Here is a 55263-nt window from a genome sequence, read left to right as displayed (position 1 = left end):
GGAGGGGGCAGGGAGGGGGCAAAGTGGGGAAGGGAGGGGGGAAAATATGTGGAAGTGATTGTAAAAAACTGAAAACAAATAAATTACTTAATTTTTAAAAAAGAATATTTGCCCTAGCTGCCTCACAAAGTGAAGGGGAGGAAACAGGTTTGTAAACCTGAAGTGCTCTAGTAATGTGGGTTATGTCCTCCCAAACTATTCTGGAACATTTTCCTGATTTCCCCCAATAGCTAGTATCTTCTCTCCCTACTTTCCTCTTCTATTAAACTGCTTCTGTATTTTGTACGTTTTTTCCCTTCTTTGTTTTCCAAAATTCATTTTAGTTCATGAGTTTCCAAATAATTTTATCTGTTTCCCCCAGTTGAACAATAAAAAATAAAAATAAAATCTTCCTAACAATTTACAAAAACAAATCCCCACATTAACAGTGTCACAATATGAATGTTTCCTGGTGCCTTTGGGGACCATAGCGATCTGGGAGGTGGGGGAGGAGTGAGTTTCATCTTGGCCTTCTGCGCTTCTGATTCCCATTGCAGTGATCCGAGTTTAAAGTCTTTCCAAGCTGTTTGTCCTTAGACTGTTGTCATTGGATAAATTGTTCTACTCTGTCTCACTCAGTTTGTCACAGATGTCTCCTCAGCTCCAGCTCAAACCACCCATTTTGTAATTCCTCGTAGCCCAATTGTAATCCTTTACAACGTATATCACAAAATGTCTAGCATTCCCAAATAAGTGGATATCTGTTTAGTTTTCAGTTTGAGGCTACTATGAAAAGAATACTTTTGCAGATATGGATGCCCTTAGGCAGTTCAGTGGTTAGAGCAGGGCTTGGAGTCAGGAAGACTCCTCTTAGGGAGGAGTCTTATGGAGGAGCCAAAAATGGCCTCAGACACTTAAGCTCAAGTCACTTAACTCTGTTTGCCTCTGTTTCCTCATCTGTCAAATGCGCTGAAGAAGGAAATGGCAAACCACTCCAGAATCTCTGCCAAAACAACCTCAAATGGAGTCACAAAGAGTTGGACACAACTGAACAGCAACACTCTTTCTTTGATCTCTTACTGGATATAGCTAAGGTCAAATGGCATGGAAAGTTTAGTGACTTTGAGGGCATCACTTCAAATTAGCTTCATAAGGTCCAACCATTTCTCAGCTCCACCAACAATGGACAGGTGTGCCTATTTTCCATGGCCCCTCCAATATTTGTCATTTTCCTCTTGTCATCTTTGCCAATATAATGGTAGAACCTAAGATGCTTTATTTGGCATTTCTCTAATTATAGACACTCTTTTTCCTTTCTTTGTGTTCCAAGAACTTAGCACAGTGCCTTCATAGTAAGTGCTTGATATGATTTAGAGAAAATTGGAGGATTTTAACTTGACATGATTTGAAGGAATTTAGAATGTTTTTTCACAGGTTGTTAATAGCCTACATTTCTTCTTTTGAAAACTGATTGTCCATATACTTTGACTATTTATCTACTGAGGATTAATTCTTAGTTAAATAAAATGTAACCTGTTCTTTGTATATCTTGATTATTAGACCTTTAGAAAATTGCAGCAAAGATTTTCCCACCCCCAGCTACCTGTTTCTCTTATGATTTTAACTACAACTGTTTTGTTTGTACAAAAACTCTTACATTTTATATTTTTTTCCATTTTCTCTTCTGTGAGCCTCTCCCTTATTTATTTTATCTGTTCTTATATATATTGTCTGTATCCCCTCTGGAGTCCTTATCCTGACTCTCACTTGAACTGGTAAGTCAGCTCCCAAAGCAAGGCTATATCTGCAAAAGAACTAGGGTACCCATGAGGGGTTGAGGCTCTTTTCTAATGCTGACTTAAACTCCCATTCCGGGTCATTCTCCCCAATATCAACTGCTTGTTAGACAATCATCTCTTCATATCATCCATCCAGTTCCAATAACATCTCCTCTGTTTCATCCATACCATCATGTGATTAGTGCCTGCATATCATTTAATCAATGAGCATCAATTAACTTTTACAAAAGGAGTATTTACTGAGAAGATATAACAAGAAAGTAATTTTCAAACCCATCCCTCTGAACTAAAGGCACACTTCCCTCTACTTCATCTTTGGGAAGAATGAGCTCAAATTTCTAAGTTCCCTTCCAAATGCATGTAACCAATGGATAGAGTCTGTGCCAGTATATCAATCCCCATCTAGGCTGGATGAAGTCATTTACTCCTCATCATCACCCTGGTGCACTGGGCCAAGCTCAGGCACAGACTCCACTTCCTAGACCCTTGCTACTCTCCTGACAAAGCAAAGCCCACAAGGTCCCAGCCTAGTCTATTTCATTTCCAATAGCCCCTTACAAATAGATGCCTCTCATCAGCATCAGCAAGGCCATTTGTTCATGGTGCTGTCTTCACCTGGAGGTTTACAGCAGTTCTTACCTCCTCACTGGAACACAGCAGGATGTGAAAGAGACTGAATTATCCCTGTGGGAGTCCTTTGCATCCCACTCAGCAGTGAGGCCGGTAAGTCCCACAGTAAGCTAAATGGAAACAGTAATAGAATAGGAGTACACAGTCCAAAGCCCACACAGGAGACTCAATCAGGCAGAGAACTCTCTGCATGATCCTAAGAGCTGGGTGCTCCGTGACTAAGCTCCCAACACACGTGTATGTGTTGTCTGCTATGAAAGAACTGAAGTCCGGTGAGGACGTATGTATGTACATGCGGGCATATAAAGGGTCCTCAGGGGCTAGAATATAATTGTTATTTAATAAAAGCTTGTTGGGTGAGAGAGTGCATGTCTCTTAATTCCAGTGTCTTCCCTCTGTTAATTATTGTTAATAATATTAATTGTTAATAACAGCAATAGTCAGTCAATGATAGTGATAACAGTTAATAATAAAGGAGGAAATTATTATTCCCTCTGTTAGTAGTATGTTACACATAATGGCATATTATGTCATACTGGTATATTACACATAATGGTATATTTCACATAATAGTGTACATTTACGTTCATGTTGTCTCCCCCATTAGGATGTAGGCTTCTTGAGGGCAGAGACAATCTTTTGCCTCTTTTTACGTCTCCAACCCATAGTACATGATAGGTGCTTAATATGGGTTTATAGATTGATTCATTTGTAATCCAGGACCTGAGTTCACATCCCAACTCTGCCAACCTGCTCCCCATGTGAGCTGGACAAGGTGTTTTACCTCTCTTAGCCTCAGTTTCCTCTTCTGCAAAACAAGGGAGCTGAATATGTAGCCTCAGGCCTCTACCAGCTCTAGTTCAATGTTCCCAGCCTGGCGTTTAAGATGGTGCCCGTAGGCATGGCTGGGTTAGGATTTGCACCACTAGAGGGAGCCCCAACACCAGTGAGACCATGTCCTCTCTTCCACACAAAGCTTTCTGGTCTCCTCAATCCTAGGGACTCTCACTCTTCCTCAAATTAACATTTCCATACAAATCTGTGTGTTTGTTGTATTTCCCAAGGGCAGGGCCTGTTTTCACTTTTCCCTTTGCATTCCTAGTGCCTAGAGTTGTACCTGGTACATACTAGGGGGCTCATAAATGTTTGTATCCTTGTATCCCCAGAGTACCTAGCACAATGCGTGGCACATACTAGGTGCTCAATAAACATTTCGTGAGCTGAACTGGGTCCTGGGTGCTTCACCCACACGGAAGTTTAATAAATATGTAACAGGAGAGACCCCTTGGGTCTCAATCCCGAAGTCTCAGGGACTGAGATCAAGCCAGGACTCCCTCACTGAGTCACATATGTCCACCTCCCAGGCCAGAACACATGACCAGCTCCCTGCGATCGTCTAGGTTTCAAATAATTGTTGAGCCAAGTGTGAGATCCAAGGAGGACCTTCATCACTTCAAGAAGGGGGAGAGGGACATGGCTAGACAAGAGTTCAGATGAAAAAGATCTGAGGACCTCACATGCCATAGGCACCATCTGATATGGCAACCAAGAAAATGAATGCCATCTTAGGCTGCTGTAACAGGAGGTTAAGTATGGACATCTTCCATTCTGTGACCACCCATTAAGAGAAGGCATAGTGAGCACCCTCCTCAGAACCCAGTCAGAGTATTAAGGGGTCCAGGAACAGCACCCTCCGCCCTCACTTGTTAATATTCTCCATCCATTGACCTTACTTTGTATAGAATTTGTACTGATGTAATTAGTCTGTGTGATTCTCCCCAGTAGAAATCAAAGATTTCTTGAGAGAAAAGACCGTCCCATCTTTGTCTTTGGATTTCTAGTGCTTATCACAGTGGCTGACACATAGTAGGTGCTTAATAAATGCTTAGGTAGATGGATGAATAAGTGAATGAATGGTTGGATGAATAAATAGGTGGATGGATGGATAGATGGATGGATGGATAGATGGATGGAAGGATAGATGAATGAATGGATGGATGGATGGATGGATGGATGGATGGATGGATGGATGGATGGAGGGAGGGATGGATGGATAGATGAATGGATGGATGGATAAATGGAGGAATAGTAGATGGATAGATGAATAAATAGATTTATGTGTAGTTGGATAAATGGATGGATAGATGGACTAATGAATGAATAGACAGATAGATGGATGGATATATATATGAATGGAAGGATAGATGGGTCAACAGATGGATGGATGGATGGATGGATAAATAGATAAATAGATGAATAGACAGATAGGTGGATGGATGGATGGAGGGATGGATGGATGGATGGATGGATGGATGGATGGATGGATGGATGGACGGATGGATGGATGGATAGCCCCAGGAAGTAGCAAGAGAGGTATCCCAAAGAAGCAGCAGCAAGAATCCAGAGGAAGTGACTTTCTTTTTGAAAACCTCCCTATAACAGATTCACAGATTTAGAATGAATGGATTTAAAAGCATTTATTAAGCACTTACTACATGCAGTCACTGTGCTAAAAGATAGGGCTGCACACACCAAAAGCAAAGATGGTCCCTGCTCTCAAAAAGCTTCCATTCCATAGAGTACATAAAGCACAGGGGTGGTTAGTGAGTGAAATCCTAGGCCCAGGGATTGACTCCTAGTTTCCAGGAATGGGAGTGTTCCCAAAGCTAGAGGAGGAAAGTGAGGTGGCATGACCCCAGGGCCAGCTTCATTAGACAGAGCACTGACCAGTCAAAAGCAAGCAGGGCTCTAGGGCATGGTGCCAGGGAGGAGACAGAAAAAGGAACCTTCCGGATTATCCACTCCATTTTACAGAGAAGGAAAGTGAGACCCAAGAAGGTTCACATTGGTCCCTGGTAGGGCAATAGTAAACACCAAACTCAGAAGTTGAGCTTGTATCATCCCATTGGATCCTTGGGGCCACTCTTTGGGGAAATGATATTTGTGGTGTCTGAGCTACATCCGCCTCTCTCAGACTCTTCCAAGGCCCCTTAAAAGCTTTCATTTGGACACACTAAGAGGCCATAATAAAAAGACAGAAGCGAAGCATTCTCAGGGGAGCAGTGCATCTGTGTAAAGACAATGAGCTAATTAGTTCCTTGCTGCTGGACTGTCCCCTGTATAGTCGTGTGAAAATAGGATATCAGGGCTGGGAGGGCCTGTGAACAGGGGATGTCAGGGCTGGGAGGGGCCTTAGAATGCGGAAATGGTGGGGATGCCAGAGTTTTTAGGGCACTAAGCCCAGACGGGGCCTCTATGGTTCTCCCTCTTTGACCTCTCCAAAAAGTCTTCTCTTGTTCAACACTCACAATGACTTCATGAGGGAGGTAGGACAATATTTTTTTATTTATTTACTTTATTTTTAGTTTATGGAGCAAAACAAGCATTTCTATAACATAGTATAATAAAAAGATGATTTCACATGAAATTGCAAATCTACTATGTACAACATGTTATTCTTTTTAAATATATAATAAAGTTATTATGTAAATTTCTTTTTCCCTTTTCCCTCCCCCCATCCTAAAGATCTAAAGGTGGCTATATTTACATGCAAACACATATACATATATATATAAATATATGTATGTATATGAAATTCTACACATACTTCTATTTATCAGTTCTTTCTCTGGATTTGGATAGCATCTTCCTTTATATGTCCTTTGTAGGTAATTTGGGTATTTGTGACAGTCAAAATGACTTATTTGCTCAAAGCTATTCTTTTTTCCCCCAAATTTACTAATTTATTTGTTTCCAGTTTTAAATAATCACTTCTATAAGCTCCAGATTTTCTCTCCCTTCCTCCCCACAAGGGCATGGAATCTTATATGGTTTCTACACATGCATTCTTATTATATTAAACCCATTTTCACATTAGTCATCTTGCATAGAATTAAAACAAATGGGAGAAACCATGAGAAAAACCAAAACAAAACAAAACATAACACAAGAGAAAATAGTCAGTTTCGTTCTGCATTCCAATTCCAGAGTTCTTTCTCTGGATGTGGATGGTATTTTGCATCATGAGTACTTTGGGAATGTTTTAGGTCCTTGCCTTACTGTGAAGGGTTAAGTCTATCAGAAACAGTCCTCAAACACTGTGGCTGTTACTGTGTATAATGTTCTCCTGGTTCTGTTCATTTCACTCAGCATCAGTTCATATAAGTCCTTCCAGGCCTCTCTGAAGTCTTCCTGTTCATCATTTCTTTTAGCACAAAGTATTCCAGAGTTGTTTTGATTTGCATCTCTCTAATCAATAGTGATTTAGAGCATTTTTTCATATGACTACGGATAGCTTTAATTTCTTCCTCTGAAAATTGCCTGTTCATATCTTTTGACCATTTATCAATTGGGGAATGATTTGTATTCTTGTAAATTTGACTCATTTCTCTATATATTTTTGAAATGAGGCCTTTATCACAGAAACTGATTGCAAAAATTCTTTCCCAGTTTTCTGCTTCTCTCCTAATCTTGGTTGCATTGGGTTTGTTTGTGCAAAAACTTTTCAATTTAATCAAAGTTATCCATTTTGCACTTCATACTGTTCTCTGTCTCTTGTTTGATCATAAATTCCTCCATTCTCCATAAATCTGATAAATAAACTATTCCTTGCTCCCCTGATTTGTTTATAGTATCCGCCTTTACACCTACATCGTATACCTATTTGGACTTTATTCTGATATACAATGTCAAGCATTGGTCTATGCCCAGTTTCAGCCACACTATTTTCCAGTTTTCCCAGCAGTTTCTGTTAAACAGTGAGTTCTTATAAACAGAAGCTGTGATTCTTGGTTTTATTAAACAGTAGACTGCTATATTCACTGACTACTGTGTCTTATCTACCTAACCTATTCCACTGATCTACCACTCTATTTCTTAGCCAGTACCAAGTGGTTTTGATGATTGCTGCCTTACAATACAATTTGAGATCTGGTATGGCTAGGCCACCTTCCCTGACATTTCTTTTCATTAGTGGTAGGGTAATATTTTTGAGGACAAATCAGTTTGGCCCAATGCAAAGGAGTATCACATTTGGAATCAGGGGATCTAGCTTTGATTCTGCCTGAGTCTGCCATGCCTGGCTGATTCTGGGCATGTCATTTGCCCAACAGAGATGTCATTTTCCTCACCTGTGAAACAATAAAATTAGGTGTCACAGTGGATAGGAGGCTGGACCTGGGTCAGGAAGACCTGAGTTCCAACGCAGCCCCAGATACTTGAGCAGCTCATAACCCTGAATAAGTGTCTATTGGCCTCAGTTTCCTCATCTGCAAAATAAGGATAATAGTAGCACCTGTCCTCCTCAAAGGTGTGTTGTGAGGCCAAATGGGAAGGAAGCAGTGTGGTGTAATACATAAAGCACCAACCATTCAGGAGAGTGGTTTAGAACTATACCCAAAATGCTATCAAACTGTGCATACCATTTGGCCCAGCAATACCACTGCTAGGTCTGTATGTCAGAGATCGTAGAAAAGATTAAAGGACCTGTTTGTATAAAAATATTTCTAGCAGTTCCTTTTGTGGTGGCCAAGAATTGGAAATTGAGGGGATTCCATCCATTGAGGCATGACTGAACAAGCTGTGGTGTATGGTTGTGATGAAATATTATTGTGCTATAAGAAATGATGAGCAGGCAGATTTCAGAAAAACCTGGGAAGACTTATGTGAACCAAGACTTATATGAATAGGATAGGACATTGTATACAGTAACAGCAACATTGTATAAAGATCAACTGTGATATTGACTTAGCCCTTCTCAGCAATGCAAGGTTCTCAGACAACTCCAAAAGACTCATACTGGAAAATATTATCTGCATCCAGAGAAAGAACTGCGGGGTCTCAGTGCAGATCAAAGCAGACTACTTTAATTTGTTTCGTGTCTTGGGTTTTTTTTATAGCTTTTCCCTTTTGTTCTGTGTTTTCTTTGAAAACATGGTTCACATGGAAATATGTTTACATGACTGCACATGTATAACCTATATAAGATTGCTTGCCATCTTGGAGAGGGGGAATGGGAAGGAGAAAACAATTTAAAACTCAAAAATCTTATTTTAAAAAAATGTTAAAAACTATCTTTACATGTAAATGGAAAAAAACATTATTTACAAAAATAATTTTTTTTAAAAAAATTGAACTTGCCAGAGACTAAATCCATAGTAGAACAGAAAAAGAAGTTTGTGCAGGAAACTTATGTCTCTTATGGACCTCTTGCTTTTCTATCTAAATATAAGAAGTTTAACTTGTAACATTCAAAAAGTAGAACTCCAGAATTGGAATTAGAAAGAACCAGGGTCAAATCCTACTTTCAGCACTTAGGAGTTATGTGACCTTGAGCAAGTCATAGAACCCACTGGGCCTCAGTTTCCTGATCTGTAAAATGAAGGAGTTGACTTTAGTGGTCTCTAAGGTCTCTCCCATTCTAAATATCTTGTCTCTGAGGCCTTGTCCAGAGACTCAGAAAGGCAGTGGGGCACTGTGAGCCAGAGACTAAGTGGAGCAGCGGCTGCTGCTCCGTGCCACCCAGAGCATCTTCCACAGTCCCTCAGGAGATGCTGTGCCCAACCATACTCTCAAGAGGCCCCTTTGTATGAGAGGGATGGAGTCTCCAAGGGCCATTAAGCCACCTCTTTCTCTTCCCAGTCAGACAGTAGCCTGTGGCCTCCAGGGAGAGACTGAGATGCTCTTCTAAGATCTTGAGGCTGAAAGAGATCTTAAAGACCGATATATCATCTTGGAGCTGAGGGCCAGAACAGGCAAGTGATTTGGCCAAGATCACCCAACCAGTAGGCACTTGCCCACCTCCTGTGGGTGCAACCAGAACCAAAGGAGAATGGGGCAGTGAGATGTAAGAGCCAGAGCACCTGACTGTAGCTCTGTGCCCCCTCCCTTTCCCCCTCAGCCTCCCCACCCCCATGGCTGCTCGAGTCCTGGAGTGGACGGAGGAGAGGTTCAGAAAGCAATCCAGGCTGGGAGGGGAGGGCTCAGTCTCACTGCAGCCGCTGTTCCCTCCCCCTTCCCCCCATCTCCTTCTGGCAGCTGGCCCCTCCCAACCCCCCTGGGGTGCTGCCATCCTGAGCCCGGAGCCTGTTATCACAGCCCCTTAGTCACAGCTCCAGCTGCCCAAATATAGATCCTGCGAGCAGCTCCCCTTCCCCCCAGCCTGGGGCCCCAGGTCTGTCTCCAACCCCAGTCTCGCCTGCCCCAGATCTCCCTCTGGCCTGGGACCTTCCAGGTAAGGCCTCCAGGCTCCCGCTCAGGTTTTCAGCTCAGGCCATTTGGCTGAGAGGTCTCCTCTATACCCAGCAGCTTCCAGACACAGAGAATCTACCAATTCTCTTTACTCCCGTTTCCAGAGCCCAGTCCACCAGGACCCACTCTTCTCATGACAGCTACAGGAAGATGATCATTAGCATGCATATAGTTGCCCCACTTTACAACTGGGGAAACTGAGGCCCAGAGAGGAAGTGACTTTGTGGCATCCTCACAGATTTGGAGCTGGAACCTTGGACATCAGCTAGTTCAATCTCCTCATTTTACAGATGAGACAAACTCAGAGAGTTAAAGGACTTAGCCTAAGGTCAAACAGCCCGTAGGCAAGAAGAATAAGATCTGAACTCACATCCTCATATTCAAGATCCAGCTTTCTTTTTACTGAACTACTCCATCTCTTGAAGTCATTCTTTCATTAGGTCAGCTAATAACCTACTGAATGCCTACTAAGCTAGGGGCTTTGTGGGGAAATGGGAACATTATAGAGGACCAGGTCCCCCTCCTTGTGGGGCCCCTTGAGTCAGAAGATCTTAGAATCATAGATTTAGAGATGAAAGGATTCAGAGGCCATCTTGTCTACCTGAAGAGGTTCAATGACCTCCCCAAAGTCCCAGAGGGAGTAAGTGGGAGTCAGGATGTGAACCCAGGGCTTCTGACTCCTAGTGCATATACTTTCTCCTTTTATCATTCTGAGGCATAGGGAGGCTCTCATAACTTACAAGGCAGGTCTCCTGGACTAGAGGAATTTTCTAAGGCTGAAAGTATTCTGTGGAGTCATAGCTCACAAGCCCCCATCAGCATGCTTACTCACCTTTAGTGGCCACAGGACCCAGTTAGTTCATAGCAAAGGTATTTCATGAAATGGCAAATAAAAAAGCATTGCAAGAGAGTATCTGACCCATGAACCTGGGACACTTGTCCCATAAATACGCTCTCCAGTTAATAAACAGTTATTAAGCACCTGCTGTGTTCCTGGCAACATCACAAAGAGGCATAGACACAGGAAACATGTGACCAGGATACATATGTGGAGGGTCAGCTCATGCCTACAGCAAGACTGTTGAAGTCTTTTGATGATGTCACCACACTGTTTCCACTGGGCTCACTCACCCATAGACTCCCTTAGGCTTGTGGTCTCTGCTGGACACTGTTTGCCTAAAGGCTGGAATGTTCTTTTGGCCCTTTTTGGAAAACACCTGCTCCTGTCTTAGCCACATGACCAGAAACGGAAAAAGAGAAAACCAATCTTCGTTTGTTGTTGGAGAAGCCTGTCTATTCCTTTCTAGTCTCCTCTAGAAAAAAACCTACCATCCAGACAGACATCTTTTGTCCCTAAGTTCAAGACACAGAATAAGGTCTCCTCCTGGTTAGCTAACATCATAGATACTAATCTTTTCTTTGGACTCAAGTATCCAGGGTTCTGGTCCAGGGTTCTGGATGTCCCTGTTGGAAACACCATTCTGACTCCTGGTGAGTATACTCCATGCTTCCAGGTCTAGGTTACACTTGGTCATTATACACATTTAGAGTATTTGACTCCCAAACTACCAAACACCTCTGTAAATCCCCCCCACTCTCCAGTGTAGACAAGGGGAGAGAGGGGGGCAAAACTCTGCTCAGGGATAAAGGTAAGGTCTCCTACCTACCTACCTAGTCACATTCCAGTGGGTTAGCCAAGGCCAAAAGGGACCTTGAGATCACAGTTATAATTCATTCATTCAGCCAACTTGAATAAGGGCCACCTATGTGCCAGGTAGGGGTAGCTAATTAGCACAGTGGATGCCTGGAGTCAGGAAGACTCAGTCTTTCTGAGTTCAAATCCAGCCTCAGACACTTACTAGCTGGGTGACTCCAAGCAAGTCACTTCACCCTGTTGGCCTCAGTTTCCTCGTCTGTACAATAAGTTGGAGAAGGAAATGACAAATCTCTCCAGTATCTTTTCCAAGAAAACCCCAAATGAGGTCATGAAGAGCCAGACAAGACTGAAATGACAACAACAACAGCCATGTGCCAGGTACTATGTGAAATGCTGAGGAGAAAAAAAATGGTCTCTGCTCTCAAAGAACTTACATTCTATAGAGGTAGGTTGGGGGCTAAAACGAGCACCTAATAATAAATACACACTCTCTACAAAATATAATTTCCAGGACGGATGCCGCTGGTGACTGGGGAGATCAGAAGTTCTCATGCTACTGTTCTTAGGAGAATATTTTTAGTGGACTATTTAAAAATAATGACAACAAAATAACTTACAATGCGAACTCACAATGAAACAAACAAAAAGGCATAAAAATAGCTCATATAATGGGGCTTGGAATTGAATGTTCACAAAGTGCAGGTGGTGCGGAGGGTTTTTCTTTTTTTAAATATTTTTTTCATTTGTATTGATAGCTTTTGTTTTTACATCATTTTCATTTCCCAAGATGTCCTTCCCCCTCTCCCATCCAAACGGCCATCCCTTTGAATAAAGAAAAAGAAGGGAAAAAAACAGTTGAGGAAAACGAAGCATTATCAAGTCTGATCGTATATGTTGCATTCCAGACCCATAGTCTCCCACCTCCTCAAAGAAGGTAGGGAGGTACATTCACATGTCTCTCCTTCATGTCAAACTTGGTCATCAAAATTACTCAACTTTCAGTTTTGATTCTCTCTCTCTCTCTCTCTCTCTCTCTCTCTCTCTCTCTCTCTCTCTCTCTCTCTCTCTCTCTCTCCTCTCTTCTCTCCTCTCCTTTTTTTCTGCTTGTAGTCATTGCATATACTGTTCTCCAGCTTCTGCTTACTTTCCTTGGCACTAGTTCATAGAATTCTCCCCAAGCTTCTCTGAATTCTCCAGACTGATCACTCATAGTAATATTCCATTACATTCATGTATCACAATTTCTTTAAGCATTCCCTAATCAGTAGGTACCTATCTTGTTTCTGGTTCTTTGCTACCACAAGCACATGCCGCTAGAAGCATTTTGGTGTATTTTGATCAGGGTACATGCCTCGTCGTGGTATGTATGAGTGAAAACACCTGGACATTTTAGTCACTTTCTTGGTGAAACTTCAATTTCTTTCTAGAACACTTGGACCAATTCACAACTGCACCAACAATGCCTGTCTTTCCATAGCCCCTCCAACATGGACCAATTCTCTCTATTGATCATCTTTGCCAGCTCATTAGGTGAGATGAAACTTCGAGGGTTTTGTGATTTTCATTTGGCTTATTATTGTGGTTTGTAGCAATCTTTTTTTTTCCAGCGACCGAGAAACATTCATTACACACTTGCTAAGTACCCAGCATTTTATTAAGTACAGAGGATACAAAGAAAAAGCAGTCTATGCCCATGAGGAACTTAAATTATTTAAAAATTTTAAAAATAGACTTTTAATGTTATCATTTATTTTTCCATTGCTTACATTTTCCCCTCTGTCCTTTCTCTCTCTCCAAGGTGGCTTATACCTTACAACAGAGAATTTTTTTTTCTTTTAAAGAGGAAAAGAAAAAAAATCAGTGAAAGCGACCCTTTCCACAGGAATTGGGGGAGGTGTCTCCTCCCGTCTCTTCTTTGGGGCCCAGCTTATTCTTGATGATTTCACAACATCCTGTTTTAATTGTTCTGTGGCTGTGGTTCTTTTCAAGTGGATTGTTGTAGTTTTTTTTTAATATACCATTTCTTGCCTCTGCTGACTTCATTCTGCATCAGCTCAATATGTCATTCTATGCTTCTCTGAATTCGTCATATTCAGTATTTCTTGCAACACAGTAATATTTCCTTACATTCGTGTACCCAGGAATGTGCTGGTAAATATTTAACAACTGGCTCTTTTGGGTGGAGTTGAAGGAGTGGGGGGTGGGGAGTGGGAGTGGGGTGGAATTTTCACTCCTCACTCCTTAAAAGTAACTCACTTTAAAGCTTAATTTATTGAGAGGCAGCTAGGTGGTGCAGTGGATAGAGCACCAGTGCAGATGTCAGGAGAACCTGAGTTCAAATCTCACCTCAGACACTCACTAGCTGTGTGACCTTGGGCAAGTCACTTAACCCCAATTGCCTCATCCTGGGTCCTCTCCAGTCATCTTGATGAATATATCTGGTCACTGGATTCAGATGGCTCTGGAGGAGAAGTGAGGCTGGTGACCTGCACAGCCCTCCCTGATTCAAAAAGACAAAGTCATGGGCAAGTCATGTCATTACTTCTCTGATGGCATTGTCTTCTTTGGCAACAAAGGATGAAAACACACACCTCTAATTTGTATTATGAAGATTTGAGCCGTCACTTAAGCCTAGACAATCAACAAAACTGTAGATCAAACCTTGATTTGTAGCCTTTGCCAGTTTCTGAAATATGACTGCTCCCTCTCAAAATGTAACAATAGGTTCTTGAAGAGTCAAGTGGGTTCCAGAACACTCATTTTTATTTAACCTTTACCCAGTCAATGGGCACTTCCTTTATTTCCAGTTCTTTGCTACCACAAAATGTTTGGCTACAAGTATTTTGGTGTCTATGGGGGATTTTATGGAGGATATACCTCCTTGGGGTATATGCCTAGCAATAGAATCTAGAGGCCAAAGGATAGGGGCACTTCAGTTATTTTATTTGCATAATTCTAAATTCCTTTCCAAAATAGTTGGACCAATTTACAGCTCTAGCAACATGAGCCTAGCTGTCCATGATCCCACCAACACTGACAATTCCCATTTTTGCCTTCTTTTCCAATTACTGTTTTAATTTATATTTCTCTTTTCATGAGTGATTTGGAACAGTTTCTAATACTTTGCAAGTTTTCTAGTAAGAACTGTTTGCTCATATCCTTTAAGTATTTACCCACTGTTATGCAATATTTATATATTCATGTTAGTTCACTTTATATCTTGAATCACAGACACTGTGCAGAGGTATTGGATGAATTGATCCCCCAATCCTCCAATCAATTGCTTCCCTTTTCTAGGAGAGGCTTCTTAGAGGTTGGCATTTGAGCTGACCCTGGAGGGTGGCCGTGGATTCTGAGGCAAAGATAAGGAGGGGAGGCCCAGAAACGGGGAGTGGGAGTCATGTGTTGTATGAGAAGCATAGGGCACAGATTGTTGATCTGGAACATAGAGTACATGAAGAGCAGATGCATGTGATGAGCCTGGACAGGTCACCCAGAACCAGATGGGAAAGGGATTCAGAGGGCAGGAGAGACTGTATTTAAATTGAGGGGCACGAAGAGGACCCTGGAGTTTTGTGAGCAGGAGAACAGTATAGGGAGACTTGAATCTTTGGAATATCAATGTGGTTACTCTGTGGAGGACAGATTAGGGAGGAGAGAGAGGACCCAGGGAGCTCAGTTAAGAGCTTAGAAGGTAGGGTATTTGGGGGCATTTTCCAGCCATGTCCATAGGCAAATTTAAGTTTGACATCGGGCCAACTTGTCGATGATGAGGCCTGTCCCGAAGCAGAAGAGGAGCTGGTGAGTGAGCTCCCACCACCTGGAGGTGAGAAGGAGAAAGTGGCTTTCCACTGGCCAAGGGTACTGTGGAGGGACTGTTTGCTCAGAACTGTGAGGACCAGATGGCCGAGCAGGTCTCTTCTCAGTCTGAGGTGCTGTGATCCTCTGGGGATGACCCAAAAAGGGAAAGCTTTGGCATGCACCATGACATGAGCACTGGAGAGCAGCATCACAACGTAGTGCAGATGGAGGCATCCAAAGGTTATATGAGATCCACGACAGGAAGATCGTTACCAAATAGAGGGATCAGGGAGGGCTTCCTGGAGGAGGCAGCTGTGCAGTTGGATCTGGGCTTTAAAGGATAGGTAGGGATTAGGGAACCTGAGTAAAGGATTGTCTATTCTGCCTGGAAGGTAGAGGGTAATATTGGAAAGCCGTGAACGACAAACAAAGGTTATCAAGTGAGGCTGAAGCAGGATTAGAACTCAGATCTTCTGGTTCTCAGTCCACTGTCCCACACAATAACCACCTCCCCCCTTCTCCAGGTGCCTACTGAGGCTTCTCAATTGAGCCCCCAGGGAAACTAGAAATGCAGGGCTGAGTCTGTAGAGGCTTGGGATTCTAAGAGATGGATATGAGGAGAGAAGGCACAGCAGGCATGGAGCACAGCCTGGGCAAAGTACAAGAGAGAGGAGATGAAACACTGGGTTCAGCGAGTCACACTTAGGCCAGTGAGGGCAAAAGGCACAAAAAATAATGTACACACTGGAAAGGGAGACTGGGGCCAGATCTTAGAGGCTTTAAGAGCCATCAAAGGAGTTTGTATTGTATCCTCTAGGTAGGTAACAGTTAGCCGCTGAAGATTCTTGAGGTAGTGGGTTGATCTCTCTTTTTAAAAACAATACATTTTTGTTGATATCTTTTGTCTTTACATCCCCTATGTTTCCCTCTGTCCCCCTCTCTGCCCATTCCTCCCAGAGAGTCAGACCTTATTTTTTAAAAAAGAGGAAGAAAAAATTCCCCAATACCTTATCTTAGTCTTACACCATCTCAGAGCTGATAAGCCTGGTAGGCTCAGCCACTGGACTTTTGTTTCCCCTTTAGGGATGGCAATGCTGCCTGGGGGCATGTGAGAACTGGCCCCCTGTCCTTTCTCTTACTGCTGCATCAATCCACTGAGTGACCAAGTTTAAACAACTCCACCTGCAGAACATCTGGTGTCTGTGTCCTCATCTCATCACCTGCTCACCAACCTAGCTCAGGGCCCTCCTGGCCCTGACCTTCTCTGTGCTAAGCTCCCTCCCAGCTCTGACTTTCCCTGTCCTAAACTCCCTCTCAGCTCTGACTTTCCCTGTCCTAAGCTCCCTCTCAGCTCTGACTTTCCATGTACCTTTCTATTGGGCTCTCCCATCTGCTATATTCTAAGGTCTCTTCCAGTTCTGATAGTCTGAGTCTGGAGTGAAGATACACACTGTGGTACAAAGGCAAAGGACCAAGGTCTGATTCTGACTTTGACATTTACCACCAGTGTGCCCTGGGGCAAGTGACTCCATCTCCCTGTGCCTTAGTTTCTTCATCTGTAAAATGGGGCATCTGGACAAAATGATCAATAGGACCTTCAGTTCCAGGCTTGTTGACTGACGATCCCATGACCTTCAATGTCTCCAAAACAGGAGCCAGAGTAATCCGAGGAGAACCTGACAGGCCCTTTTCCTGGGGCCCCAGCCTTCAGGAAAGGAAAGCAGGGCCTTGTTTGCATGCCATTTGCCTTGGAAAGTAGGAAGGGCAGAATGCACAGGTGTGTGTCCAGTCCCCACAGACTGGCCTGGCCCAGCTCCCACCGGCCTGGCTTGGTCCAGCTCATGGGATGGGTCAAAGTTGGGGTTCTTTTTTTGGGAGGAAACCTACCCCTTTGTCCCCTCCCCAGGTGCTCCCAGCTCCCCATCAAGAACTTACTTGGCAAGGAACACAAAACCAGACAGACATTCCCTTAGAGATCTTATGGGAAAAGGCCATTAGGGGTGGTGAAGGATTCGCTGACCCCTGAACTCATCGCCTGGAGCTCTGCTATTGGTGGTCTGGGCAGCCTTAGACACTTTGCCTTCCATGATCCTAAGCCCCATCTCATCCTTCCCACTTCCCAAGGTTACCACCAGGAGTCTGATTTTAAGGGTGACATAAGACTTGCTGCTACCGGCTAATCCAACCCACCTCTTTTTATGGAGGAGGGAACAGGTGGAGAGAGTCCAAGGCCACAGACAATTCTTCCCCAGCCCAGTCATCAGTTTATGAGCACCAAGGGGGCTGGGGATGGCAGGGTACTAGTACCTGAAGGCTGGGAATAGGGGGAGGGGAGACCCAAGAGAAGCAAGAGGAAGCAGGAAGAGAAACTTTGCTCACTTGCCCAAGGTTGGGAACTGGAAAGGACCATGGAGGCCATGTAATAACTCATTCTACAGATGAAGAAACTGAGGCATAGTGAGGAAAGGCCAACAGGAAATAAGGAGCTAAGCTCCAACTAACTGGAACCCAGAGTCTTTGGATTCCAGCTTTCTGGCTTCAATCTCATCCTGGGCTGGGCCGTATTTCCTGACCACTGTTTGGGGGCAGGGGGCAGGAAGAAGAAAAGTCATTGGCAACCCTGTCCAAATTTCTGACAATTCTCTGAACCCTTCAAGAACGGGGGAGAGCCCAGGAGATCCTGGCTACCAGGGGCTGCTGGGGTAGGGGTGTCCAGAAGGCCCCTGAGTACTTCTGAGGGCAGAGTAGGCCACCACACTTCACAGAGTTTCCAGTGGTGGCTGGGCAGGCTCTGCCTCCCTGGCCCTATAACCTGGAGGTAGGCCTTGCATGCCCCTCCTCTTCCCTGCTCATAGCCAGCTGCACCTCCCACCCCCACCCCTTCCCAGCCTCCTGCAACTTAGCTCCTACTCAGAGACTCAGGGGACTGTCTCAGAGCAGCTCCATGGTAGCAGACAGGACTCAGCTGCCTCTCCTAGCATTAACCCGTGGGCACCTTGGCCTGTATCTCCACAACCCCCATCCAGAAGCTTTCTACCATAGCTTATCCTCCAAAGGCAAGGACAGCCCAGACCCACTGTGAGGTTCTGGGGGTCATGCTCTGGTCTGTCCTTGCTCCAGTCCCACAAGTATCTTCCACATCATTGCAACCTGTGGGCTGAGGATAAATGAGGGACCCTCCTCTTAGCCTCCATTCTGCCCCTGCCTCTTTGTCCAGAATGGAGCTGTACCTCCTCCCTATGCTTTCCCTTGGCCCTGGCAATGGTCTGGAAATCACCACCAGCCCAGGACCTTCACCATCCTTCAAGCAAGCAATGAGCATTTATTAAGCACCTGTCTTGAGCCAGGTATCCTGGGGAGGGGGGAGGAGGGTTTCAAAGGCTAAAAGGAACTAGTACCTGCCCTCAAGGAACTTACATTCCATAGGGGAGAAACCACAGCACCCTATTTATAATAGTCAGACAAAACAGGTCCATGGTAACCTGAGGTGCAGAGAAGGACTAAGGGGAAGGCCTCCAGAATAAGGGAACATCTTAAAGGAAAGCAGGAATTCCAAGAGGCGAAACTGAGGAGGCAAAGCATTCCAGGCACCAGGGACAGCCAGTATTGGAGCCTGTAAAGGGGAAATGGGTCACCTTGGGTGAGGAACTAGAAGAAGGTCAGTGCAGCTAGACCACCATCGCCATAACACAGTAGCTGACATTTCACCCTGACTCTCAGCATCCTCCTCATTCTCCTCACCATCCCCATCATTCCTGTCATTCTAATCCCCATTTCCATCCTCCTCCTCACCATCTCCACCATCCTCACCATCCCCACCATCCCCATCACTAACCCCATCATCCTCACTATCCCCATCACCATCTCCACCATCTCTATCCATGCCAGCTGAACACCATCTTGACCAGTGGTACTCAGTATAAAGAGAATCCTGAAGTGTCTCTTCTCTCATAAGCCATAATCCAAACCAGACAGTGGCACTGGCACATGTACAAGATACAGAGCCAAAAAAAGAGAAGCTTTCCACAGTCTTGCTGTGCCCTAGAGAGGTTGGGGGCATCATTGTGTTTGGGGGTGGGGGTAGGGGAAGGGTGCAGTCACAGAGAACTTTGGCAAGGGAAGCTTACTGAGCCTTGGGAAGAGCATACCCTGGATTTGGAGTCACAGGGCTGGGGTTCAAATTCCTGCCTTCTCCTTTTCAGGGTGAACTCAGTCAAGTCAGTTCTCTCTGGTCTCAGCTATTCATCTGGGTCGCTGTAGTGGTGGAGGTAGAGGGTGGGGAAGGAGAATGGTCTGACTGGCTTTTGCAGCTCCCTCCAGTCCTAAGTCTATGACCCTCCAAAGAGTGGGAGTTCTCTGTCTAAACTGAGAGAACAGACACAAGCTTTTCTCTTTGAAGACTTCAGGGAGGTGGGAGGAGAACCAGCTGGGTAGATGTCAGACAGGTGTCCGTCCTTCCCAACTCTGACCTCCAGGGATCTGCTGTACCTGTTTCCAGCTCCCAGGACTCCATTCCAGGCATGCCCTTTCTCAAGTTTCTTTTTCTCCCCCTCAACCACACCTCTCTTTGGATTAAAAATCATTGACTAGCTCATCTATAATGGATTCTCCCTGGAGGCTCCCTTTGCTCTGCCTCTGATTAGAGCTTGAGTCTGAGGCCAGAGACCCACTGGCTCCCCAGTCTTCCCAGTGAGATAGTTCAGGCTTCCTCCATCCATTGTCTTAGCTGAATGAGCAGAGCTCGCTCTTACTGGAGATACCTCGAGTCCTAGTCCAGGCTTTGGGACTAAATAAGTCCATGACCTTGAGTTGGTCCTTCCCTCTCTCCCTGGGGGCCTGTTCTATCTTTGGTAAAATGAGAGGGCTTGGCCTCCAAATCTCTAAGGTCCCTTCACATCTGAATATTCTGCGTCTACCCTTGACTCTCTAGATCTCTATCCCCCTAGGGAGGCAGGCTTCTCAGAAGAGGGCTCTAACAAAAAATCTAGAGAAGGGACATGACAGCAGCCTGGTCAGAGGGAGCTGATGAAGGGGAGGAGGGGAGGGATGACTAGCCTCACAGGGGGCCAGAGTGAGGGACAAGGGGAGGGCCTTGGGTAAGGTGACTAGGGCAGGCTGAGTCCAGCAAATTCTGGGGGATGGAGAGAGGCAGAGCTGAGACTTGGGAGGGAGGAGAAAGCACCAGGATCTGGTGACAGTCTGAAAATGGGGCGAGGGGGGGGGTGCATGGGAGGAGCTCAGAACCAGCAGAGCAGACTGGTCATAGACAAAGTCAGAAGGACAAGGAGTTACTCAGAGGAGAAGGAGAGGATAGTCTGGGGACGCCACCAAGTCTTTCAGCCTCTGACTCTCTCAAGGAAAACCAGGGCCCAGAAGGGGAGAAAATGATGCTCTGGAACAAGTGACCTTTCTACAAGTTATGGAGAAAAGATGAAAGGGACCTTAGAGCATAGAATGTCAAATTCAGAAGGAATCTCAGACCCTAGAATGCTGGGGAGAGAAGGGATCTTACAAAGCGTTGTTGATTTGGAGCCGGATGAGATCTTGGAGATCAGTTAGTACTGTTTTCCCCATTTTACAGATGAGGAAACTGAGACACAGGGAGGGGAACTAGCTTGCCCAAAGTGTTAGAGGTAAGATTTGAATCCAGCATGCCAGAGCAGGGAGGGACTTTAGAAAGGGGAAAGCCAGAGCAGGGAGGGGCCTCACAACATTGGCCGAGCTTGAAGGAACCCTATAACATAGTATGCCACATCTGTCCTTAGTTACTCAAAGGTTTCATTTCACAGATGAGAAAACTCAATCCCAGACAGGTCAAAGGAGATGCCCAGTTGACTCCGTAGTAGGGCTGGGGATTAAAACGCGGCTCCTCGGACTTGGGACCCTGGAGCTCCCCTTTTCATCCATCTCGGAATGTTCCCTCCCATCAAATATCCCCCCTGGAGAAGGGTGAGGGTCCAAGGCATTGAACCCAGGTTCTTGCCCACCTTGGACCAGGACAGTCCTGAGGCTTGGATTACATTAGAAGCAGGCTAGCCTGTTTCCTCCTAGGACCCTAGCCAGCCCCCTGAGCACCCGATGATCCAGCATGCTTGTCCCGAAGGAATCCCTGGATCTTCTCGGGTGGGCGGACTAAGGTCTCCCCCACCCCATCCGGGCTGGGCTCCCTGGTCCCCACCCCCACCCCACTCCTCCACCTGCCGCCACCCTGCCCCTCCCCACTGGCCCGTGGCCCAGACGGACGCACAGTTAGGGCACAGGGGCCCTGCGCCTTTAAATCCTCAGCAGGTTAGGGCGATGAGTGACATCACTGGCAGCCTCCCGGGGAGCCGGGGAGCCGGGGCCGGCCGAGCTGAGCCGCAGGAGCCAGCGGAGCCCGAGCCGAACCGGGAGCGGGGAGCCGGGAGCTGGAGCCGGGAGCCGGAGCCGGAGCCGGGAGCCGGGAGCCGATCGCGAGCACCCATGGAGCAGCAGCGGCAGCAGAGGGGTGGCAGTGGGGGGCCCCGGAGGCCCGTCCAGCCGGCCCCTCCCCGGGCTGCCCCAGAGCCCGGCGGCCGGGCCAAGGTAAGCCCCTGTGGCCCCCAGCCCTCCCCTCCCCGCCTCCGGGGCCGCACGCCCAGTGCCCGACAGCCCAGCCACCTGCCCGCACCTGCTCCCAGGGCCAGAAAAGCGATCCCGGCGCCCCAGGGCAGCCGAGAGGCTGGAGAGTCTGGAGGCTGACTGCGTTGGACTGGAAGTGGGGGCTTCTCTGGGCTGGAAACTCCCCCCCAACACACACACATCTGGGGAACTCAGAGCCTAGCTAGCCCCCCTCCCTCTTAGAGGGGTTTGGACAAAGTGGGTGGTCCCTAGTTTGGAGTAAAGAGGCCTCTACACTCCTCCGAGGTCCTGCCATCCCCCCCTTTTCCTGTAAGGGGGGAAGGAGTATTCCCTAGCTGGAGAGATGAGGCTGTCTCTTCCCCCCCACCATATCCCCCCCCATCTACACCTTGGGATGGGGGGGTGTCTCCTGAGTCCTGCAACCCATCCCCCCCAAGGGCTACCTGGTTGGAGGAGAGAGGTTGCCCAGAATGGGTGAGCTGGCAGAGTGACACTGGGACCTCCCAGATCAGTTGCCTTCTCCAACCTGAAGACCCCAGAGTCCTTCCCCTAAAAGCTCCCTTCAAGGCTTGACCCCAGAAAGGCAGGAGGGACAGTGGGGGGGGGGGGTCACCAGAGGAAAGTAGGGTGGGTGGGAGCGAGCTGTGCAAGCCTTCCTCACAGACATTGTGCAGGTTCCGATGAGAGGCTGAGGCCAGCCATCAAGTCATATGTCTGAGAGGGAACGAACAGGGCAGGAGGAGGTAGAAACAGAGACACCTCAGGGAGTCAAGTCCACACACACACCTCCCATTATATCTGAGGACAGCTTCATCCTGGCTTCTGGCAAATGGGGGCATTGCTGGCGGCAGCTGCAGAGACAGCACCAGAAATTAGGCACCCAGGGCTCCTGATCTTCCTAGATCTTGGCAGTTTGGGGTCCCCAGAACAGGAAGGCTAGACTGGAGGGGTGGGGGGGATGCACTGGTCAAGAAAGGGTTGAGGGGAGGGCTATCACATTGAAGTCCTACAGGCTCTCCATCCCTACTGGCTGCAGTCCAAAGGGCAGGGAGGAAAGAGTAGGGGAAATGAAGGACAGGGGCAGGGTGGGGAGAGAGGCATGGAGGCAGGAGGGGACGCTGGAGCAGCTTGACCTCTAGGAAAAGATCAGAATGGTAGGATCCTAGAACGTCAGAGCCAGGAAGGCCCTTGGCTCTCGTTAGCAACCTCCTAGCTTTAGAGCCGGGAGGGACCTTAGGGGCCATCTGATCCAAGCTCTAGCTGAGGAAGGAAACTGAGGTTCAAGTAAGTGAAGAGCTTGCCCTGAGTCTCATGAATAGGTAGAAGCCAAGTCTGTGTTCGAATCCAGGTCCTCAGGTTCCCCAGTCAGTGTTCTCTCTACTTCAGGAAAGGATCACAGCCTTAGAAGGGATTGTAGAGGTCATATTCTCCAACCCCCTTAGTTAGCAGAAGAGGAAACAAACCCATTGAAAGGAAGTGACTTGCCCTGTGAGTTCATAGTGTAACCACTATGAATTTAGGTCTAATCTCCAAATGTTCTTCCCTGGCCTGAGATCTTCCTCATGTTCCGAGGTAGAAGGGCATACTAGCCCAGGCAGGAGATGGCAAGGGAGGGAAATCGGGAGAATGGGAAGGGTCAGCACCCAAGGCACGGGATGGTGGGACTTCAGGAGACATAGGCGTAGGGCACCTTGGCTTCTCCATGGCTGTTTCAGTTTTCTTCCCAAGCCCCAGGTCATGAGAACCCCTCTGCTCAAGCGTTCTGAGAACAACAAAGTCAGTGTTCCAAGAATCCAATGACACCAGGGTTTCAAGAACCCCAAGGTCCCAAAAGCCCTAAGTTCTAAAAGTTTTGGGGTCCTGGGGTTCCACATCTGCTGGATGGTAGGGAAGGGGGAGGGGAGGGCTGAGCCCAGAGTGCAAACTGACCCTAAGCTGGTCCCTCTGGGATGGGAACAGGGCCAAAGACTCCCTGGGGTGGGACCCTGCTCAGTCACCCTCCCATTGAGCCCTTTCCTAAGGAAGGGGGATGGGACTGCTGTCTTGGCTTGGGAGACTGGCACCCTGAAGTTCTCCTCTGACTACAGGGTACAAGGGGTGGGTGGGAGGCTCTCTTCTCCCCCATCAGGAGCCTCCCACCTCCCCTTCCCTGGTAAGTTAACACTACCACCCACCAGAAGCCTCCCTGGGGGAGTAGGGCAGGAAGGAGGCAGGGAACCAATACCAGTCACCCACTCCCTCTCTCTGGTTCTCATCGCACTTAGGGGTGGGCACAGAGGCTGAAGTGAGCCAGTTGGGGGATTGGAGGCTGGTTAGGGCATAGATCTGATGGTGCCAGGAGCTTGGGCCCAAGTTCAGGTCCCCTCCAGGGAGAAACTCTTAAGAGCTGCTTTCGAAGTGGTTTGATTTAAGGGTCCCCCTCCTGTGGGCAGGGGCGAGGGGGTCATAAGATGGAAAACTGAAAGGGACTTTAATATAACCCATTCCAATCTTGGGCTAGTCTGTGCAACAAGGGAGGTGAACTGGGTGGTCTCTAAGGTCCACCTTCTCCCTTTGTGGACCTCCGATCTTTGGAGAGAAATTCTTACACAGAGTGGGGGTCCCCCCTCTCGGGGCTGGTAGACAATTAGACATCTGACTCGGGGTGAATGGGGGTGGGGAGAGAATTCGGTGAGAGCTGAGACTGGACACTTCCCAAAAGCAAGGCAGGCTGAAATGAACTCACTTCATAAGGGCCAGATATCTTTGTGCGAAGCTGTGAAATGCTGTTCCCATAAGCTGGAGAAGGGGGCTTATAGACGAGGAGCTGGAATAGGGGAAGCTCAGAGACTTACAGAGGAGGAAACCGAGGCCCATATAGTGCTCGCCCAAGGTCATACGGGCAGTGAGTAGTCTGCTGAGGATTCAAACCTCCATCCCCTCTGTTTTTGAAGTCTCTGGTTCCTGGTGATTGTAGCTTCTCCCTGGCATCTGATAGTCTAGTCTGGTCGCAGGGGGCTAGGCTGAGTGACAGCCTCCCTTAGGTTCCTTCCCACTCTTGGGATATCTCCCCAGCCTTCCTTTCTGGTAGAGTCCAGCTCTTTAATCACCACACAGGAGCAGGCAACCCACCGGCCCTTGGGACAGAAACCAAGTCCAGCACCCACAAGACTGAGTCCCAATCCACCAGCCAAGGAGCAGAGGTCACCTTTGTCTACCATCGTGGAGCAGAGACCAGCCCTGGCACCCAACTCAACTCCGGCACCGTCAGGGCCCTGGCCAGTGACCACCTCTGAAGGACCGAGGCCATCTCTAACATCCCTGGGACCCAACCTGACTCTATCACCCACGGAGCAGTGCCCACTCCCAGCCTCCATGGGGCCCAGGCCATCTGTGACATCCCTGGGACCCAGCCTGACTCCATCACAGGCAGAGCTGTGGCCAGCAGCGCCTTCTCCCTCCTCTTCCTCCTCAGCAGTGGGGAACAGGCCTTTCCCAGCAGTGCCAGTAGAGCAGCACCAGCCTTTGTCATCCTCCTCCCTGGGGCACAGGCAGGGTCCTGGATCTTCAGGGTTAAGTCCAGGACCACCAACTACAGAGCAAAGGTCCTCCTCTCCCTCCCCCCAGGGGCAGAGGCTGCCTCCAGCACCCACAAACCATAATCCTGCCCTGTCCTGCTCCTTACTGTGCCCAGCTTCATCCCCTGTGGAGCAGAGACCTCTGTCACCCTCTGGAGAGCCATCATGGGCATCCCTAGAGTCAGCTCCCGCCCCATCAGCTCTGGATTGGATGCACACTGAACCCAAACTGACCCCATCTACTGAGAGACTCCCTGTCCCCCAACCCCAGGGCATGGGTGGAGCTTGCACCCCCTCATCAGCTGGGAGCTCTCATACCCTAGACCAGACTTCACCCAATCCCTCCCTCTCTCTCTCCTTCCGACCTCGGCCTGAAGCCCCTCGGAATCCCAGTCCAGAAGACTCTCTCTTGCCCCGGCCACCCCAGGCCCTACCGCTAGACACGAGCCACAGCCAATCAGAGGCAGGGGCCCGCTCTCCAGTCCTTCTGTCTCCAGGGTCACTGAAGGCAACACTCCCCACCTCAACAGGAGGTCCTGTGGCCCTCCCAAAGCCACCCCCCTCCCCTAACCGTTCACCTAACCGTTCCCCAGGCACTAGCCAAACTAATGTGGCTGGACACTTAGGACCCCCACCCCCTAAGCCTCCGGAAACATCCCCCTCTAAGCTTGGTACAAATGGGACCAGCCCAAGTGGGCACAGGAGCCCTGGACCACCAATCCAAAGCCTTCACCCCCCTGCCCCTTCTTCCCCCTCCGGATCTGCCTGGTCAGCACAGTCTACCTGCAAAGGAGACCCTGGCTTCCGGTGAGAAGGGGGAGTTCCTGGAGATCCTGGGCCCAGGGACTGGAGGAGTGGGGAGAGGGAAGCTTCACAGAATGGGGGCAGGAGTTAGCCTGGATGTTAGCCCCCCAGTTCTCCCCAGACAAGCCCCTGTGCCTCGCTTCTGATGCCCTGAGGCAGCAAAAGTCCTGGCCCAAGTGACTGGAGGGGCTAGCAGGGAGACCCTAATCCATCCAAGGTGCCCTGCGCCTGACCAGGAGGGAAGATGCTTTTTGTGGAAGGCCTTGGGGATGGGAGGGAGGACAAGGGGGTGCTGCCCTTCCCATGCCCAGTTTGGCTTGCCTGGCAGGATCACCATAGTGACGTGGAACGTGGGTACCGCCATGCCTCCTGACGATGTCACCTCCCTCCTCCATCAGAATGGGGATGACAACGGTGGTTCAGACATGATAGCCATTGGGTGAGGGCTATGGGGTGGGGGCACCCTCCCTTTTAACACCCCCTACTTCCCTTCCCTCAACACATACCTAGATGAACTCAATAGACCTAGCAATTTCTCAAGAAACTGAGAGCCTGGACTGTCTCTGTAGGCCTCTCAGCACAGGGCCTAACACACAGTAGGTGCTTCCTAAATGCCAGTTGGCTAGTCGATGGGTGCATTGGGAAAGGTCTTGGATCTGGAGTCAGAGGACCTGGAGCAGGCTCTCTGATGTTACCTATATGACCTTGGGCAAGTTGTTGCCCCTCTCTGGGCCTCAGTTTCTCCTTGTGTAAAAATTGGGAGGTTGGACTAGATGCCCTCAGAGGCCTTCTAGATCTCGATTTCTGATCTATGACCTTAGAGTCTCTCCTCCAGACACCATTTAGAGGCCCATATTCTCTCCAAACACCCACCAGTATCACTAAGTGCCCTGAAGCATCTCCTGTACTTCAGGAATTGTACCAAGCGTTAAAGACAGAATCAGTGTCCTCTAAGAGCTTACATTTGCCTGGAGGATACAACAGATGCTTCAGATGTCCCTGGACTCCTCCTAGCATCACCCCCACCCCCACCTCAGACTGAGGGAGAGGGCAATGGAGGTAGGGAGCTAGAGAAAAGAAGGGAGGGAGGAGGATAAGAGGAGTGTCCCAGCCATCCCCCTGCTTGGGGTGGGGGAGGGCAGCTGGAGCTGAGAGGAGCACTCCTTTAAGGGTCACAGCGGAGCCCCAAGATGCTTCCCTCTTTTCTCCCCCAGGCTGCAAGAGGTGAATTCCATGATCAATCAGCGACTCAAGGACGCACTGTTCACTGACCAGTGGAGCGAACTCTTCATGGATGCACTGGGGCCCTTCAACTTTGTCATGGTAGTGACCAGTGCCCCAGCAGAGATTCCCTCCTCCCGGACCCTTTGCAGGGTTGGGAGCTTCCTATAGCTAGGAGTGGGTTGTGAGGCTTCTTATCCCTTTCAGAGTCCTCAGATTCTAATTTGGGCCTCAGTTTCCCCATCTGTAAATGATGACTTCTGAGGGCCCTTCTATCTCCAGTTCTGGGTGTCTCTGCCTCCTTCTGTTATTTCCCATGTAGCCCCACATGACCTTTATGCTGCCTCCTGGGGATCGGATCCCCTGCTTGTTCCCCCACCTCTCCTCTCCTGCAGCCTATGGCCTGCTTCTCCCCAGGTGAGCACGGTGAGGATGCAAGGAGTGATTCTTCTGGTCTTTGCCAAGTATTATCACCTGCCCTTCCTCCGGGACATCCAGACAGACTGCACCCGGACTGGGCTGGGGGGCTACTGGGTGAGTACCTGAGGGGGACTGAAGGAGAAAAAGGGAAGGCTGGGTTTCCAGCCTGATGGCCCCAGGTGGCAGAAGAACCCTGACCTGAGAGGTTGAAATGCTTGATCTGATACTAAATTAGGCTTTCATCTGATTCATCCCCTAATAGGGAGGAGGGCTGTGTGTTGTTCCCTCTGCTATAGAGCCCTGAGAGATTGTGACCTGCCCAGGGTCTCACAGCCATCACAGCATTTGAGAAGCAGTGTGGTGACTATCCTCCAGCCAAGAAGGCCCAACTCTGACCCATGCTGGCTGTGTGACCTTGGGCAAATCAATTAACCTCTAAGTGTTCTAAGCAACTCTCTGAGACAATGAGTTGCAGATGAGTTGCCGTTTCCATCTGTGGAGGGAGTGTTCACATGGGAAGTCCGAGGATCATCCACATACAAGAAAATTATGGTTATTATGATTTCAGGGCAACAAGGGTGGGGTGAGTATCCGCCTCTCTGTCTTTGGCCACATGGTCTGTTTCCTCAACTGTCACCTGCCTGCCCACATGGACAAGGCCGAACAGCGGAAGGAAAACTTCATGACCATCCTCAACATGCAGCAATTTGAGGGGCCTATGGCCCACGGCATCCTGGACCATGAGTACGTTGGGCTGGGCTGGGGAGTGGCCCGGGGGCAAGGCTGAGTCACGGTTCCCATCAGTCAAAAAAGGGGCCTGTCTGGGAGCCTCAGCTGGCCTACTATACTTGTGACTGTGGTCAAGTCATTTCTACCCTTTGGAAAATGAAGATGCTGGAAATGTATTCATGATTCCTACTTACTCCAGGGTTTTAAAGAAAACACCTTAAGGCTTGTAGAGCTCTGGAGAAATGGGAATCATCGTTATTCCAGCTCTCCTTCCTAGGACAGTGACCTAAACTCTAAAAAAAGAAAAAGGTGATTTTTGGAGTGAAGGGTGGCCACCAGGAGGAGGGGGCTAGGGGAAGTGGGATCCCGAGTATGTCAGGACTTGGATCAGGACAAGACACCTCTAATCATCTAGTCCAAGCCTGTAGATAAAGGCCCTGACACTAGGACTAAGAGCCTATTCATGGTCACACAAGAGCAGAATTCTCACCTAGACCTTCTGACTCCAAATTCAATGCTCTCTCCATTGTGACTTGTTCTGACTTCTTAGAGGAGTCTGGGTTTGCATTTATGGTGTCTTGATTTTTGAGAGGGAGTGTGTAGTGGGGGGAGAGTTATGGGAAGCTGGGTAGGGGGAAACACTCAGGACTGGCCCCTCCCCCAGTCACTGTAGGGTGCTCCTCCCACTCATCCCTGTCCCCATGCCCTCCACCATGTCGGCTGCATAGCCCCCTCTAGGTGAGCCAGGACCCTCACCCACATGTCTTCCTTGGTCCCCAGCATTGTCTTCTGGTTCGGGGACCTGAACTTCCGCATTGAGAGTTATGATCTACACTTTGTCAAGTTTGCCATTGATACCAACCAACTTCAGAAGCTCTGGGAGAAGGACCAGGTAAGGGCTAGGCCACGGACCCCAGCCCCTCCCCATTCTGACTGTACCACGAACACATCCCATCCAGAGAGGGAGCTGGCCAGCAGCTAGCCTAGGCTGGGTCTTTGAGCCTCCAAGGCTATCGAAGTAGGGCCCGGGGCCTCTCCTCCCCCACCCCTCCACTCCTCTTCCTACTGTGAGTTGTATCAAGAGCTCTGCTCAAAGCCAGGCCCTGTCTGCTGGGTCTGGGGCCAGTGGGAGGCAGACCCTGGGACACAGGAGGCCTTTTCCACTGTTAATTATTCAGGAGGTTGGAGCCGCGATGTCCAGGCAACCTTGTCCTCACTAGCCTCCCTTCCTTAGCCTGGCTTCTAGGTCTGGCCCAGCCTGTGAGGACCTCAGGTGAACTCAGGCCAGGGCCCAGGAACTGGGCTAGGAGGATTGGGAGTTAGGAGTCTGGCCTCTATCGTATACTAGATATCCAATCTTGGGCAAGCCAATAAATATAGAGGCTAGAGCTGCTGCTCTTTGAGGCTCGTCCTAGTGCTGGAATAGAATCATAAATTCAGAGCTGGAAAAGACCCCAGAAGTCACCAAGTCCAAACTCCCCATTGCAGATGAGGAACTGGAGCCTAGAAGGGTTAAGTGACTTCCCCAAGGTCACACAGACTGTAAGCAGCCAATGAGGGATTCAAACCCAGTTCCTTTGCTTTCAAACCTAACCCTCTCTGCTGTGTTCTGTGTTCTGAGCACCCAACTCTCATTCTCTGACATTCTAGGTTCTAAGGTTCCTCCAAGCATTAGCTTTCTGGTTCTAAGGGCCCTTCCAGCTCTGACATTCTAGATTCTAAGGTCCCTCCCAGCATTAGTTTTCTGCGTCCTAAGGGCCCCCCAAGCTTTGACATTCTAGGTTCTAAGGTCTTTCCAATATCTGACATCGTGTCTAAACTCCCTCCCAACTCTCATACTCTATGAGCTTGGTCTCAGTAACTGAAAGGCTCTAGGTTCAGACCAACCTTGTCCCTTGGGTTAGAATAAACCCTGTGCCATGGGTTCAGGACAATCCCAGCTCAGCCTCCTGACTGTACTCTTGTCCCTTCCTCTCAACCTAGCTGAACATGGCCAAAGGCTCCTGGCCGGTCCTCAGGGGCTTCCAGGAGGGGCCCCTCACCTTCGCTCCCACCTTCAAGTTTGACGTGGGTACCAACTATTATGACACCAGGTAAGGTTAAGTTTGCTTCCAGGAGCCCATGATGATGGAGGGCAGGGAAGCCCCAGGAGAAGAAGGGAAAAGGCATCCTGGACCTGCTCTGATTTCTTTCTTCCCCTTCCCCTGTGCCTTTCCCTCTGGAAACAGTGCCAAGAAGCGAAAGCCTGCTTGGACTGACCGAATTCTCTGGAAGATCAAGGCACCAAGTGGGGGGCGGAGCCCCTCTGGCCGAGAAAACATCCGGGTACAAGTGACCCAACACAGTTACCGGAGCCATATGGAGTATACCGTCAGTGACCACAAACCTGTGGCTGCCCTCTTTGTCCTGCAGGTGAGGACTGTCCCTACCACCAGCTAGGCCTCTCCTGGACCCCTAGTGGTTCCTGCTTCTTTTCCCTCATCAGTCTGGTGCCCCCGCTCTTCCCCTACTGCTCAGTTTCCCAGAAGCCTTCTCCCTGTCCCTTCCCCTCCACCCACCAAAACTGGGACCCAAGGCATCCCAAACATTTGTTCACCTTCCTTGGTGGGACAGGTCCCATCCAACAAGGCCCCTTTCCATAGCACTGGGAGCCAGGAGGCCCTGGGTTCTCTTGTATCTGCCATGAACTCAATGGCTAACCTTAGGCAAGTTGCCTCAAGGTCAGGGGAGTTGGGTCAGATCAGCAGTTTCCAAATCATCCCACACACTATAAATTGCAGGAAAGGTATGACCTGCTTTGATAGAAAGGGTTGTCTCACCTAGGAGTTCCCTAAACCAATGAAATCACAGTCCTGGTCCAAAAAATTAAATGGCAAGAGCCATGGACACAGATAAGTAGCAGTACAGTACTGGATTTGGAATCAGAGAAATTCTGCCACTGGCCCTAATGACCGGGGTGACATCGTTTTGACCTTCCCCAGCCCTTCTCTCAGCCCCATCCTACCTTGGGGCAGCAAGTGTAGGTTCCATCAATATATTTCAGGTCCCAAAATGTTGGAGGCAAAATTGTTTTGGAAAACCAAGCTAGATGGTCTGTAAAGTCTCCTGTAGAGAGCAGCATTCCCCCATAAGTGACAATAATAACACATTCACATCACATAAAGCATAATTATAGTTATTAATCTATGGTTCTTCATGGTTGCAGAGCACTTTTATTATGTATGTCATTCGATCTGTAGAACAGCAGCCCAAGTGAGGCAAGCAGGGAATCTTAACCCCATTTTCAAGGCTAGAAAACTGAGGATCAAAAAGGGGGTTCAGTTTGCCCAAAGTCTCAGAAGGGAAATAGCCTTGTACAAATTCCCCAGGGGGAATCTTGAGCAGCTGGCTGAGGCAGAAACAACCTTAACTGCCTCCTTGGGTGAAGGCAGGAAGTGAGTGGAGCTCTCCCTCCTGACATTCTCACACTTTCCAAGATGCCTCCCTCCTCCCTCTATGCACCCCCTCCCCTTCCCTGGAGACAGTTTGCCTACAGAGACGATGTGCCTCTGGTGAGGATTGATGTAGCAGATGAGTGGCTAAGGCCTGACCAGGCCGTGGTTCGTTACCGCGTGGAGAGTGTCTTCTCAAGAAGTTCCTGGGACTGGATCGGCCTGTATCGGGTGAGACACTCACCTATGCCTCCTGAGAACAGTGGGGAAAGGGTTAGGGGAATGGTACAAGTGTCAGAGCATCCTTAACCTATCCCATGGAAGACACAGTCAAGCAGCAAGGCTGGGAGGGCCCTTAAAGCTTGGTAGAACCTGGAATATCAGAGCTGGGAGGGGCCTTAGAACATCGAATGTCAGAACTAGGAGGGGTCTTAGGAACATGGAATGTCACAGCTGGGAGAGACTTTCGAACATGGAATGTCAGAGCTAGGAGGGGCCTCAGAGCAGAGAATGTCAGAGCTGGGAGGGCCCTTAGAAACACAGAATAGGGAATATCATAGTTTGGAGGATACCTTTTCATGAATTTAGTTCCAAAATTAAGCATTTGAGGGAAGGTTTATGGGGAACAGTTTCAGGAGAAGCTACTTTCAGCCCACTCCTTCTTCTCACTTGGGCCTAAGTTGATGGGCAGGGTGTGATGCCACCCACCTCCACTCCCCCTCAGCTCCGCAGTCCCTCCTGGGCTATGTTGGACTCCTCTGCCTGGGTGGGGCTCATGGAGGCTGGAAGGAGGCCATAGTCTTGAGCAAGGAGAAGGTGCCAAGTCGTCTGTGCTTCCTATCCTGGCTCTGCCCCTTCTACCTGTGAGACCTTGAGCAAATGACTTCCTCCCTTAGCCTATTTCCTCATCTGTAAAACTGGAGAATTGGGGGAGGGGGGAGGTTAGGATCAGATGACCTCTGAGAGCCCTTCTAATTCTCAGCCTTAGCCTCATTTTCAGAGGCTTTTAAAAAAATATAACAAAACTAAACCTCTTTTTCTCCTGTTCCCTGGAGTGCAACTGGGCTCTGTATAGATTAAAAATAATGACAGCCTATGACACTGTCAGGCATAGCGATGCTTTGATAAAGTGTGTTACTATGCCCATGTTACAGAGGAGGAAACTGAGACTCAGAGGCATTAAGTCACTTGTTTATAGTTACCCTGTTTAGTCTGGATCTGAGCTGGGATTCAATCTCAAGTCTTTTGAGTTGGAGCCCACTGCTCTTTTTTTAAAAAAAAAGTTATTATTTTTCCATTAACAAGCATTTGTTCTCTCTCTTTTCTGTATCTCTTCCCCACTTGGGACCCTTGTGACAAATATGCAGAGAAACCAAAAAACTCCTGCATTAGTTGTATCCAAAAATGTATATCTTGTTCTGCCCTCTGGATCCCCCACTTCTCCATCAGGAGGTTGCTCCTGTGAAATGGTCATTTCAATGGTCATTGCATTGGTCATGACTTTCAGCATGAGGGACCCAGCTAAAGTCAGGGCCCGTAGACCTCAACTAGTTCACCAGACAGACAGAGGCAGATGCCAGTGGAAAAGGCAGAGTAGATAGTCAGAGTGCCTGGTTCTGGTGAGAGTTCCCCCCCTATTCTGCTTCCTCCCAGGTGGGTTTCCGGCACTGCAAGGACTACGTGGCATATGTGTGGGCCAAACATGAAGATGTGGATGGCAGCACCTACCAGGTGACCCACCCCCTCCTGTTCCGAGGTCATATTCGATAGTAGGGGGCCCTCAGTGCTGCCTGGGGTTCTCCTGTCCTGCTGAGGCCCCTCTGTACATCCTTTCCGACAAAGGCATACACACACATGCACACAATACAAATGTATACACATACACACAAAGACCCGGGAGCCAGCCTGTTGTGGAACTGGGTGACCAGCGTCACCTAATACCCCTTCTTCTTGTCCCCCACAGGTGATATTCAGTGAAGAGTCACTCCCCAGGGGTGGGGGTGAGTTTATCCTCGGCTACTACAGCCACAACCAGAACATCCTCATTGGGGTCACTGACCCATTCCAGGTTAGAGGATGGGAAGGGAGGAAAGAGAGGGGAGGGGAAGGGAGGGAAATAGGAGGGAGAGAAGAGGGAGGGACCAGGAGGGAAGGGAGGAGGGGGAGGGGCCAGAAGGAGGGAGGAGAAGATGGGGGAGGGGTCGAGAAGGAGGAGGGGAGAAGGAGAGACCCAGTAGAGGAGGGGACCAGAGAGAGGAGATGAGAGGGGAGGGAGTAGGAAAAGGAAGTATTCCTGTCCATGGAAATCCATCGGTGCTTGAAGTTCAAGACCTTTGTTCAGATTCTGACTCCAACCATTGCTGGTCACTAGAGAGTGGGCACTTCCCTGGGACCATTTCTTTCTAAATAAAAATGAGGCTGGCTGGCCTCCGAGGCCGTCCTCAGTCTGGGGCTGGTCAGCCCCCGGAGCCCATCCTCAGGCTCAGGCTGGCAGCCCTCGAGGCCGTCCTCAGTCTGGGGCTGGCAGCCCTCGAGGCCGTCCTCAGTCTGGGGCTGGTCAGCCCCCGGAGCCCATCCTCAGGCTCAGGCTGGCAGCCCTCGAGGCCGTCCTCAGTCTGGGGCTGGCAGCCCTCGAGGCCGTCCTCAGTCTGGGGCTGGTCGGCCCATCCTCAGGCTCAGGCTGGCAGCCCTCGAGGCCGTCCTCAGTCTGGGGCTGGCAGCCCTCGAGGCCGTCCTCAGTCTGGGGCTGGTCAGCCCCCGGAGCCCATCCTCAGGCTCAGGCTGGCAGCCCTCGAGGCCGTCCTCAGTCTGGGGCTGGCAGCCCTCGAGGCCGTCCTCAGTCTGGGGCTGGTCGGCCCATCCTCAGGCTCAGGCTGGCAGCCCTCGAGGCCGTCCTCAGTCTGGGGCTGGCAGCCCTCGAGGCCGTCCTCAGTCTGGGGCTGGTCAGCCCCCGGAGCCCATCCTCAGGCTCAGGCTGGCAGCCCTCGAGGCCGTCCTGAGTCCGGGGCTAGCCAGCCTCTGAACCTGTCCTCAGTCTCGGCTCACATAGGCGGAGTGGAGCTTGGCAGGGCCGGGGGTGCGTGCAGCCCGTGTGGGCTGGCCCCGGCCTCTCACTCTCTGGCTCACACCTGCCCTGACTCCTCCTCACTCACCCTGCTGCCCAGATCTCCCTACCCGCCTCGGATGAGGGCAGCAGCCCCACAGACAGCTCGAGGGCCAGCTCCGATGGGGAGGACGACAGCACTCTGGAGCTGCTGGGCCCCAAGTCCCGGAGCCCCAGCCCCGGCAAGATGAAGAGACACCGAAGCCGCAGCCCCGGCCTGGCCAAGTTCCCTGGCCTGGTCCTCAGGCCTTCATCCCGGGAGCGGGGGACCAGCCGCAGCCCCTCTCCCCAGGGCCACCGGCCCCTCAAACCCGCCAGCTCCGGGCCGGGCACTAGGGGCAAGGAGAAGAAGGGCAAAGCGGGCGTGAGCCCCGAGGAAGAGGACCCCCCCCTGCCCGAGATGCCCGGGCCCTGGAATTTCCCGCTGCCCAGCTCCCTACCCCGTCCCGTGCCCCGTTCCCTGGGCCTCCTGCCCTCCCTTAGGCTGGAGCCCATCCTCGGCAGCCAGTGGCGAGGCGAGCGTGAGCAGGAGGACCAGCTCAGCCCAAAGAGCCCCAGCCGTCCCTCCCGGAGCCCTTCTCCCACCCCCAAGAGCCAGCAAGGGCTAGAAGACGGACCCCTGGGGCCCTGAGCAGAGCCGCCATCCCCAGAGAGCCTGCTGTGTGTCTCCTCACTCTGTAGTGTGTCCGCCTGCCCCGGCCAGGGTTCCTCCTGCAAGACCCTCTGGCCTTCTGGCTGCCCCATTCCGTGGGCAGGATCAGGAGGGGCCCTGCAGGGCTTCACGGGCTACACTGTGAAGAGGGACTCTGCCATCCTGGACCCTAACCTGTGACAATCACTGCCCCCTTGCTTTCCCCAAGCCCGGAGCTGGGTGCAGGGGGGCTGGGGGCTGGGGGCTGTGCCGAGCCCCAGCTGCTAGCCATCATCCTAAGGGTTGTTTATTAGGAATAAAAGTGTCAGATCTCTTTTGAGTCTCTTGGTTTGGATGGGGTGGGGGTGGGGGAAGGTTAGGGTGGGCGAGGAAGGGATGTAATTCTAAGAATCTCATAGCCAGAGGGAGATAGAGAAGTCCAGACTGTAAGTCAGCAGGAATCTCCTCTGCAGCATTCCCTGAAAGCAGGCATCCAGCCTCGAACGTTTAGACCTCCACTGATGGGGAGCTCACTACCTTACAAGGGAGTCCATTACACACGTGGCTGGCCTTCCTTGCCATTTGTCTCTGTGCCATTAAAGATGACAGATTCAGAGCAGGAAGGGATCATCTCATCAAAGTCCCTCTTTATTTGTTTATTTTTAACAGATAAGGTTGGGTTAGCCCAAGGTCCCACAGGTCATGAATGAGCAGCAGGGTAGGCTGGGATCTGAACCAAGGTTCTCTCATCCCAGATCCATTAAAATGATCTTGCCTTCCAGAGCATCCCACCGAAATCATGAGTGCTTATTAAGCACCTGCTGTGTGCTCAGGGCTTTATAACCCTCTCATCTGATCCCTTCAAGGTAGATATTATCCCCATTACAGACGAAGAAACTAAGGCCAACAGAGGTTAAGAAAGGACTTGCCTGGGGTCACACAGCTAGTAAGTGTAGAAGATTAGATTTGAACTCAGGTCCTCCTGACTCCAGGCCCATATAAAGACCATCACTCTGGGCTTGGGTCTTCTAGGGCTCTCAGATCCTTTTTTGGATGATTTCCTCTCCCCCCCCCCCCCCCAGGATACCTTGAGGTTTTAGCCCCAGGGCTTCTAATTAACTATTCTTATTTGCCACACCAAAATATATATTGTGTCTCACGGTTCAGATGGGGGGGGGGGGAGGGATGTGGGGAAACACCCAGTCCAGGTGTGTCCAACTGCATCCAGGTGGATCAGCCCCTTCTCTGTGGAGACCTGCTCCCACACCAAGCCATTAAGAAGCCTGCCTGGGGTCTCACAGCCTGTAGGAGTCAGAGGCAGGCAGCAAAGGAGGATGTTTATCTATTATAAAAGTGAAAAACAATTCCCAAGGAGATTGTGTTCTTCCATCCTGCCGGATGTGCTCCTACATACCCGCAGATGAGGACATGCAGAGGAATTTGAGGGTGAAAGATTTACTGATAACTTAGGGGATCTATCAGCAAACATGAATTAGGCACCTACTATGTGCCAGGCACTGGGGAAAGAGACAAAAATGAAAGTCTATGCCTTCAAGCTCCCATTTGAAGGGAGAAACATGTCCACATCCAAGACATGACAAAAATAAATTTGGGTGATTTGGTGGAAGCCTAGTTATCTAGGAGGACCAGGAAAGGGCTTGTGTTGAAGGTGGCTCTTTAGGCAGTGATGCTAAGAGGTAGAAAGAGGTGAGGCAGGAGGGCATTCCAGGCATGGGGAATATCCAGGGTAAAGGCATAGAGATGGGAAATGAAGGAACCAATGGACCAGTGTGACTAGTGATTGTGAACTCAGGACTTCCCTCACTGTATCAGACTTTATGATAGTCACTTAATTGCCGCCTCATGACATAGGGAAGAAATTAATCTGGATAAAGCCTGCTTTCCTCCGTCAACCCCCCCAAAAGTGTGGTGGTCCTCCAAAGACTTTAAGTCTGCATCACAAGACCTTTTGGCTCACCACAAAAGGAAGGTCTGCAAACCATTGGGAACATAGTTTGTCTGGTGTGGCTGGTGTGGCTGGCAAAAATGCCCCAAGAAATTTACATCTGGGAGAATTTATTACGATCCCGGGTCATTTGGTTCTTGGCCCCACTTGGGAAGTGTCACTGAGAAGCTAGAGGGATGAGAAGATGGCACATGCCAACCACAGTGTGCCAGATATTGGTAGGTACCAAGACAAAGCTCCTGCCAACCAGGATCTCTCATTCTATGGGGAGAGTCAGGGTAGATGCCCCATCAATTAGAGGAGGGATCACCAGCTGTGCAAAAGTCAAGTATGGGCTTCCACTGGAGGGGGCATAAAAGGATGCTGTCGTTAATCCTTCCTTCTCGAGGAGGATCATGATGTCAGGGGGGTGATGCTGCAACATGCAAGGGAGCTGGATCTAAATGAGATCGGTGACTAATCCTTGAAAGGATCCAAGGGTTCAATCTCTCCCAAGTTCCCAAGACAATTCCTTCCTATAGAGGCTGGCCCTAGGGAAAGGGATTAGCCCCTTTCTGCTTTTCCTAAGGTTAGAACTACTAGTCATGAGTGGAAATTACAGGGCATTCAAAGTGATCGAAGACTTCCTAGCAATTAATGCATTCTCACAATGGAAGGGGTGTAGTATGGAGGTGGTGAGCTCCCCATCACCAGAGACCTTCAAGCCAAGGCTGGATGAACACTGCTCAGGGCTGGGAGGAGCCATAGACACCAAGGTCAATTCCCTTATTCTACAGATGGGAAAACTGAAGGTCAGAGAAAGCAAGGCTTGCCCCCAAGGTCAACCAGGAAACCTCAGAGGAAGATTGGAACCCTGATCTTCTGACACCAGTACCTGGCTCTGTCCATTGCATCATTTCTTCTTCAGGAAGCAAGTGGACCAGATCCTCTACCTCTATAGTGAACAGCAGGTCCTGGTTCTAAGGTTCTTCCCTTCCCTGGAAGCTCTGGGAGCCCATCCCTCTGCGTTGGAGACTGAGGCTGGGGAGGAGGGAAGGTTTGTCAGCAACCACTGAAGCTAGGGGCCACCCTTCTGGTCACTGAGATTCAAGCCTCATGCAACCTTCTCAGTGCCATCTGTGGTGCAAGGGGGGAGGGGGATGTGCTGGCAATTACAGGACAGTGGGAGGGATACAAGGGGGAGCCTTCCCAAACACTGAGGAGTCACAGAATGGAACAAAGCTTGGGGTGGGGAGGAAGTGGAACAGGGGATGTCAGAGTTGATTGGGAACTTAGAACAAGGGATGTCAGGTCTGGGAGGGACTAGGAAGGTCAGTACTAGAAGGAGCTTCTCTTTTATCAAGTCCAACTCCATTTTACAGATGAGGTAACTGAGGCTCAGAGTGGAAGAGACTTTCCTAAGGTCACACAGCTGGGGGAAAGAGAGAGATACACTTATATATGTACACATCTATGTGTCTGTCTATCTGTCTGTCTATATCAGAGCTAGGACTGGCTCCCATGAGTGCTAACTCTCAGCTGTTGCCAACCCACAAGGAGACCAGGAACACCAGGTCCTGGGTGGGAGTGAGCAGGCACACTCCCTGGCCTTGCCTCTGCCCCAAACCCCGCACCCCAGCTCTCCCCAGTCCAGAGTCTATTCATTCCTAGCCTTGGGACAATGTCCTCCAAGGCTGAGCCCTGGGGAGGGAGATGATGTCCTCTCATCTCCACCCTTCACCCCTCCACAGATATACTCTCCAGTCCTCAGCTGGACTCAGAGCAGAGCAGCCTGAACCAAGGGGGCAGGAGCAAGGGTCTTCTTGCCAGGGATCTTGGTGCTCTGGACATAGGGATGCCAGATGCTTACTCTGGGAAGCTCAGACATCAGCCCTGCCAAATAACCTTTATCATTACATGGTAAGAGAGATGGCAGCACCCACCTGGCAGTTACCAGCTCTCCACTTTACAATATTCCAATATCATACAACAGACAATACAGGATGGGGCCCCCAATAATTTACCCTCTTCCCCTCCCCCTGCCCCAATCCCATGGGCAGAGGCAGCCCAATAAATTAAATGAAAGGGAGCCAAGGATGGTGAGAGCAGACACATGCTGAGCATGGAAACTGAAAGCCCGGAGCCAGGGATGTGTCTTATGGAGTGGGAGGTTAACGCCTGCATAGACTGGCTCAAACTATCAAGGTATACACAAGAAAGGATCCTAGTTCCAGACCTAGGAGGGGCTTCAGAGGCATCTAATCCAGCTTCCATATTTCACAGATGGAGAAACTGAGGCCCAAGACGGGGAATCAACTTGACTCAAATTGTCATGTCCCTCACTTTACAGTAGGATAAACCGACCATGCAGAGAAGGAACTTGCCCATGATCATATGAGGAGTTCAGAAAGAGCTAGGACTGAACTCAGGTCTCCAGCCTCCTAGGTCAGAGTTCATTCTGTTACGTCAGTGGCTGCTCACCCACCATTAGCAATGACACCCACCTCAGCCTTGTAACCTGTCTGAAGAAGCCAGCCCAGGCTGCCTGCCGGGGGGCAGTGATGCCCCCTGGTTTTCCAGGCGATGCGTTGTTTGTCCTGAATAGGAAGGGCAGATGCTGCCCAAGAAGATAGTGGATGGAGCGGATCCACTGCCAGTCAGTATAAAGTCCCTCGGCAGGGGTGGGCTCCAGGGTGGGCACAGAGGTGCTCGGGAGTCAGAGAGGCTCAGAAATGAGGCTCCTTTGCACTTCTGACCCCGAGGCTGCCAGCAGCAACCTCCACCCTCACTAGGGTGCCCGCTGCAAGGCTGAAACCACCTCTCGGCATCTGTCATAGAGAGTCACGGCCCCTAGAAGCTGCTGCCGGGGCCCCCGGACCCTCAGCCTCCTCTCTCTCCTGATCTTCTCCTCAGTTTTCCCTTTGATGCTACTTCGCCATCCAGCCTGCTTCTTCCATAAACGCCTAAGGTGCCTGGCATGGACCACCACAGCCCGGGGGGCCTCCCTGCAGCTAGGGAAGAAGGGGAAATAGGTCAGCCGGTATCTCTGAATCCTAAAATGTCAGACCCAGGGGACCCTTAGGACAGGGAATGGCAGAGGTGGGAGAGGCCTTAGGATAGGATAGGAGGGGCTTAGAACAGGGAAGTTCAGAGCTGGCAGGGGCTAAGGACCAGGAATGTCAGAGCTGGGAGGGGTCTTAAAGATCATCTACTCCAACATCTTCATTTTACAGAGGAGGAAACTGAGGCCCAGAGAGGTTCCATTCCTTTCCTAAGGTTGTATGACTCAGGAGAGAATATTGAATCTAGAACACAGAGTCCCAGAGCTAGAAAGAACTTTAGAGAGAGCTCGTCTAAAGTCCTAATTGTGTACAAGAAACTGAAACTCAGGAGGGGAACTGAATTTTCCAAGCTCATGGAGAAAGCAAAAGCTGAGGGGTCAGGTCTTCTGCAGCCCCCCTTCCCTGGGACACCCATTCCTGGCACCAAGAATCCCAGTGGTTCTGCCCCTCGATGCCAAGTTCACTACTGAAGGCCCAGAGGACCTCTCTCGCCACCTGCTGGACAAGGAGCCATCAGTCTCCAATGCAGGGATACAATAGGAAAGGCAAGGATGGGAGAACTGGACCCCAGAGGATTGAGAGTCCCAAGGGACCTTCAAAGTCATCTAGTCCAGCTTCTGCCTCGTGCAAAGAGGAAAAAGGGGGTCCAGAGAAAGGCAGGGACTTGTCCAAGATCACACAGTTATTAGCAAGCACGTTGACTCCAGTCGAGTATTCTTGGCACCACATAACTCATCCTCAAACCCACCACCTCCATAGTATGTGACCACTCACCCATCGCTGGCTTCACAGTCTTCCGGGGGTCTCAGATCAAAGCAAGTCAGAGCCAACAGGTTCCAAAGTTTGTCCTCCACCTCATTGGGACTCCTGGTCCTCAGCACCTTGGCCAGCCTGCAGGGGCACACATGGTGTGAGCTTTCCTGTTCAACTCTACCTTCCTCCTTTCTTCCCTCCCTCCAGCTGCTGGCCTCCCAGGCCCATATGAGTCCACCCCCTCACCTTCTTGTACAGTTGCAGTGGAAGAGGGTGTGGCTCTCTGAATTGTACAGCTGGTACTTGGTCTTCTTGGGTTCAATCTTGTACTGACATTGGTCCAGTTGCTGGTAGCATCGGCAGGTCGCTGAAAAATCTAAAGGTAGAGAATATAGTCTTTGAGAGTCAAGCGAGGGACAAGAGCACATATACAAACAAGCTCCTAAGAGTGCTTAGGATGATAGATGGTCATGAAGCAAAATCTATTCAAAGCACACACACTTAGGAGCACACATCTAACACACACACACACATAATCAAAATAATGGATAACCACATAGGAAACAAACACCCAAGGATGACAGTAGAAAGAGCACGGGCCTTGGAGCAAAAGGTATGATGGGTTCAAATCTCACCTTTGATGGTTAGTACCTGTGTTACCTTGGGGAAGTAATTTCAACTCACTGGGCCTTAGTTTCCTCACCAGCAAAATAAGGAGGAGTTGTATTAGATAGTCCCTGAGGACACTTCCTACTGTAGACCAGTTAATATGTTATTAAGCCTAGGTTTAAATATCCCTTAAGTGAGTCAAATCAGTTTCCTTATTTTTAAAATGAGGGGGTTGTACTAGGTGGCCCCTGAGGATACTCCCATCTCTAGATCTATGTTCCTATCAGACAAATCCCAGGTCTGACAATTGTTGTCACTGTGACCTTGGCCTCAGTTTCCTTATTTGTCAAATGAGGGGAGCTGTTCTAGATGGCTTTTGAGATCCCTTCTGACTCTAATTTGATAATATTATGATACCCAAGACACACATATTTAAGGCAGGCTTAACAACCACAGGCTGCTTGTGGCCCTCGGCCACTTGCTGCATGCCAAAGAATTTCAGGTGGCCATGGAAAAATGTAGAGAAAAATATTCTTTGTACATTAAGAAAATCCTTTGGGTGGGCAGCAGGCTATGCAGACCTGATTTCAGGACTCTTCATGTCCCCATTTGCTGGTTGGCCTTTTCCTTCTCCAGCTCATTTTACAGGTGAGGAAACTGAAGCAGAGAGGGGGAAGTGACTTGCTCAGGGTCACACAGCTAGTAAGTGATCTGAGGCTACATCTAAACTCAGGAAAATGAGTCTGACTGACTCCAGGTTAGGTTCTCTGTGCACTATGGTGCCATCTAGCTGTCCTTAAGGGCACATACTCAGAGTCATAGTCACACACACACACACACACACACACACACACCCACACACACACACACACACACACATACACACACACACACACACACACTCACATCCTTTCCTCCACACATCCCTTCATTCCACTGGCCTTTGTATACACCAATTCATACATATCATGTAGTCACAATAAATTCCAGATTCCTGTGGCAAATCCTATGGAAACGATGCAGTAGAATTGCCTTGGTTTTGTACTTCAAAAGTCCTGAGTTCAAGTTCTGGCTCTCTCACTTATTACCTGTGTGGCCTTAGCAAGTCATTTCCCCTCCATGAGCCTCAGTTTCATCCAAAATCCCAGGGTTGGTCCAGATGACCTCCAATTCTGTCTCTGCCCCAAAGACTCTCTCATCCCATAAAACAGTTAGACGCAGACTTGCCTCCTGCCTACAGGCAGCAGGGCTGGGCACCCAGGAAGTGTTGGCTAACATGTTTTATTGAATCATACTTCACTCCTACAAAGTGACAGATAAAAATAATCCCTGAATCACAGAATTATAGACTCTCAGAGCTAAGCAGGACCTCAGAGGCATTTAGTTCAATCCAAACCTGAACAAGAATTCCCTCTGCAGAATAGATGGATGAAACAAGCATTTATTAATCACCTACTATGTGCCAGGCACATAAATTTTAAAAAATCAGTCCCTGCCCTCAGGGAGCTAACATTCTAATGGAGGAGACAACATGTGCTGATATAAATAATCGATGAGCATTTGTTAAGTGCTTACTGTATGCGTTACACAGTGCTAAGAACAATAAATACAAGGAAAGACAAAACCCAAGTCCCTTCCCTGCCCTAGTCTAATGGGGGAGAAAAACATGTAAATAACTGGGGACATACAAGATACAAACAGAGTATGAGGGTAATCTCAGACTGAGAAAGGCATCTTGCATAAGGTGGCATTTGAACTGTCTTAGAAATGGTTCTTCATCCCCTGCCTGAATACCTTCAGCACCTCCAGAAGCAACCCATCCCATTTTAGGACCTCTCTCATTGTTAGGAAGTCTGTCTTGATTTTCATCCTCAGTCAGCTTCCCTCTACCCCCCTCACTCCAGTGCAAGCCTTCATGAGCACACTCAGGCAAACATACCCAGGCACACACATCGGTAACAACAGCTGCCGTTCATTTCTACAGTGATTTAGAGTTTTGAAGCCCTTTACATCTATTATCCTCTTTGAGCACCAGAAAAGATCAATGTGAGGTGGACTCTACAGATGTTTTTTGCTCCTATTTTACAGAGGAGGTTACTGACGGAGGAAGAGTCATACCTCTCCCCCACCCCCCCTGCACCCAGGGGACCACAGGCACCTTAGAGATCCCACCCTTTGGGAACATACTCACCTTGATAGAGCTTCTTATCCACTGGGTAGAGATTGGGCTTTGGATGTGCATTATCAGCAGCTGAGGTCTCTGGTGGTCCCTGAGTGGCTCCCTCTATGGGACCTCTGGCTGCCTGTCTCTCACCAGGCCCAAGAAGTCTCTTGTTAGTGTAGTGGTCCCCAGTCACCTTCACCTGCTTTCCTGGGGTGGTCACCAGGTCAGGGAGCGTTGGAGATGGTGGTTGGGCACTAACGTTAGTTTTCTGTGGACTGCTGGGCAGAGGTGGGGGAGGATGGAAGTGGGACCTGGGACCCTTGGGCCCTACACTCTGTATTGGATCCCTCTGTCTCTGCTGCTTCCTCCAAGAAGTCTTCACTCTGTGGCCAGGCTGGGTTCGAGTCACATTATAGCGACTCTGTCTTACAAGTCGGGCTCGGGGAATGGGGCCATGTTTCTTACACCTAGTGAGGAGACAGAAGAAGGAGAGGGAGGTCCATAGGCTCCTAGATGTCCAGCTAGAATGGCCCAAAGAGGCCATCTGGTCCAACCCCCTCATTTTCCAGTCTGAGGAAACTGAGCTTCCAGAGATGTTAGGTTCTCTACCTGAACTCTGGGGATGCCCCGGCACAGCTCAGAGAGGCATTTCCACAGGGTGGGATAGCACACAGGAAGCATTTAATAAAAGCTATTTAGGTGCCTTACTAGGAAAGGTCCTAGAAGAACACTGGCCCAGCCCTGGAGACCAGCCTGGAACCTGACCACTGCTCTGAGCCTCAGTTTCCTCCTCTATCAAATGGAGACAGACATTCTGGTTCTACCAGCTTCACAATGACCTCAAAGTACAATGCCCATGTAAGCAAGTATGGGAAATGATTGTAACTTCTCACCCAAGGGCACCAACTTGCCACTGGGGAGATTCTATAGTGCCTACTATGGGGTAGACACTGTGCTAAGTGCCTTCTGACAAACAGCCCTGACTTCAGGAAAATTCTGCTTTCTGTTCTAAGCCCCATCTCAGCCCTGACATCCCCTATTCTGAGGTCCCTCCCAGCCCTGACATCCCCAGTTCTGAGGTCCCTCCCAACCCTGACATGCCCTATTCTGAGGCCCCTCCCATCTCTGACATCTTATGAACCTCCTCAGAGAGATCTTGGCCCTAGAGCTGGTAAGGATGGGTTGTACCTCCTCCCCTCCCTTGCCCCCAAGCCTCCAGACCAGGGAAGGACTCTGGGAGAAGGTTGTCTTACTGGTTTGGTGTGTCTGGGATGAGCTGACACCTACTCGTGGCCCTCTCAGACCTCAAACAAAAAGAGGGTGGGGCAGATAATACAATAGAAGATTCTTAGATACATCTAATCCAGTCCCCTCATTTTCCAGATGAAGACACTTGGGCCCAGAGAGAAATGACCCGCCAGAGGTCACATGGCAGTTGAAATAAAAACTACCCATTTCTCTCCAGGTTGATCCCAAAGAAGGTCTCCCCAAAACAATCCTCTGAAGATCAGGAGAGGGTGGTTACTTATTGTTATTACCTCATCTTACAGGTGAGGAAATTGAAACTGGGACAGTCACCCAGATAGGAAATGTCGATCCCAGAGAGGGAAGACACATTTCCAGGCACAAACTCTAACCCACTCTACAAAGGATTCCCTAAATTGGCCATCCATTCCCAGAAAAAGACTCAGGGGCTGGGTGTCCCCAACCTTCCCCCAGCTAATGGGGGAGGGACATGGGAGTAGAATAAGAAAAGGAGCCCCAGGAGGTACAATAGGGAAGGGTATAGGAGGACGGGGGGATCAGCTGGGGTCTTTTCCTTGGTTAAGAAGAGGACTTGGGAAGGAAGGGGGGAAGAGTCTGGATCGTGCTGTCAGGAAACCTACCCGCCCCACCAGTACCACTGGATACATTCCTCCTTCTCCTCCAGAACAAAGCAGGGAATTTCCAGCAGATTGAAGAAGGTGGTGCCCACAAAGTCCGAAATGGCATCCTGTTGACTCTGGAGACAACTGTGGAACCTGGTACGCGGAGTCCAAAGGTTGGTCCCTCCAACCCATCAAGGCAGGGGGACCCTGAAAGTTGGGGCAAGTTGGCTCACCAACTCCCCTGCATTCCAGTCCCCACCCCTAGGAACTCAGAAAATTCAGAAGATCCCGGGACTAGAGATGGAAGGGCCGATTACAGCAGAGGTCCTTAGCCGTTTTGGTGACATGGACCCCTCATGCATTCCCCTTTTCAGAACAATAGTTTTAAATGCATGAAATGAAATACCTCAGATATCAAAGGAAGGCAAGAAATCAAGAAGTGTATATGAAATAAAATAAAGATGTAAATTGTTCCATCTCTGCTCACCCCCCACTTCGAAATCTACACGCAGAACCCTTGGTTTTCCGTGGGCCCCAGATAAAAACTTCCACCCTACTCCACCCCCTCGCCCTCCCATGTTCAAATTGAGGCAACTCAACCCCAGAGCCGTCTGAGGGACTCTCTCAAACCCAGGTTCCCCAACCCGGAGTCCAGGGACACTGTGGTCCCTCTCTACTGGGATTCCTTTCCCGTCCCCAGGAATAGGATCAATGTGGAGCTCATTTGACAAAGAAACTGAGATCCAGACAAATCACGACTGGTCCAGGAAAACACGGCTGTAACAGCATTGGAGGTAAGACTTGAACCCTGATTCCCTGCCTCTATTTTTTGCATCCTCCTTCTTCCATTAGCTCTGGTTCAGGAGTACCTCCTGAGGAGGGGCGGCCCCTGTGCGTCCACTCACCTGGAATCACAGTCACAATGGGAGATAGTGTGGAAGTGGTAGTTCCGAATGCCATAGTTATACTGGAAGGGCTCAATGTTGTGCTCACAGAGGTCGTGGTCCCGGCAGCAGAGGTCTGGTCCCTGGAAGAGCCCTGTGGGATGAGATGGGGCTCGGCAGGCAGAGGGAGGACGCCCCTCTTCCCTCACTGGTCTAGGGGCCAGACGAATCAGGGGCCTCCCCTCTGCGTCCTCCCATCCTGAGTCCTTGGATCGCCTTGGATCCTCGCAGTAGAGCGCAAGAGCCTCCTTTTCCACCTTCCTCTCACAGTAGGAAGAGAGAGCTGGAGCTGGTCACCGAATCCAGCCGGCTCAGACCGGTGAAGTGACTTGCCCGCTATCCTATCCTACAGCTCAGAAGTGGTTGCAGAAGTTGAACCCAGATCGTCCCATTTTCAATCAATCCACCTTCCCAGTACTGCGTCTTGCCTCCTGCAGCCTCAGCCCAACCCGAGAGAGAATCTCCTTGAAGTCGGGCCTTTCAGGCTGCCCCTCTTCTTGGAGACCCCAGTGATGAGCGCGTGCTGACTTACCCAAATCCGTGGAGTTCGCCGCAGAGTCCCCCACTCCGCACCACAGAGTCCCGGGCATGGTCCAGCCTCTCTTCACACGCCGGTGGCCAGCGGCAACCTGGAGCTTTTCCTCCCTTTCGGCTCGCTCTTTGATCTCCTCGCTCCCGGTGCTCGGCGGTTCCTCCTCTGTCCTGCTACAGGCATCCTGCCGCTCCTGGAGGGCTGCCACAGCCCTCTGCAGCGGAGGACTTGGGGTGTGCGCAAAGATACCAGACGAGGTCTTGCCGCCTCTCGCCTGAGCGCACGCAGTCTGGTAAGGCTGAACAACGGTAGCTCCCTCCCAAAAGGCACACTCCAGCAGGTGCCCCTGCTCATCCCAACTGGCATGGAAGAGTGCCAACCCACTTGGGGCCCGGCTCAGGAAACTCAGCGACTGGAGGGGAGAGGCGGGCACCGTCCTGGGCACTGCCAAGTGACAGAAGGTACTGCTCCAGCTGAAATTTGGCACCGCCCCTCCTTTTGCCAGCGCTGCCCCCAAAGGAACCAGTGCCCACAGGAGCCAAGCTGGGTATCCCATATCAGCTGCCTTCGCCCCCAGTCTGGTTAGACAGAGTCCCAGATCCTTGTCCCCTTCAGCCCACTCGCGGAGGGTCCCACGAGGCTGCCCAGCAGCGGAAGTGAAGCTGGGGTTGGGGGAGAAGTGGCTTCTGGACCAATGAATGGAGGGGCAGGCAGGCACCAGCACCAGACTTCCAGGAGAAGGATGGAGCATATGGGGTGATCTCTGCTCTGTAACTGAATCCACCAGCCACGCTGGGCCCCAGGGAGGCCTCTGATAGGCTAAAAGCCTTTAAAGCCACCTGGCCTCATGCCACACCCCTCACCCGCCCTGGGAGTTTCTACCTGTTACCTGAAAGCCAGGACTGAGGGAGGTTGGAACGCCATCCCTGCTCCTCTGATTCTTGGCCTGCTCCTCCTCAGTAAAACAAGGAGGTCAGTCCCCTAGCTTCCCTTTCACCTAGAGCAGTGGAGCTGAGAACCCTGGGAAGCTGCCCAGTTCCCTATAGGAGGAAAGAGAAGGCCTTTATTGCAAGGTGATGGGCAGGGCTCTGGTGCCAGAGAAGGGGCTGGTACTGCCCCACCTGTCACACATCAGTTGGAACTAGGCCATTGAGAAAATTGACTAGTAATGAGGTGCAGGGCCAAGAAAGGGTTCAGGGTTCCAATTCATGTGGGGGTAAGTCCTGGACATGTCCCCAATCCCCTAGCCCAGTCTCACAAGCAGCCAGTTCCTGGTAAATCTGAGGGTGACAAGGGCCAGACTGCAGTGCCAGCTCCCCAGGGACACACTTGTCCTATTCTCTTCTCACCCCACCTTCTGATTGGGTTTGAGAACTGTGGATTTGAGGCAAAGTGCTTGTGATACAGCCTCCCCCTGGCTTTGTCTGGAGCCTAGTCATCATTGCTGGGTTGGGGCCTTGGGAGCTGGCCAGTGCAGGGAGGTAGCCCAGAACAAAGGAGGAGCCCTGCACTTGGAATGGAGCCCCTGGGCTCCAGGCCCAGGCTGGCACTTTGGACAGAAGAAGCTCCGGTGGCCCAGAGATAGGGAGTGAGGGACTCTCACAGTCACACGTTGAGTGACTCTCAGAGGTAGTTTGCTAAGGGATCAAATGCTGGGAGTCCAAAAGAGCCAAGTTCAGATCAGACCTGCATTAGCATGACCCTGGACAAGTCATTCACCTCCCTGAATCCTGGTTTCCTCCTTTGTAAAAGGGGGAGTTTGACTAGATGGCCTGTGAGAGGTTTCAGCTCTGTGTGTGTGTGTGTGTGTGTGTGTGTGTGTGTGTGTGTACAACTCAATTCCTTTTACAGACGAGGAAATTACCTAGATAACATTTCACAGACACACATGAATCCAGAAACCACTGAACCCAACCCCCTCATTTTACAGAGAGGGAAACTGAGGCCCAGACGGGGGAAGTGATTTACCTCTGGCCCACAATTCTGATTCTGATATTGCCGACTCATCCTGAGCCTCCATTTTCCTTTCTGGAAAAGGGGGAGAAAAAAACAGCACCAACCTTTTCTTAGGAGGAAAACGAATGTGGGGTTTGGGGAGAGGCCATGGGGATAGCAGCTATTTGTAGCTGGCAGCTGTTCCCTCCCTTGTCCTCCCTCCCCCAGCCCAAGGTCACCCAGTCACCTTGGCAGCTGTAGGTGGGGGGTTGGGGCAGAGAGGCTTGGGGGTGGGGGTGCTGCTCCCTGAAGCTGATGAGAGGACCAAGCCTCCTTCAGGGAGGGTAGGCAGACTGGTCTGGGGCACCAAAGAGGGACTGGGGGTACAGGCAGGTCTTTTGTCTCCATCTCCAGGGTCCTCAGCTGGAGGCTTTGGGATAAGTCCTGGACCCAGGGCCAGGAAGCCTGAGTCCGGCTTCTGATTCTACCCTTTGCTTTTTTTTTACTCTGGGCAGGACAGGCCTCAGTTTCCTCATCTGTAAAGTAGGGACGCTTTGCAGAGGACTGTGTGGAAGCACCTCCTAAACCCTCATCTTCTCCAGAATTGTGAGGCACTGCTGGGCAGCAGAATCTAGAACGCAAGGATCTGGTTCCTATTCCTCATCTCCAGGCCTCAGTTTCTCCCATTGCAAATATGAGGGTTGGACTTGTTGATTTCTGCAATCTCTTCTAAGTCTGATTCTCTGATCTTTTGATCTGGGTTTGAATTTCAGCCATACTCCCTTTGTGACCATGGACATGGCTTTTCCCCTGTCTGTAACTCAGTTTCCCCCTCTGTAAAAAGAGGAGGTTGGCCTAAGATGAATTCAGCTCCCTTTTCACTTTAGAGCTATGATTCTATAAACACTGTGAGTAAGTAATAATTAATAATAATGCCTCAGCTCCTGCCACTTTCTAGCTCTGATGTCCTCCTCCTGCCCCAGACACAACCTCATCCTTATTAACTCTTCACAAGACAAGTTGGTCTCAGTAAGAAATAGGTTGGGACTGAGGATGGGGAGCAGAGACCTCATCTCCTTGGCGGTGAGCAAGCGGGAGGAGAACCAGAGAGTCTCAGGGTCTTCCCCTCCTCAGCCCTGAGCCTTGATGGCTGAGGGCCTTGGCTAGAGCCTCCCCCTATCAGCCTCCTCTTAGCCCCACCCCCCATTTTGCTCTGTCAGGCATCGGGTCAAGCCTGAGACAATGCAGCAAGATGCCAAATGGACTGGAGACCTGGTCCCCAGGGGCCAAGGGCTCAGGCCAAAAGCTATGGGCGGCCTGGAAATCAGCCAAGCCCAGGCTTTGCCTGACCTGACCCAGGAGAGAGGGAGCTGGGGGCACTCCCTGGTGGAGGCAGGGAGCTTTTCTTTGTGGAAGGGGGTAGCAAAGGGGGAGATCCAGAGATGTTAGGGCCCAGACTGGGGGGAGGAAGTCCCCCCTTCCCCTTTTTCAGATCAAAGGAAGCTCTGCCCTTCAGGAACTTGTGATCAGATCCCTTGTGTAAGAGGGTTAGAAAGGGAAAATTCCCAAGAGAAGCCAGTTGGTGACTGTTCATCAGCCATTATCAGTCCTTCTCTGTTCTGTGCTAAGATGTGAGTCACAGTCCAACACAAAGGAGCAGTCCTTGAGAGGTATCCGAAGTATGGGAGAAATGGATTTAGTCTCAGCTCAGAGGAGGAGATTAGGCTGGGGAGTGGTTTCTGGAGGAGGTGGTCTTAATTCCTACAGGCAGGGGAAAGGGCACATTACACTGAGAGCCAGGAAATGGACTTGGTGGATGAGACGAGGATTAAGCCCAGCTTTGCTGCTCCGGAGCCAAAAATAGAATCCTTTTCAGGTTGGCCTTGGGTTATCGATAAATGTGGTCTTGCTGGACCAAGATGCCTCGTGTGAGTGGCTGAGGAGGCCATCCTTGGGGAAAGAGTCAGAAGCGGTGAGGAGGAGAGATGCAGGGAAGGGAGGAAGGACCGACTAGAGCACAGCCCAGTGAAAAGGGAATCAAGAAGGAGACCTGGAGTGTGCCACTCATTTACCTACTGTCCTCTGGGCCTCAAGTGACCTGTCAGTTGGACTAGAGGTGGTCCTTCTGGTTCCGAGCAGCGAGCTCCAGGATCTCAGAGTCAGAATGCCTGAATCCCAACTCAGTCACTTGCAGCCAACTTCAGTTTCCTATTCTGTAAAAAGAAGAGATTGGCCTTGACACTTCTAAGGCGCCATTCATCTCCTAGATGGCTAAGGACTTTCATTGCCATCTTTTATCCAGAAGGCAACAGGGAACCATGGAAGGCTCTTGAGCAGGGAATGACACAGTCAAACTCATGCTTTAGAAATATCCTTTTGGTGATGGAGAGAAAGATGAACTGGAAGGGGAGAGACCAGTGAGGCAGTGAGGCTATACATGTAGATTCAGGGACTGTCTGAATGGAAGGAGAGCTGACTTCATCGGAGTTGATGAGTCACCAGGATTTAGAGGACAAAAGTTCAGTTAGTACCCAATGAGGATCACTTGAAATGATTGGGGTTGGAGAAGAAAAGATTGGGAGGAGCAAGAGTATGTTCCATCACTGGAAGGGCGACCTTTAGGAGGAAGGGTGAAGTTTGGATGACTTGGCCCCAGTGGGCAGGGCTGGGAACATCAGGTGAAGGCTGATTACAGAAGGAGATCTGAATACTACCACTTTGCACTGTCCCAGAGCTGTCTGCTCCCCCTCACTGGGGGTCTCCTATCTGCAGGCAAAGCTGAAGAGGGAATAATCTAGCCCATGCAGCTTTACATGAATTAGTCACAGAGATTCCTGCCATACTTGGATCTGTGACCTAACTGGGATGGGGTGGAGAGAATGAGCAGGTAGTTTCTAGAACACATGCGTAGACACGTATTGGAAGATTTGTATCTGAGACCTGCCTCTTCCACTGATTCATTTCATTACCTGAGAGAGTCTTCCTCCTCTTTCTGGAGCTAGTTTTCTTATCCATGCAATGGAGAGGATACTAATTAATAGCCAGTCCTATTCTCCCATGGAGTGCTAGGACCGTGGTGCATAGAGCATTGCGCTTAGAATGGGGAAAACTCATCTTCCTGAGTTGAAATCCAGCCTCAGACACTTCCTAGCTGTGTGACCACAGGCAAATCACTTCACCCTGTCTGCCTCAGTTTCCTCAACTATAAAATGAGCTGGAGAAGGAAATGGTGAACCACTCCAGTATCTCTGGAGTCACAGAGAGTCGGACATGACTGAACAACCAAACCTCATATTTCACAGACCAGTCAACAAACATTTAAGTGTTTACCGTGTGCCAACCATTGTACTGGATGCCAAAAAAAAGAAAAAAAATCATCCCTGACCTCAAGATGCTTACATTCTCCAGGAGGAGGCGAAGGGCAAGTTGTAAAACTATGGAAAACATATACAAACAAATACAAATAACTGGGGGAGGGGATGAGGAGGTTTGTGGAGCCCTGGCACCTGGGGCCTGACAAAGGCCCCTGCAGAGGATGGGGCTTGAGCTGAGTCTTTAAGGAAACCAGAGACTCCAGGTGGTGAACATGAAGTGGGGGGGCATGTGTGAGGGAGGGACAGTCTGGCCACCCTGTGGAGTGAAGGAAAAGGAGGAATGAACATCAAAGGTGGGGAGATAAATGGGGGCCAAGCTCTGAAGGGCTTTAAATGGCAGAGGATTTTGTATTTGGCCTGGGAGATAATAGGGGTGCTGCTGAAGGTTATTGAGGAGGGGGTGTGGGAGTGGAATTCGATTCAGTCAGACTCATGTTCTGGCAGATCTGTGTGTGAGTGTGTGTGGGTGCTCAGATCAGGGGAAATAACTGGCCCAAGGTCACTGATCGGGGCTGACTTCTCACTATACTACACTCCCTTTAATTGGCTCACACCTAAGATTCTAACTGGGAGGTAGTTCAGGGCCTTTGTGGACACTTGGAGTCTGAAGCAGTCATCAGTTAGTCTGTGGATGAGCATTTGTGTTGTGCTTCTGATGTGTGATAAGGGGTTTACAAATATTAATTTGTGTGGGAGGGAGGGAAGAAGACAGACCAAGTGCAAACAGCTCTAGATAGATAAGCTCTAAACCTGATAAAGGCACCAGGGGAAAGGTAGAAGGCAGTGTTTTAGCTGGAACTGGGAGAAAGTCAGGGAAGCCCAGAGGAGAAGTGTGTTCCTGGCAGGAGGCACAGCCAGGGGAAAGGCCTTGAATTGGGCAATGGGGTATCTTGTTTGAGGAGCAGCTGGGAAGCCTGGTTGCTGGGTCACAGAGCACATGGGGAGAGGGAAAGGATAGAAGACTGGGAAGTGGGGAGGCAGGTAGCTTACAAAGGGCTTTACAAGCCAAAAAGACCTGGGTTCAAGTTCTGTGTCTCCCACATACAACTGGGCGGCAACTCCCTCAGATTCTCCGTTACAGAAAAGGTGCCCATCCACCCTGGCAGAAGGAGCTCCCTGACCGAGAACTCCAGTACATAACTAACATTTCTCTAGTGTCTTCTAGTTGGCCAACCACTTTATGAGCATTATCTCACTTGAGCTTCATAGCACCCATTGCAAGTACCTCTATCCCCAGTTTACAGTTGGGGAAACTGAGTCTCAGAGAAGTGAAAACACTTGTACCCAGGCTCACACAGCTAGTGTGTCCTAACACCAAATCTAGCCCTCCACCTACCACCCCTAAATTCTGCCTGCCCATCCCTCCAACTGTTCCATCGTCCGACTCTTCATGACCCCATTTGGGATTTTCTTTTTTTTTTCCATTTGGGATTTTCTTGGCAGAGATACTGGAGTATAAAGTGTATAAAATATAAAATAAAGGCCATTTCCTTCTCCAGTTCATTTTACACATGGGGAAACTGAGGCAAACAGGTTAAGTGACTTGCCCACGATCACACAGGGAGAAAGTGTCTGGGGTCAAATTTGAGCTCATGAAACTGCAGTCTTTCTGAATTCTAGACACCTAATCTATTCAACTCGTCACTTAGCTGGCCCTCAATTGGTGGTTACTGGCTATAGGTGTTTGCTGTACACAATAGGCGTTTAATATGTGTTCGTTTTTGTTCTTTCCCCTCAACAATTCCCACCTGACAACTTGGGTGATTACCTTGATATTACAAATAGCACCTCCAAGAGAAGTGACTAGTCCCAAGTGAGGGGAAGCCCCTCAGAAGCTGGTGAGGTGAGACATCACTGGGGAAGGTGTTTGGGGAAACTGATGGGAGAAGAGAGATTAGGAGGAGGCTCTCTCAGATTGGGAGGATGAGCCCCTTGAGGGTGTGGTCTGGAGGGGGAGGAGGAGGAGGATTACAGAAGAGAAAGGCAATGTAAGGAGTGGGGGGCGGCCCCTGAGATCGGTCCAGGTCTGGGCTTCCCCAGGGAAATTCAGTCTAAGAGGAGGGGTCATCCCACTCAATTCTTCAGGCCCCTCCTTTGTGCCAGGTAAAGACACTGAGAGAAAAGTCTAAGTCTCTGACTTTCAAGGAGCTGACCGACTGGGGAGAATGCAGCCACACAAAGAAGTAAATATTTTTAAACTTTATTTTTAAGAATTTATTTTTATTTCTTTAAATATTTCCCAATTATATGTAAAAAAAAAATTAACATTCATTTTTTAAAATGTTGAGTTCCCAATTCTCTTTCTCCCACCCCTCCCCCATCCATTAAAAAGGCAGGTAAGATGATATCAGATATGCTCATGAAGTCATACAAAACCTATTTCCATATCAGATAAGTTAAATATTTTTAAAAATTTGAACAAAAAATGAACTGGAGAAGGAAATTTTGGGGTGGAGAATACATTAAC

At 49.7% G+C, this 55263-nt stretch overlaps 2 protein-coding genes across 2 annotated transcripts; one reads left to right on the top strand and one right to left on the bottom strand.

Annotated features, from left to right (window-relative positions):
* The first annotated feature begins 23580 nt into the window (after nt 1-23580).
* On the top strand, nt 23581-35945 carry INPP5J (inositol polyphosphate-5-phosphatase J). The gene is given in 14 exon segments (XM_072599900.1): nt 23581-23832; nt 23834-23866; nt 24811-26078; nt 26404-26514; nt 27290-27398; nt 27714-27830; nt 28285-28460; nt 29226-29337; nt 30429-30538; nt 30674-30857; nt 31970-32107; nt 33530-33607; nt 33840-33944; nt 35041-35945. Coding segments are annotated over 14 exon segments (3348 nt in total). The 5' UTR covers nt 23581-23595; the 3' UTR covers nt 35611-35945.
* A 3497-nt stretch (nt 35946-39442) lies between these two features.
* Nucleotides 39443-48443, bottom strand: PLA2G3 (phospholipase A2 group III). The gene is made up of 7 exons (XM_072599899.1): nt 47488-48443; nt 46917-47049; nt 46030-46164; nt 44171-44610; nt 41617-41746; nt 41392-41508; nt 39443-40566 (listed from the first exon to the last, which is right to left on the bottom strand). The coding sequence occupies exons 1-7, from the start codon at nt 48236-48238 to the stop codon at nt 40344-40346; spliced, it is 1929 nt and encodes a 642-aa protein (XP_072456000.1). The 5' UTR covers nt 48239-48443; the 3' UTR covers nt 39443-40343.
* Between the last annotated feature and the right edge of the window lie 6820 nt (nt 48444-55263).

Source organism: Notamacropus eugenii, chromosome 4 (genome assembly GCF_028372415.1).
Source record: "Notamacropus eugenii isolate mMacEug1 chromosome 4, mMacEug1.pri_v2, whole genome shotgun sequence".
NCBI classification, from domain to species: domain Eukaryota; kingdom Metazoa; phylum Chordata; class Mammalia; order Diprotodontia; family Macropodidae; genus Notamacropus; species Notamacropus eugenii.
The sequence above is the reverse complement of the archived record's forward strand: the minus strand, read 5'-3'. Positions and strand labels throughout refer to the sequence as shown.

Bases quoted from the DNA above. Each gene is read 5' to 3' on its own strand.
- PLA2G3 (XM_072599899.1), bottom strand. From the start codon at position 48,238: ATGCTCCATCCTTCTCCTGGAAGTCTGGTGCTGGTGCCTGCCTGCCCC. The intron at 47,050-47,487 runs GTAAGTCAGCAC...CTCATCCCACAG, and splicing joins GGCGAACTCCACGGATTTGG to GGCTCTTCCAGGGACCAGAC. The intron at 44,611-46,029 runs GTAGGTTTCCTG...TCTCCTCACTAG, and splicing joins CAGTGGTACTGGTGGGGCGG to GTGTAAGAAACATGGCCCCA.